The 72,089-nt window shown below is 46.5% G+C and overlaps 1 protein-coding gene across 1 annotated transcript; it reads right to left on the reverse strand.

Annotated features, from left to right (window-relative positions):
• Nucleotides 1-13,934: 13,934 nt before the first annotated feature.
• Nucleotides 13,935-36,036, reverse strand: CXCL12 (C-X-C motif chemokine ligand 12). The gene is made up of 4 exons (XM_038411279.2): nucleotides 35,850-36,036; nucleotides 29,292-29,409; nucleotides 25,682-25,768; nucleotides 13,935-17,578 (listed from the first exon to the last, which is right to left on the reverse strand). Exons 1-4 carry the CDS (start codon nucleotides 35,908-35,910, stop codon nucleotides 17,563-17,565), a joined length of 282 nt encoding a protein of 93 aa, XP_038267207.1. The 5' UTR covers nucleotides 35,911-36,036; the 3' UTR covers nucleotides 13,935-17,562.
• Between the last annotated feature and the right edge of the window lie 36,053 nt (nucleotides 36,037-72,089).

Below are 72,089 nucleotides of genomic sequence, written 5' to 3' on the forward strand. Positions count from 1 at the left end.
CCGATTGGAGAGTGGGGTTCGCCTTTTGAGCAGGGACTGCCTGGGCTGGCAGAAAAGGCGCATGCAGCTGCTGCTGGGACAAGGCAGCCAAATGTCTGAGTGCGGGGCTCAGAGACAGGCACCAAGGTTGCCTTTCTCTATGGCCCCAGGGAACCTGCCCTGCACCGGCATGTGAGGCTTGGCCAAACCCGGAAAGGAAGGAGGCCCTTGATAAGTGACTGCAGGCCCCAGGACTGTGTCTGCTGATTGAGGTGACTGTTGCTGCTAACGCTGGAGTGTGCCAGGAACCAGGGGGTTGAGTTTTTCCAGCTGAGCCTGGGGCTAGCCAGTTCAGCCTTCAGGCAGGTTAGTGAGCCCAGCTGGGCTGCGGCAGAATCAGCTGATGGGCTGAAAGGAGCCAACAGATCTGCATCTAAATTCAGCAGTAGCAGCATGTCTGGCTGCTCAATGCTTATGCGCAGCGACAATTGCTCCTGTGCCAGCCTTGTTCCTAGCCATGCTCCCGTCCTGCTCCAACCTTGCTCCCTCGCCTGCTTCTGACTTCAGCTCTGACCCTTGGTTTGATTCCTGGTTCCTGACTCCTGGTTTGGCCTGGCCCTGGCTCCCAGTGCTTGTCTCCAGCTCTAACAACTAAGTCAGACCACCCACATCCTGGTCCTGACAGAGTGATTCCTGGATAAATTCCTGTCCCCCACAAAGGCTATAGGAGGGATCTCCACCCTAAGGCAATGGGTGGGATTTATGGAATTAAATACCAGCCATGGGAACACCCCTGTTGCACTGTGTGATATATTTAGAGCTGGCTGAGAATTTTCTGTCAAAATGTTTATTCAACAGAAAATGCAACTTCTGGAAAATTGAAGTTTTCCACAAGAAAATTCCGATTTTGCTGAAAGTTTTCAATTAGCCATTGGGAAAATTGCAATATTTCATTTCAGGTCAGTCTGACATTAATCTGTATCTGTCTGAGCTGCCACACAGCTCATGAGGTTGTAGCTCAAGTGGTTCATTTCCCCCATTCTTTTCTAAGGACTAGACTCCTTGGCAGTACTACATCTCCCATGATGCACTGTGGTCTTCGCGCTAGTTAAACTGCTGCTGTGAATTAATGACATTGATGCATCGTGGGAAATGTATTTTGGACTGAGAGCCTGGCCCATAAAAGGCATGAGGCTGTCCTACAACTACAGCACCCATAAGTCACCCTGGTAGATCAGGCTGATTCAGTTCAATGTAAAATGGAGCTGAAAGAAAATGTTTTGTCATTTCCAAATTGAAATATTTTGGAAACTTCTATTCCATATAAAGTTTTGCTTTGGGTCCTGCTTTGGGATGAAAACACATATTGAAATAAGGGGATTTCCTGCAGGATGAAATCCCAATTTCCAGCCATCTCCAATTATTTCCTGGGCTGGGGTGCAGACATACACAGACATATGAGCCCTACTCCCTATGCTCCGATCCATAAACTACTCTGTGGTTTTGGTTACACAACAGTGATCTCTATTGGGTTGGAGGAGAGCCAAAATGAGGGTGGAAAAGTTCCACCAGATGCTTCCCTGCTTCTCGTGGGTTTCCAGAAGATTGCACAGGTGTAGCTGGCAGTCAGCTGACCCTTTATTCATTAAGGTTGAGAGAAACCAGATCATGACAGAGCCTAGAGAGTTATGCTGCTTTTACATCTTCTTTTCTAAAGCAGTTATGCTGCTGAGGACCAGACTGCGTTCTCAGTTATCTTGGCATAAATCAGGAGCAACTCCACTGAATTACACTGGTGTCAAGGTGCTGCAAGATCAGGATCAGGCTATCAAAGCAGTGGCAGTGACTGATCTGAGCACTTCCATGGGTTGCTATTAGGTTTTAGCACTGGGAAAGACCTGAAGTCACAATTTTCTCAGAGAACACAATTCTTTCATTTTTGTACAGACAAAGGGAAAGGTTGGCCAAGCAGACATCCAGCATGTCAATTCTGGGAAGCCTGGAGAAAGGAGATAAAGAATTTCAAAGTCAGCAACAAATAACATGGCAGCAACAAAGAGAGAAGTCCTAGGTCAGGGAAAGGTGGTGGAGAAAGGGAGCCAGAATGGCCAGGCACTTGGGATCATTGATACAGAGGATGAGCTAGGTCAAGGGGAGAGCATGCCACATGGGAATGGCAGCCAGCAAACTGCAATGAAGCAAGACCACCCAGATGCAGTGCCTCCCATCCTTCTGATTTGTCCCCTGCTGTCAGGCAGCCAAAACACCACCCACCTCATTCTTCTCCACAGTCTCCTCTGGTAGCTCATTAGTTCTCTAATCCCTTAGTCCCCCATTTGAGACTGAAATAACTCAAAAGGAAAACTCAAAATACCCAAAATCTGTCCCCAGGCATTGTACTCCTCTCAGAGCCTGGGTGAGCAAAAGGGTTCCTTCCCAGAATCCCATGACTTCCCAGGGGGTGACCCACCCTCGGGCTTGATTTGCAGCTGTCCTGCTCAGAGCTGACTCCCTAGAGTCAGCCCTATCAAACAACTGCTTTAGCTCTCTTATAAGGAACCAGCTGCTGGAGAAAGGGAATCTCCCCACAGCAAGTGTCTCTGGTTAGCTCATTTAGCAAGCCTGCTCCAGGCTTTGAGTCTCCTGCAGACAGCTCCCTCATGACCTCTGTCTCCCTTTGCTCTCTCACAATCCCCCTAGAGAGTCTGTTCCCCTCAGGGATGACAAATGATGTGGCCCTAACTAACAAACACAGACCACAATGGGAAAATAGGGAAATGGCCCACAGCGAGACACAGCTATGAACTTCTAAGACCTGTGATGAGCCTTGGGATGGCTCCAAGTTGTGTGGAGGCGCTGAGGTCTGTCTGAGTCAGCTCATGGAGAGAAGAAAGGGGCTGAGGAGAGGAGGTGGGTCTGTTGGGTTTGGAGGAAAGAATGTGGGACAAATCTGGGACGTGGGCAGAAAAGGAGGAAGAAGGAACTCAGGGAGTTCATACAAAGGAAGTTGACATCATCAGGCGAGCATTCGGGCTGAGCCAAGCTCTGAAGAAACTCTGCCGTCTCCAAGAGACATGGGGGAATGATAGGGCCAGGATTTTAATCCTTCCCCAGCTCTCTGCCATGTCTCTCCCTTTCTAAGGTGACCTCAGCCTCCCTCATCCGGCTAACTGTGTGCTGGGGCCCTTTTAGCTCAGCCCCCCCAGGAGAACTGTCTCCAGCCACACAGGAGCAGCAGCAACAGCTTCGTGCAAAACCTCGCTGGGCCCTTTGACCTGCTCATGGTAGTAATCCTGGGCAAGATGGGGAATGCTCCCCTGGAACTGGGACTATTTTTTCTTAAAGGTGATCTGCAAAGGAATAAGAAAAGTTTGATCCTCTTTCCTCCTGCATGAGGAAGCCCTGATGGGTGTTTTTTAAAAAAATGTATTTGTTTAATTCTGCTTGAGTTTACATTGAGTCACAGATTTTAAGGCCAGATGGGACCACTTAAATCACCTAGTCTCGCCTCCTGGATGTTCTCCTGCAAAAGGAGAAACCGTGGCTGGGCGGAACCTACATTACTGTCAGCAGAGTGAGTGCTTCTGCAAGGATCTAGCTGAGTGACTGCTGTCCTCGGGCCCTAAGCATTTTCCCTTGGAAGGAGAACATGCTTTGCTTGGAACTGGGCTGAATAGTTTCAATGCGATGGAGCCTATTGGCCTAGTGTTTGGTATCAATGTTAATGAAGAATTCCCTGAGCTGAAGTGAAAAGCTGCCATGGAACCCAGGAGAGCAGCAAACTTTGGAGCCTTTCAAGCTTCCAGAGGTTGTTTTGTTTGCACTTTGATTGATACATTTGCATCACGTTTAAATTGTGTTTGTAATGGAAACCAGTTTGGCAGAAAGCCAGCCCCTGGGTCTGGAGTAAGCAAAAAGCATAAGGACCCAAAGAATTAAAGCAACTGGCATTTGCTTTCTCAGCTACATCATCCTGTGTTACACATAACACTGGCACACCTTACTGTGAAAATGCCAGCATTATTGCCTCTCCAGAGCAAATATGCTAGTGGACAAGAAGAAGGATGTTTGTTTGTTAGCTGCCAGTCTAGCAAACTCACTTATCACTTGTACAGCAGTAGGGACTGACTGCAGTATCTCTACATCTAAAAATGTGCGTCTTTACTGCCTGAGCTGAGCAATCAGCTTCCATAGCTGTAAGACAGACTCATAAATGGCTATACATGGACTAGCCACTAGAGGGGGGCCAAGAGCCACCTTGTTGGGGGTGATTAGACAATGATCTGAGAGTCAAGCTGGGTTCATTCCTTCCCCTCTGTCATCACCAGTAAAAAAGGTTCTGCAGGCCTAATTCTGCTCTTAAGAAAGTTGAGAGGAGATATGATTGCTCTCTATAAATATATCAGAGGGATAAATACAGGAGAGGGAGAGGAATTATTTAAGCTCAGCACCAACGTGGACACAAGAACAAATGGGTATAAACTGGCCACCAGGAAGTTTAGACTTGAAATCAGACAAAGGTTTTTAACCATCAGAAGAGTGAAGTTTTGGAATAGCCTTCCAAAGGAAGCAGTGGGGGCAAAAGATCTATCTGGTTTTAAGATTCTACTCAATAAGTTTATGGAGGAGATGGTATGATGGGATAATGGGATTTTGGTAAGTAATTGATCTTTAAATATTCAGGGTAAATAGGCCAAATCCCCTGAGATGGGATATTAGATGGATAGGCTCTGAGTTACCCAGGAAAGAATTTTCTGTAGTATCTGGCTGGTGAATCTTGCCCATATGCTCAGGGTTTAGCTGATTGCCATATTTGGGGTCGGGAAGGAATTTTCCTCCAGGGCAGATTGGAGAGGCCCTGGAGGTTTTTCGCCTTCCTCTGTAGCATGGGGCATGGTTGACTTGAGGGAGGCTTCTCTGCTCCTTGAAGTCTTTAAACCATGATTTAAGGACTTCAATAGCTCAGACATGGGTGAGGTTTTTCATAGGAGAGGGTGGGTGAGATTCTATGGCCTGCGCTGTGCAGGAGGTCAGACTAGATGATCAGAATGGTCCCTTCTGACCTTAGTATCTGTGAATCTATGAATCTTAGTGACACCTGGACTACACAGCCACACAGGGGTGCCAAGAGAAGTAAGACCCCAGCCCCTCATCGTGAGTCTGGGTATGCAGAAGTAATCAGGTGTTGCATGAACTCCACGCCCTGAGCTGGTTAACATAGAGCTGGAGGGGAGGGCTGGGGAGTCTGAACCACAATGCATAGCCTAGCACAGCCAAGTCAGCACAGAGGGGGAAGTATTTCAGTTATTGAATTCAATGAGGTATACAAGTGAGAAAAAGATGGACTCCCCTCCAGTGTCTGTCAGAGTGTTGCCAGTTTTATCATGAGCCTTGCAATATTTGGTATTTTTCTTAAAGCCCCAGCTCTGGGAGTCATGTGATTAAGTGAAAAATCTTAGCTTTGATTAATTCCTCTCATTCATTTAGCTCCCTCATGGTTGCAGAGAAAAGCTTGGAGTGGGGAGGAAGAACAGGTATAAACAGGGACTTAAACCGCAAAAATGTTTAAAAAAAGAAACAGGTGAACAACCAACATTTATCATTGTTTTAAAAAACACACGATCCTCAAGCCAATCTCATGATATTCTGAGGCCTGACTAAGGGTTTTGGAACATCTGGAGTTGGTGATGCTGGTGTCAGAGGCTGATATGACCCACCCACAGTAAGATCACACACTGTGTATGGGTCCTGGGTCCCTTTGTCTGTTTCGGACCTGGCAGCAGGTTGCTCCGCAATGCAATGCCATCTCTGACATCTCTTTCCTTTCCCTCAGAGCCTGGCACACTTTCTCCTCATTGATGAGACATCTTCTAGGAACCTGGATAGGTTGAGGCCTTCTCTGTCTCACACTCCCACATCCCTAGGAGATTGAAGAAGAATTGTTGGTTCTTGGTCTGTTACTCCCTGGTGGGTTTTTCACTCTATCCTGTGTTGGTTGTCATTTTCTCCCCTCCTGCTAAGGGGAGGTTTCTCCCCTCCTATTTTACTCTCCTCCATATGGGGTGTCTAAATCCTCCCTGAATATCAGGGACTATTTTTACTCCCCTATCAACAAGAGGTTTTTATTCTCCCACCTCCTTCCTCCATTTGACAGAGGAAGTTTGAAAAAAAATGCCAATAAGCGGGGGAAGGAGAATAAAAAGAAAACTAGAAATGAGTGGGAGTTTATTAAAACCCCCATATTTATGGGGTGTGAAAATATGGGGCATGGTTTGCGTTGTTTAAAATAGCCCTCTAGGTATGGAGGCATATATGGGGGCAAGTGACAGAATCCCAGCATGAGGGGAGGGGGAGTACAGAAAGCCTACCTATATGGGCGGGAGTGTAATATCCTGAACTGGTGTCCGGGGTGCGTGTACAAATATATAAGTGTGGGTGGGTAAGTAAAAGTAGTCATGGACTGGAGAAATTAACCAAGACACTGGGGATAGGCAGGACAGCTCAGTGGTTAGGGAACTAGCTGGAGACTTGGGTCCTAGTCCCTGCTTTCTCCCAGACTCCCTTTGTGACCTGGGAAAAGCACTTAGTCTCTTTGGTCCAGCTTCTCCGAGAGATTTAGTCACTTTACTCCCATGATGTCAATGGGAGTTAGGTACCTACTGACCTTTGAGGCTCTGGGCCTCAGTTTCCCCTCTGTACAAAGGGGGTAATAGCACTGTTCTACCTCCCCAAGGTGTGTGCGGATCAGTGCCCTGAGCATCGGAGAGAGCTGGGATACTGAAGTAATGGGGGCAGGGAAGTTTTGTATTTGATATGATGTGCATGTGGTGGGAGAGGGAATAGTTAAACCTCTATGTGGAGGGAGGGGTGTTAAACACAGCCTGTGTATGAGAGCGAGTGACTAGGCTCCCTTTGTGGAGTGGGCTAAGCTCCGTTCAGTTCTGTGAGGCTTTGCCAGCTGTCCCCGTGTTACCAGCATGCAAGGGGAAATGCCCTGTTTGCCAGAGACCAGCACAAATTACTGCCCTCCTGGAGCAAGCAGGACTGCAGTGCTGGAGGGGACTGGGCTGACACGCTGCCCACAGACAACAACACCCGTTCCCCCATGGCTCTGACTCCCTTCTGCACTCAGTCCTGTCCCTGCACTGGGTTCTTTATTCCTGCACAGCTTGGCCAGACATGGTGAGCGTCCCCTGAACGACCCCATCGTCCCTCCAGTGGTGGGTGCTGACCTCCTGAAGGCTGGAAGGGAAACGCACGAAATTTGTGCAGTAATTTATATCGGGGCTCATGTGATTTGTAGTCGCTAACGGCAGTGCTGCAGACGCTTGCCTCCGTGCATTAAGGCGCACCAGTCAAATAAATAGATAGCAGCTTTATAGGACACATGCCATCCATCCACGGCTGCAGAGCATTAACTAAAACTCCCAGCATGCACTGGGTCTCATGTAAAATCTGGAGTGGCTCACGGGTGGGGGAGGTGAAATAAGGGAATAGTATAAATTCTGGAAAAGTTCCCAGGTTTTGAGACGGGCTCAGCTGCAGAGTTGGGCTGTGGGTCCTGACTGGAATTTCCAGTCACCCCTCCAGCCCCGCCCCCCAGGGGCTCAGGCTTGGTCCCTTCCTTATCTATTTGTCTCTTTCACCCCCTTCCCATTCCTCACCACATTCTCCCCACTTAGTGACTGGCTTAGATACAGCATCCGGGATGACATCTTCTCTTCATGTCTTATTAACCCTTTCACTCAGGTCTCTAAAGATCTTCTCCCCCTCAGGGTCTGTACCTTGTCCTTACCCTCCTGGACCTCTCCACTGCTCTGGACCATCATAAATGATATGGAAAAAGGGGTAAACAGTGAGGTGGCAAAGTTTTCAGACAATACAAAATTAGTCAAGATAGTTAAGTCCAAAGCTGACTGTGAAGAGTTCCAAAGGGATCTCACAAAGCTGGGTGACTGGGCAACAAAATGGCAGATGAAATTCAGTGTTGATAGTTGCAAAGTATCACTCATTGGAAAACATATTCCCAACTATACATACAATATGATGGGGTCTAGATTAGCTGTTACCACTCAAGAAAGAGATCTTGGAGCCATTGTGGACAGGTATCTGAAAACATCCACTCAATGTGTGGCAGCAGTCAAAAAAGCAAACAGAATGTTAGGACCCATTAGGAAAGAGATAATAAGACAGAAACTACCATAATGCCACTATATAAACCCATGGTATGCCCACACCTTGAAAACTGCGTGCAGATGTAGTCACCCCCTCTCTAAAAAGGACACATTAGAATTGGAAAAAGTACAGAGAACCACAAACATGATGAGGGGTATGGAACAGCTTCCATAAGAGGAGAGATTTAAAAGAGTGGGACTGTTCATCTTGGAAAAGAGATGTCTAAGAGGGAATATGATAGCGGTCTCTAAAATCATGACTGGTGTGGAGAAAGTGAATAGGGAAGTGTTACTTTCCCCTTCACATAACACACAAACCAGGGGGTCACCCAATGAAATTAATAGGCAACAGGTTTAAAACAAACCTAAGAAAGTACTTCTTCACACAATGCACAGTCAACCTATGGAACTTGTTGCCAGGGGGTGTTGTGAAGGCCAAAAGTATAACTGGGTACAAAAAAGATTTAGGTACGTTCATGGAGGATAGGTCCATCAATGGCTATTTGACAAGATGGTCGGGGACGCAACCCCATGCTCTGGGTATCCCTAAACGTCCAACTGCCAGAAGCTGGGACTGGACAACAGGGGATGGATTACCTGAAATTCCCCTGTTCTGTTCACGCCCTCTGAAGCAGCTGGCATGAGCCACTATCAGAAGACAGGATACTGGGCTAGATGGACCATGGGTCTGATACAATATGGCTGTGTCATGTTCGTATGACCCTGCTCAACATCCTGTCCTCCCTGGGCTTGCACAACACTGTCCCTCCTAGGTCTCCTGTGACCTCTCCAGCTGCTCCTTCAGGGTCTCTTTTGGTGAGGCATCCACCTCCCTGCTTTCATGGCGGTTCCACAGCGCTCTTTTCACAGTCCCCTCCCCCAGTCCTCTCCCTCTTCCTCTCCTCCCCCTACCCTCTCCACTCCACCAGGGATGCCAGCCTCACCACCCCATGTGTTTGCTTCTCCTTCCGCCACCTCCTTCCATGGCACCCCTTATGCAGGGAAACTCTTCCCCTCCTTACCTGGCCCCAAATGCAACCTGTTCCTCTTTCAACCCCCTCCTCCACCACCTCAGGATACCTGCAGCAAGCTTACTATTCATCGTCTTATTGATTTAGCTCATTGATTTAAAAGGATAGCCCTGTTTGCTCCATCACTCCGTGAGGATACATGTACTGTGTGTTTAAATCTGTTGCAGTAAGTCTGGTCGGGGGGTGGAGGGCTGGGAAAGCCATACAGTAAAGGAGAGACAGAGAAATTTAGGGCTAAAACTGTTGTCCTTCTAATAAAGCTCCTTGTTCAGTGATTAATACGAATAATACCTAGCTCATATCAGTACATCTCCAAACGCTTTACTAGGGAAGTCAGTATCGTTACCCCCATTTTACAGCTAGAGGAACCGAGGCACAGAGCATGGAAGTAACTTGCCCAAGTCAGCCAGCAGGCCAGTGCAGAGCTGGGACTCCCGCAGGCCCAGTCTGCTGCTATGTACAGTAGGCCATGCTGCCTGCAAAAATTGCTTTTTTCCCAAGCTCGGGCTGTGACAGCTGGGGGAAGAAGCACTTGAGCTATCAGTCCCTAGATTTCAGTGTCAGAGTCACATTCACAGACCTTGACCTGAAGAATTCAGACACCTGACTGGGATGAGCCTGGTTTCTGTACTGGAAAGTCTGTGAGGGGCTCCAGGCCGGTAGATAGCCAGCCATGCACACACTGTTAGGAGAAACTGAGTCTTTCTGCAATTCTGCACCAGTTTCACATGACACTAGTAACCACATACTCTTATTGATTATGTCGCTATCCTTCCTCCCCACCCTTACCTAGCCAGCATGAGGCCCCAATCCTGCAATGGGGCTCTGCGGGGGCACAAGAGTGTGCCCAAATGGATCTGATTGCAGCATTGGGGCCTTAATCCATAAAGCCAAACATCCCAGATCCTATTGGGCATCAGGTGCCTAAATTCCTTTGGGAATCTGGGCCTACGGCCCTAGAAATCAGTATATTTTCCATTCTCTCTCTTGGCCTAGTACCTTCCTAGGCAATGTTAACATAATAAGTACTCCTAATGATAGATAGAAGGTGGTGGGAAGAAAGGTGGTGGTGGGTTTATCAGTACCTCTGATTTTCTTCCATATTTCCATTTCTGAACTCAGATCTGAAAGTGGAAGAGCCAAACGTGGGTGGGTAAGTAAGTGGGTTCAACCCCAGCTCAGCTCAGAGCATCAGATCTGAACGTGGCCACAGGTGTGTAATGCATGGACCTATTGCCAGTTGTATTCCTGGTGTATCTCCACTGGAATCAATGGGATGAAGGTGGCTCATAAAGTTCAAGTGACAAGTACAGATGAAAGAGGCAGTCTAGGTCTATAGATAAAAAGGGCCCAGTTTAAAAAAAATGACTGTGTAACTGTGCAGCAAATTATTGCCAATGCATACCCCAGTGCCCAATGTGATGTCTAATCTAACTGGTTCTGTGTGTATGCAAATATCCACCTTGGATATGCAAAACAGGCACACATCCTCGTGGTCATTTTTCATAATCAGGTCCTAGATAATTGTCAGATTTGCAAAGGGATTGTTAATCTTGCTTTATTTCTGTTTTTTTCTTTCTCTTTTCTCTGCCATTCTTTTGCTTTACATTGTTTCGGTTGAGTAGCATTTGCTGGCTAACTTATCTAGCAAACTTCAGAGCAGTGTTTGAAATTTTATTAGGATAAAATTCATAGGGGTTACAGAGGGCCAGCTCAGCAGGGGAGCACAAGGATCCCAGGTGTCTGCAGAAGGGGTCCTTGTGCTGTCCTGGCACAGCTGGCTATGGAAGGCAGTCACTGGGACAGCTACAGATGCCATCCATGCAGGTCCAGCAGCTCCAACCTGCTATGCAGCTGCCCTGTTGCTCACAACGTACTGCTTGTGATGGCTGCAGCTTGGGGGGATTTGCTGCAGGCCTGTGGCTGGCTTGAGGTTAGATTTCATCGCCCCGGTGCCATCCCAGGCTCCCTCTGCCCACAATGCGATCACTCCGACTTCATGTGTGGCCTATGAGCTTCCCGCTTAGCAAGCTGCCTGCTGGCAATGGGAGCCAGACTGACAGGGCAGTGGATCTCAGGAGAGGTATGGCCTGGACAGCAGCACTTCAGGGTCCCTCCCGCATGGGTCCTTGCCCATTTCCAACCTGCAAAGACCCTGCTAGCGGTGAGATAGAGTTCAGTCTCTATGGCCCATTCGGATTAGGGGCCCAATAGTTTTTTGTGCTGTGGACACCTGTGGACTGGGGAACCTCACTGAGACCCACAAACCCCCTTCAGAGACATGGCCCAACCACCATGATGGGTCACTCCTGGGCTGGGCTGGACACAAACAAGGGAGCTGTGGAGGGGAGGTTCTATTTCCCATCACCTACCCGAGAGCTTTCAAAGATCTGCACAGAGAGAGAGTCCAATGCCTACGGGGCCAAACTCCTCTAAGGGACTTCTCCAAGGCAGGAAGGGGGCAGGCTCTGTAATGACATCTCATCCTTCAGCCCATAATGCAATGTTCACTGCTTCCCATGCTGCACTGAGGGCAAGTCTACACTAGAAACACTGCAAAATCACCACTGAAGTGTAGACACTTCCTACAGTGACAGAAAGATTCTTCCGTTGCTCTAGTAAATCCACTTCTCCGAGAGGCAATAGCTTGGTCAATGGAAGAATTCTTCTCTCCACCTAGCTTACTTACATCGCAGGGGTGTGAAATTCTTCACTGCCCTGAGCGATGTAGTGAAGCCGACCTAACCTTGTAGTGTAGACCAGGCCTGAGACTAAAGCTGCATCACTGGATCTCTCTACCTGTCCTAGGGTTTTCCACAGCCCTCAGCCTGCACTATGGTGTCTACGCAGCTGGATAGCAATGTTCTAGTGCTCTCTATGGCGCACTCTGCTCAGCACCCAGCCCCGGGTCTGAGAAGCTCTCTCTGAGAGGTGTTGATCTTCTGTTTCTTCTGCTCACTCGAGTTATGTTGGAAGAGCTTTCTCACAACGCCAGGCCTTGCAACATGCTTAGGAGTAGTCAGATTGTGGATTAGCCTCATGTCTCCTTTGGAGGCAGGTCAATCTGCAGCCCAGCCTCCCAAACCAGGAATGCTCTGCCATGCTGTGTCTTGGGCTCTGAGAGCAGCCAAGTCCCAGAGCTGCACCTCTGTCTTGACAGATCTTTGGTGGGGCTACTGATATATCTGGGTCCATCTCCTGATCCACTGCAGCCTTTAAAGATCTGGACCGCGGCCTTGAATAGCAAGGGAGGCAGGGATGGAGGAATGCTCAGGGGCTAATATGCTCACAACAACTGAGAAGCATCCGCTATCTCCTGTAATGGGTGCAAACAAAGCCTGCTTAACTGTCCAGCCCTAAGGCAGCTTGTTGCTGTAGCTGGGGGCAATGTGTGTTAAGAAGCCTGGTCACTGTCTGGTCTGATAAACACTGGGAATCATAGAATCATAGAATATCAGGGTTGGAAGGGACCTCAGGAGGTCATCTAGTCCAACCCCCTGCTCAAAGCAGGACCAATCCCCAACTAAATCTAAATGTGGCCTCATCTGGATTTGGATATTTCCAGGATCCTTCTGTCTGTGGCTCCGTATCCGCATCTCTGCAGGGGAAGCTGAGCTCTGTCTGCTGAAAGGGCAGCTAAGTGGGGAAGCGACTTGTCCAACAAGTGGCTGGTTGGTTCTCTCTTTACAAATGGTAAAATAACGTGGCTGCTCCCTTAATGCCAGACCCAGACTGTAAACACCTATGTAACTGGAACAGGTGGAACCCTCACTCTATTTAAGTCAATGGCAAATCTCCCATTGACTTGGATGGAGATAGGATTTCGCCTAGTGCCTCCCTGGATCTGATCCTACAAGCCCAACTCTGCCAACGCTCCCATCGCTACAAACAGGATTTCCACGCACAGCTGGCTTGTGGGAATGAGACTCACTGACTTTGGGGATTTTCTGGACACGTCAAACGTGCCACACAGCATGGAGCTGGACCAGGCCTACAGCATTCTCAATGAATTCACCTGCAGAAGGCTCATCATGACTCTGCAGTGCACCCAGTACAGGTGTATCCACCCGGCAGCTTACATCCCGCCCATACATACAGCAGCAGGAGGTAACAGCTAGGAGTTTCAAAGGGGCCCAAGGGAGTTGTGTGCCTAACTCCCTCAAGGCCCTTTAAAAATCCCCACCTACTTTGTAAGATGAATCCCTCCCGGTCCAGTCCACATAGTGGCACTGCTAGGAGACATTGGGCATGTGGAGACATTCATTTTGATGCCTTAACTGACTCCATTGAGCAGTGAATGTCCAGAGAGCAGTGAATGTTGTCCTGGCCATCAGCCCTCCCATGCGCTAATAGCATGTCGGGTATCTGGCACCCGAACTCTAGTCAACATGTTTCCCAGGCAGAGTATAATTTGCCTGTGTATGTTTGTTGTTCTTTTAAACATCCTGTGAATGAATAAAAGTAAAGGGACTGGACTGAGAGAGGCCTAGCCCCAGATCTAAACTCTCCACACCTTTGAGAGGTGCAGTTCCAGAAAGATAATGACGCTTTAAAATCTCTCAGCATTCTGCTGGCTGCAGAGTCAGGCAGGCATTTCATGTTCAGTTCAGTCTTAGTCTGTGTGAGCTCAGGGAAACTTCATCTGAGACTTGGAAATTAACAGAACAAGAAAGAACCAATGTAAATGCCCTTCTGACTGTTTGTGTGCAGGGGAAAAACATACCATTTACTAATTTGAAATGAGTGCAAATTTCATTTGGGTATAAATTTTATTAAGAAAATTATAAGTGCATACACATTTAACAAAGACATGATATTGATATAAAAAGTGTTTATTTTCAAAATACTATATGAAAAGGAATTATTTTAAAAAGCACAAATGTATATAATATTTCCATAAAGCTGCCTTTCAGAAAAACTTTTTCACATTATCTGGGAAGTGTTTTTTTTCCTCAGTAACAATACAAAATACAGTATTCACCACATTCTTACAACACTGACTTCTCAATGATCAGAGGTTGGAGGATGCATGCAGCCCTTCAATGGTGATGTATATGCCTTCTTCTCTGGGGTCAATGAAGATCTGGATTTGCAAACAGGGCTATTATGTGATTGGATGATAGTAAAGGTTAAGTTTGTATTTTGGATATGAGCACTGTCAAGCGCCTATATGCTGTAATTGACATAGATCAGTACAAGTTTTCAGAGAAGAGGGGATTGTCAAGATCCTAATAAAGGCAAAATAGCAACAAGAAATTATATAGGAACTGCATATTCAATTAAATGTGTACATTCAACTCGGAATACAGCCTCCATTGGAAAAGACCAACCACAGTCACCCTTGCTCAAACACCACACCGGTTAATAACTCATTGAAAATTCACCCTTCATACTTTCTCAAGCAGGACTCAAATAAGACATCAACATCTAAAACTACTACAGTTGTAAAGCTCATATAAACATGAGTATTGGCACAGTGATAAATACTATGTTTTCTTTCCTTTCTGGTTTTTAAACCTGGGATTATATATCTGTCACTTAGAAAACAGCCACTCATGAACATTTCACATTTGTGGAAAATGCTCTTTCGGCACCATTTCAGTGTTATTTTGTTTCCCTTCCTCTTCACATTCATGTGCCAGCCATGGCATTACTCCTGTATGCCCCTGCTTCCTTCCCCTGAATTTATCTTTGGTCGACAGCCAAATGTAGAAAGCAAAACTTACCACGGATCCATCTCCGTGGAACCAGATTTATGAAACCAATGCCGTGCAACTTGCTAACATCGTAGAGGGACACAGGAATCATAAAATCATAGACTCATAGGCCTGGAAAGGACCTTGAGAGGTCATCTAGTCCAGTCCCCTGCACTCATGGCAGGGCTAAGTGTTATCTAGAAGTGGAGCACAATTCAAGTATTAGTGCAAGAAGCTTTCAATTGTACAGGGATTGATTGCTCTAGTGTAAATTGCCTATCTGTCATTTCTGTTTCCTGATTAACACTTCTGATGCAAATACTACAGGGCAAACAACGGAACCCTCAGAGACCCCAGCGAGTCACTTGCTCATAGCCCATAAAATAGGTCATTAATGTTCCATTTTCCCACAAAGCATCTACTTCCCTATGTGACTGGGACAGCCCTCCAAGTGACGAATGCCCTTTCGTCAGTGTGATCAGTGCTGCTGCACCAGCCTTGCTGGCTGTTTTTGTCTTCAGCAGGGGGAATTTGCACCGGTGCCATGCATGGCTTACAGTGGTTAGTCCTGTCTACACTAAGGTTTGCACCAGTTATGATGGCTGAAGGCAGAAAGACTGAGGGCTTGTCTACTCCTACATTTTATAGCGCTCTAGCTTGCTGGCTCAGGGGGGTGAAAAATCAACAAGTCTGAGTGCTTTTAAAATGCTAGTGTAGACAGGCTCCCAGTGCTGGGACATAATCCCCTGGTGGAGGTGGATTACCAGGAGCACTGGGAGAGCTCTCTCCCAGTGCTCACGCACGACCACACTCGCACTTGAAAGCGCTGCCGCAGGAGCGTTCCTGCGGCAGCGCTGTGCAGTTTCCAATGTAGACATACACTGCATGGGGGAGGGCCAAATGCCGTGCTCTGAGCACTGACCCACTGAAGCTGGCTCTGCCAGTCCTCACACTGAGGGCTGGTTAAAAGGGTTCCTCATGGAAGGCAGAACATGGTTTCAGGTTTTAAAGGGCCGCTGTTGTGCTAAATGCACCCCTGAGTCAGAGAGTGAGATTTCAGTCTAAACTGGCTTCAATGGGAGCAGGATCTGAGCTGGCGCCCAGTTCAGACAGTGTCCGTGAGGAGTCTCTGTCCAGCAGGTAGGAGAGAAAGGTTATAATTCTGTGTTAGAATAGAAATTCTTAGGCATTTTCTCCAGGGCTTCTTTAAAAACCTGAGGGTAACTCCTGACTCCGATGCAGGTGTATACTCTCCAGCCAAGTCACTGGCAACTGCAGATGCCTATATCAGGAGGGAGTCTGGCCCCTAGGTAATAAAACACACAATATGGAAGATGCACTAGTCTATGGTTTTCTTGGTCATGTAAGCTCTTTTTGCCTTTACACAAATGACAGAGAGTCTGATCTTGCTCCGATTGAAATCTGCCACTGATGTCAGTGGTGCTGGATCCCTACTCCCCAAATGCCTACAAAAGAGGGTGCACAAGACATTAAAGCACCAACCGAGTCGGAAAAAACAAATCACCAGCACTATTTTCAGGCAGAGCTTCTGCTTGGTTTCTGCTTCAACGCTGATGGGGCCACATGGTGCCCACAGAAGCACATCCTGTATACGCTAGCATGATCATTTTGTAGGGAGAATATTTAGTTTGCCACAGTGACCAAAGTGGAAAATAAGACATCCCTGGGATAGACAGAATGGTCCTTTGGCATGTAAGTTACTTGCAACAGAAGAGAGTGCTTAGTATAACAGCCCTTGCATACCCAGAATACAAACTCCACATAAAGGAGAAGATTCCTTCTGAAGAAACCCACCCAATCCACAATGTTGGGCATCACACAGATATTTTGCTGCTCGCAGTTTGGACAAGACACGTTTTCCCCATTTCTCAGTGCACAGCGTAACAAAGAGATTGCCCCGTCGCTGAGATACCTTTCCTCTACATTTCATATTTTATACATCTTTATATGTGGTTGCAGAGCTGGGAATCAAAAGGAAGAAATAACAGGCCTGTGGGGTTGCCGGAGGTGGGATGTCTCTCCTGGGTGATACCTTGTTGCAAATGGAGCTCTGGACACTAGATCGTTTCACCAGCAGACAGAGGCATCTCTGCCTGGGATCTGGGAACATTTGCCTGCACACGCACTCACAAAATCATGCTCTATGGTGCTGACTTGGGCCAGCACCAGTGTTACTCTCCTACCCTGTGTTCTGTCTCAAGTCCGGTTACAGGAATGGGAAAATGCATTGCTTTTTATGCTGAGTCATTGGGAGCATAGGAATATAGGAATTACACGATCGAATTGCACCTCACAGCTCATGTCCTGCTAGGTAAAAACTCTTGAATGCTGGCATGAACTTAACAGTGATTGCTAAATAATACAGGCAAGGAAAACGATATTATAATGTAGGGTTAGTCTAAATTCATCGCTGCCACCAGTGCTAGATGATAAACCAAACTACGAAAAGATTGTTTTTTAAAAAAACAAACACATTACTCCATAAAATCATACTGTGAAAGCAAGCCAATTTGTGCAAAAAAAAAAAGCCTTTGGAAATGCATGAAGCCTTGCCTTTGTGCTGCATGATAACAGTGAAATGCATTCATTCCCTAATACTGGTTATCTGCTCTCTGGGTCCTACAGTAAGAAATCCTGTAGACGGCTTACAATGCTTGCCTCTTACATCTTGAACCTCCTGTTGAGGAAGAACAAAGTGAAATACTATTAAGGTTTCTTTCAGTAGAAAAGAGCTTAGTTATCAGGACTAGTCATATAAGGGTTGCCACTACATTGTGTGTCAAGACAAAAGCAAAGGCAGTTTGGCTGCATGGTGCCTGAAGGAGGAGCTTTTGGGGCCCAGAAGGCCTGAGCCCAGCATTGGTGGTTATTTTTGCAGGTAATGCTGATCATAGTTAGTAAGGTGTCCAGCACTAAGCAGGAGAAAGGCTGGCTAGGAGTTTCATTCTGGACCTTGAAGCCAAAGCAAGGAACGCTCCTGCGCCCAAAGATGCAGCAAAAAAGAATGGGGGAAGTGGGGATAGTATGGGATTAAAACATTAGCAGAACTGGCCCAGGAAGCAAAATGGCACTAGGACAGCTCTGCACAGGGGGATGGTGCAGCGAGCAAGGAGCAAAGGCAGTACAGCCAAGTCATGCTGCTCTTGTGCTGCATGGACATACACCACCATTCCCTTGTCTCTGAGCCGCTGAGCGGCATCTAGCTCTGAAAGGGGACAGGCCAAGCCCTGCTCTGTTCAGCTCCCCTTGGATGTCAGAGGGGGTGGCAGGCAAGTGCCTGCCTTCCCCTGGAGTTAGCTGGGAGTGACCATTTGTTTGGGGTCATTTGCTCAAGCAGAGATGGTCCGTTACAGCCTGGTCCCTCAGATCCCAGGAGCTCACTGTGCTCTTTCTTTGGTGCGTCTGAGGAGGATCAGCTTTGCAAATGGCTGCAGGTTAACATCAGGCTATTAAAAAAGGTTCAGACCCAACCCCACCTCAGCCGGCTGTGCAGAAGCACATTCTGTCCCTTGCTGTTACCTATCTGAGCAGATCAGCCTGTGACCCAGCAGTGTGTGATGAGTTGGGTGATGAGACCCAGTGACAAGAGCTGCTCTCAGCTCGTCGTGATCAGTAGCCTCAGACACTCATTTGAACCATGACACTTACTAAACGTTAAGCAATTTTCTTCTCTCAGAAAGACACAGAAGATCTTAATTCCCACACCCTACTCTCCCTAGTGCCAGAGATCTCAGGTCTGTGCATGCAGGGAGAGCAAAATATGGGAGCCAAGATCCACCGTCCACAAGAGAGAGGAGAATGTTGCCCATCTGCATCACGACATGTACAATCCTCTGACAAAATGCAGCTAATCACTCGGTCTAATCTAATAGTCCCAAGAAAACAGGTGGCTTTCCTTAATACCCAGAAACGATGGCCAATGTAACCGTCTGCGCTGAACACCTACATTCTGTTTTTGTCATTTACAACATCAATAACAAATCCACAGAAGTTGCTTGTTATTTATCTCTGCCACTTAGTTATCAGAAGGACAAAACTAAGCTCAAGGCAGGGAGCCACAAGCAGCTGAATCCTTATCCTGCCTCCGATTCTGGCTTCCTGTAGGCTTGCTGTACCTCAGTTTCCCCACCTGTGAAATGGGATGATATAACTTTCTCCACCTAACAACCTCACACTCTTATTCCAGGAATGAAGCAGCTAACGTCCATAGGGTGGCTTGGAAATACAAAGCACTGGTGAAGTACTAAGTATTTTCCTCTGTCAGGTGTTTTAAGTGGGATGAAACACGCTATAGGACATTGAAAGGTTTTGCATTTTTTAAATAAATAATAAAGCTGAAATATGGTATTTCACATCTTTGTGTACAGTGTTAATTAGCAAGTCCAGACTGTGTGAGTGCCCAATGGAGGCTCACTAGTGGTGCTGTTATTTCACCAACAAAGGGCCTGTGTTTTTAGAATACACCATTACGTAAAGGTGGGTCTCTTTTTAACAGTGTGAAATCCCCATGGGCACCCTCCTGCTGGCAAGTGCTATCAATAAGCAAGTGCTAATACACACCATGTGCAGGCCTTTCTTAGCACCCACAGCAGAGTGGGGAATAGTCAGACAAATCCACCTCTGTGACTTTCAAGCTGGGTTCTTTCAGTTCTGGGTTCTTGAACTAAAGAAAATGCGTGACTTTAATCAGTGGAAATGCCACAAGGCCATTTTAAGAGTGTGAAAATGAGTCCTCTTTGATCATGCTCTCACATTCTCTAAAATCAAGCCTGTTGGTCCAAATCCATCCCTGGTGTAATGCCACTGACCTGCCCCAACATTACCGAAATTTCTGAGACCCTGACAATCTTTTACTGTATGTATCCTTGCAACCCGCTGGCAGGCAGGGCAGTGCTATTATCCCCACTGGGCAGGGCGTACAGACTCAGCGATTTGCACAAGGTCACAGAGGAAGACTGCGACGGAGCAGGAATTGAACTTGCGTCTCTCCCAGACTAACGCCACTGGGCCATCCTTGCTCTCTAGGAACTGGCACCACACAGTAGAATTGGGCCATGTCTCTCTTGGTGCTGCTATTTATTTTATAAGAGTCATGAAGTGGTCTAACGCCAAAGAAATAGAGAGAGAGACAGCCATAGAAATTGGCCAGATACAAAGGGACTGATTTGCATTGATGCCAAGACCCCTTTACACCACTCTGCCAAGGTAAAGTGGCCTTCAAGTGGATATAAATTACAGTAACACCCACTTCCTGGCACTCATTGCCAAAGTGGTGTAAAGGAGCCTTAGAGTAAACAAGAACCAGGCCCAAAGTGTCCCGGTGATGAGCCGTTTCCATATGCTAAATAATCACCATCACAATATTTCTACAGCATCTGGCATCTAAGGCTCTCAAAGCAATGTGCAAGTACCAATTAATGAGGCTGGCTACACGACACACCTCGCTGGGCAGTGTGTAGGATACGTGCAGCTGCATGCTGCAGTGAAAAGCAGCCTGCATCCACATTGCGGCACGCAGCTGCATGTGTCCAGCGAAAGGCTGGGGCGGGGTGGGCAGTCAGCGGCCTCTCCCCGACAGGAGTCTTTCCCTGCGGCAGAGAAAGGCTCCAGCAGCAGGGAGGCAGCAGGATATGACACTGCTAAAACCAGCAGGGCTTGTAGAGAGCTGTGCGGGGTATGGACCAGCGTACATTCCCACCCCCTGCAGCATGTCAGTACGCTACTCACCAAAGCTGGGCCTCCCCTCTACACTGCTAATTAAACCCGGGCTAGGGAGCTACGCAAGTGCATACACTACGCACCGCTGAAAGCGGCAGACAGCGGAGATGTAGCGCGCATCTCCCAACACGCCTAGGAGGCTGAGAAGCATCATTACCCCCATATTACCCCTGGGGAAACTGAGGCACAGGGCATTCGGGTGTCTAACTTCCCAGTCACAGCGCCGGGTGAAGTCAATGAGCTGTGGGCACTCAGCCCAACTGAGGACCAGGCCGTCAGTGGCTTGCCCCTGGCCACACAGAAGAGCTGCAGCAAAGGCCCAGCATGTGACCCTAACACTTTGTCGAGCATCAGGAGATAGGGGCCGTGGCTTATTATCCTTAGTCGTTATTTACAAAGGTGCCATGAATTGATTGACAGGTGGAAGAACGAAGATTGCAGCTGGCCACAGGAGAGTTGGAAGTTTCCTTATTTCCCCCAGAAGACTCAAGGGGAATCTTTTTCTATGTTACTTTCCTCTCTCTTCCAGACCCATCAGCTTTCTTGTGTGTGCCAGAGCTGCCAGCTGAGCTTAGTGAGCTCTGACATCTGAGGCTTAAGGAAGGGTGGGAGTCTGAGCTACACTAATGCTAGATGGATGGGCAAGGTGCATACTCTGACTGCTCTTTCTTCCTCGATCTACTAACTCCTACAGGGCCCCATTTTTCAAATCTTTACTTGAGTGAGGAAGGAGGATTACCAGGGTTGGACCTGTAAGTTATTATGGGAAGGGAATTATGGGTTGTTAGCTGTTTCAAGAAAGATCTAACTTGCCCGATCAAAATGGATGTGAGATTAATAATGTCGACTAGCATGGTTATGCAATGGTCTTTAAAGCCAGATAGAAGATCTGGGCTCCCAATTCCCAGTGAGGTTAATTAGGGCTGTCGATTAATTGCAATTAACTCACGCGATTAATTCAAAAGAAATTAATCATGATTAAAAAAATGAATCGCAATTAATCAGTTTTAATTGCACTGTTAAACAATAGAATACCAATTAAAAAGTATTAAATATTTTGGATGTTTTTCTACATTTTCAGATATATTGTATTCTGTGTTGTAATTGAAATCAAAGTGTATATTATTTTTTATTACAAATATTTGCACTGTAAAAATGATAAACCAAAGAAATAGTATTTTTCAATTCATCTCATACAAGTACTCTAGAGCAATCACTTTGTCCTGAAAGTGCACTTACAAATGTAGATTTTTAGTTACATAACTGCACTGAAAAACAAAACAATGTAAAACGTCAGAGCCTGCAAGTCCACTCAGTCCTACTTCTTGTTCCAACAATCGCTAAGACAAACAAGTTTGTTTACATTTACAGGAAATAATGCTGCCCGCTTCTGATTTACAATATCACCAGAAAGTGAGAACAGGCATTTGCATGGCATTTTTGTAGCCAGCATTGCAAGGTGTTTACGTACCAGATATGCTAAACATTCGTATGCCCCTTCATGCTTTGGCTACCATTCCAGAAGACATGCTTCCATGCTGATGATGCTTGTTAAAAAAATAATACCCTAATTAAATTTGTGACTGAACTCCTTGGGGGAGAACTGTATGTCTCCTACTCTGTGTTTTAACCACATTCTGCCATATATTTCATGTTATAGCTGTCTCAGATGGTGACCCAGCACATGTTGTTCATTTTAGGAACACTTTCACTGCAGATTTGATAAAACATAAGGAAGGTACTAATGTGAGATTTCTAAAGATAGCGACAGCACTCAACCCAAGGTTTAAGAATCTGAAGTGCCTTCCAAAATCTGAGAGGGATGAGGTGTGGAGCATGCTTTCAGAAGTCTTAAAACAGCAACACTCTGATGTGGAAACTACAGAAACCAAACCACCAAAAAAGAAAATCAAACTTCTGTTGGTGGCATCTGACTCAGATAATGAAAATAAATATGCTTTGGTCCACACTGCTTTGGATTGTTATCGAGCAGAACCTGTCATCAGCATGGACATATGTCCCTGGAATGGTGGTTGAAGCCTGAAGGGATATATGAATCTTTAGCACATTTGGCACGTAAATATCTTGTGACCCCGGCTACAACAGTGCAATGACAACGCCTGTTCTCACTTTAAGTGACATTATAGACAAGAAGAGGGCAGCATTATTTCCTTCAAATGTAAACAAACTTGTTTGTCTGAGAAATTGGGTGAACAAGAAGTAGGACTGAGTGGACTTGCAGGCTCTAAAATTCTACATTGTTTTATTTTTGAATGCAGTGTTTTTTGAACATAATTCTACATTTTCAAGTTCAACTTTCATGATAAAGAGATTGCACCACAGTATTTGTATTAGGTGAAATGAAAAATATTATTTCTTTTGGTTTTTTACAGTGTAAATACTTGTAATCAAAAATAAATATAAAGTGAGCTCTGTACACTTTGTATTCTGTGTTGTAATTGAAATCAAGATATTTGAAAATGTAGAAAACATCCACAAATATTTAAATAAAAGGTATTCTATTATTGTTTAACAGTGAGATTAATCGTGATTAATTTTTTTAATCGCTAGACAGCCTTAATGTTAATATAGTCTACTGAAGTCACATAATTGTGTATATTACATGAAGGTGTGATGAATATAAAGCAGTAATAAAGGGTAAGCAGAGTTAGTGAGCAAAATGCTTTTCTACTGGAAACCATCCTTGATATTTCACGATCAAATCAAACCCATTCATTTTTCAAATCAAGTATTAGACTACTGTATTCTGAACACCTTCTGTCCCCCATAGCTGCAGGATCATAGCATAGAAGAGATCTAAGCATTTAAGCACCAGCATAGAGTAAGTTTGACACATAAGTAAACTAAGTAAACTTGAAGCAATTTGCAACAAACCCTTCTATAAAATGTATTAATTTTTTTCCAGAAAAATAAATTCCCACATACAGTTGGGGGGTTGTATCATGAAACAATTAGCCATTTTTATTGCTGGTGCATAGAGGGTAATGTCACATTTGATACAATTTCAATACAAGTGAAAAAATATAATATATGGCTGATTGAAATTGATAAGCTACATTAACATTTATAGATCTATAATTATTTATTTTACAAGGTGTTAGTAGTTTATAGGGATATCAGTTTTTGAACTACCAACGTTGGAACAGTTCCAATTCAAATATAGGACTTGTTTAATGAACTATAAATATATTCTGAAATACATGTAATTGAAAAAGTCAAAGCTGTGCACTAAAATATATCAAAAATATGCCCCATGGAAATATTACAGAGAGAGACCAGATCATCTACGGATGATCTTGAAGCATGGAAATTTCATGGGTGCCAGCATTTCTGGTTGGAACATGAAGATCATGCCACAATTGTAGGCTTAGTGGACACAAACATATGCTTTAACTGAACCAAATTGTCATCTGTTACCCTGGTGTAAATCTGGAGTAATTTTACTGAATTCAATAGAGCAGCTTCAGGATTACAGTAGGGTAAGTAAGATCAGAATCTGACCTGAGACCAGAATTAGGCCCTTTGTTCTCAGTGGAGCAGGCCCAGGTCTCCACTGATGTGAGAGCAGAAGGTGACCCAGGGCCATTACTCTGCAGGTTCAGCAAGGTACTTAAGCTCTTGTCTGACTTTAAAGGGGCTACTTACGTGTTCCAAATTAGACAGATGCTTGAGTACCGTGCTGAACTCGGCCCTTAATGCAGCACAACGCCGCTTGACAGCGGGAGGAGCTACCTGTATGTGAAAGGCCACATTCTGCTCTTAGCATCACCTGGGCCAAACTCCAGTGCCGCTCTAGTGCAGACAAGCTCTGTCCACATGGACTGAAGTGGGTCGGGGCAAAGGAAGGCTCAGGGCAGGGCAGGGCTGGAATCGCTAGAGATTTGCGTATTGGTTTCCATGCACCCCACTCTCTGAGGCCTCACTCCAGTCCCAAAGGGGTTTGACTGCCTCTGGGGGAGGGTGCCCCCATTCCTGGCTACTGTGAAGCCCCCCTGCCAGGAAGAATTCTTATCCCTGGCTCCTGAAAGTGCTTCAGAAAAGCAGAGGATGGAGTCTCTGCAATGCACCAACCTACCCCACCTCCTATTCCCCTCTAATGCCCTTGACCCCTCCTTCCTTGAGGTGTCTCTTCCCCTCTGAAAATGTCTGGATTCCAGCCCTGCCTCACACTGGGGGAAAAGCAGCAGCAGAGATAGGATTCAGCATGGTTGAATGAGGAGCAGAAAGGGGTGAGGGGTTCTGCGTGCACAGGGGGCCTCGCCGCTCGGAAGGCCGCTGCTGGCTGATCCCTTGGCCAAGCCCTTCCCAAGAAGGGAGCTCCCTCCCCTCTTTCCTTGATTCATTTCCCAGCTGAGGCAGGCTGCAAAGACCTGTTTGCACAGAAATGACTGACGGCCTCTGATCTGCGCTTACTCACAACAGCAGCCAATTGACCTGGCTTCTAATGAGCCAGGCTGACTGGTGTGGGACCCTCAGCAGGAGAGCCACATTGCAGTGCCATGAGGAAAAACAGGCCTGCTAATTCGCCAGGTGTGGCTGAATACCATCTGGCAGGAATGGAGGTTTGTTCTTAGCAATGGATGTTGCCTTGGCAAATTTTAATGGCAAAAGCATGATTTCTGCCTGCCAATCCCCACTAGCCATCAGCTGCCGATGCACACAGACTCCCAGCAGAAAGAGGAGAAGGGGCTCCAGAGATACTTTACTAACACAGATTTGGAGATAACTGTGGATTGGGTGGGCGAGGGGAATAAAGGAAGCATTTTACTTAGGAGAACTGCTCTTTTAGAAAGAGGGAAGCCCATTTCTGACTTGCTAGGATACCTCTTACTCCTAATACTGACAAATCTCTTAATATAAAGTATAGAAAATACTATAAGCCACTGTTTTAATATATACTAGGTAAACTCAGACCCCATCTTCATAGCAATGCCTGATTTCACTGTGTACTTGGTCCATATGATTAAAGTCAGCCCTGAATGTCCTACCCTTTAAGCTCTCAGGGTGTGTTATCTGTAAGTCCGTATGTTTCTTGCCTTACTTGTTTAAAGCTTTCTCCAGATATTCCTGAATCCACTTTAACTTGGGATCAATGCACACTTGCTTACTGTTGTTCTTCAGCCTTGCTCTGTCAAAAGAAAGAGAAGAGTTGTGGTGTGAGGACAAGAGATAACATGGTGCCCTCCATCCTATCTGCACATTTCTAGTGAAGACAATGGAACTGCACAAGCTTACACCAGGGGTCAAATTCTGCTCTCAGCTTCACAAGGGTGTGTCTAGGGTAACCCCCACTGACTTCATGGGAAATGCTCTGGATTTACACCAGTTTTAAGGGCTAGAAGAATTCAGCCCCTCGTCTTTTGTTCAATCTCATTTGTTGGCAGCTATTGGGTTGCATGGGCGTGAATGAGGAAGGAAATTGATTTTCCAGATTTTATTATTAGGATCCACATTGCTGTCAGTGCAGGGCATGTAGGAGCTGCATTTCATTTGGAAAGAACTGATGAGCCAATGGAGTCTCTGCAATGGATGAATTAACAAACACCTCTGAACATTGTCCGAAGCTCAGCCTGACTCTGAACTTTCATCCAGTTTTAGAACAGAAACCAAATTGGACTTTCAGGAGGATCCAAAAGGTTCTTCTGTTCTTTTTTTTTTTTTAATTCTCATATGGGTTTGAACTTCTGGACTCCAGGCAGGAAAAGAATTGGAAATACCAAGTTGCCAGCGAGGAGCATTCTCTTGTGTGTTTTCCAATCAGCACCAGAAATGGAAGTTCCAGAAATCTCTTGAGAAAGCCTGTTCTCATGCAATTTCCAGCCCAGATTTGTAGATTCAGGAGGTTTAGATTACATACGTCACAGATAAAGATCCAATCTTCTGGATGCTTATCTGAACCAAACTCCATCTCCCAGCCTCTGGAAATTCGTCTGTCACTGACTTCTGGGTTCAATGGGATGTGTCGGGTAGAAACAAGGTATATAGCACTTTATCCAGAGCATTTAAAACTCTGTAAAGTCAGGCGCTGGTCCTTCAAGGTGCTGAGGTCCCTCACCTCCAGCTGAGCACAATGGGAGTTGAGGGCACCTGGCATCTGCAGGAGTTGCTCAGTATCTTGCAGGATCAGGCCCATCAATGCCACACTAACAGCACTGGCAATATGTTGTAGAGGCATTAACACCTATTACCATGCATTGATGTAGACGGCCAAATTCTCCTCTTCATTAAGGACTCAATCCTGCCAGGTATTGAGCACCTTTACCTTGATCCAACAAAGCACTTAAGCACATTCATGACTTTAAGCATCTGAGTCTCATTGACTTGGGCCAGACTCCCTCGCTGCTTAAATAAAGCACACACTTAAGAGCTATCTTGGATTGAAGCCAAAGTGCTCCACACCTGCAAGACTGAGCCCTTAATGTTTAATAAAAAGTAAGCCAATGAAAGAAGCAGGGGATCTAAAATGTTGCTAGTGCTGAAGTCATGTGAATAGTCATGTACTGGTCGTACTGCTGCAGACCAATCCTGCAGTCCTTCCGCCAATAGGGTTTCCATTGGGCCTGGTTCTGATCTCACTTATGCCAGTGTAAATCAGGAGTCTTTCCACCAAATTCAATGAAGTTATAGCAGTGCAAAGTGTGAGCAGAGTCAGACTCCTTGTCTTCACATGGGAACTTCAGAACTGGCCTTAGACAGGAGAGTAACAAACTGAAAGCACAAACAATCACTCTCCATGCACAGAGTATTTAAATATAAAGACCAGCTTCTATACAATTTGCTCAGGCAAAATTGCCCTTGACTTCAAAGGGAATTTGGCTTGGGTAAAAAATCACAGGATTACTCCATAAATCCATAATATGGGGTTCCAATTAGATGTTTCAGTCCTAAAAAATGATGGATTCCAAAGTAAATAGCTTTGATTACTTATTTAAATTACTCACATCCACCATCCAGAATACATCACTCCACATAATGACAGGTTTCAGAGTAGCAGCCGTGTTAGTCTGTATCCACAAAAAGAACAGGAGTACTTGTGGCACCGTAGAGACTAACAAATGTATGTGAATATAAACTTTCATGGACTACAGCCCACTTCATCAGATGCATAGAATGGAACATATAGTAAGAAGATATATATATATATATACATACATACAGAGAAGGTGGAATTTGTAACTTGCATCCGATGAAGTGGGCTGTAGCCCATGAAAAATTATGCTTTAATAAATTTATTAGTCTCTAAGTTGCCACAAGTACTCCTGTTCTTCTTATCACAGCACATAGCAACTGAGTTCAGTGTTTGGATAAAATCTGCTAAAATGGGATTTTTAGAAGTTAGCATTTTTTTTTTTATTTCTGTTGGGTCCAAGGGGCAGAATTCCTCAACCTTCTGGGATGTTTGAATTTAGGGTTCCATTGCAGGTATATCTCTTTTATGTCAAATTTTAAACAATGGTTTGGGGCGGGAGTTGGATCATCTGTTCTGTATACACTAAAATACACTGCAAACAATAAACATTCAGACCATGTTGGGGGAAAGAAAACAGGTTTTTTCCATTTCAATACGTCATGGTCTTTGCCATCTCTAATTACTTCGCTCTCATGTTAATCAAGAGAAAAATGCATATCATGACAAATCTCAAATTTCTGTCATTATGTTGAAACAACTTCAGATCATTCCAAATCCCCCCAAAGCCTTCCCAGTGGGTTTCTCTTGACTCTCACAATGTGTATTAGGCATTCCCAGAAGAGCACAAATCCATGTATTATAGCTGTTTAGATGTATGCCTCTCCATTCCATCAAGTAGGAATCAGAACTGGCGAAACACACAACGCATGATGTTTATGCCATTTTCAGGAAGAGCAAATTATTTCTCAGTTTGGACTGAATTGTCCATTGTCCTCCACCAAAATGAAAGGCAAGGTACATGCAGGAAACTGTGTGGGTTGGATATTTTTTAAAATATAGATATTTTTACCTGAAAATAAATCTGACTAAATATGTAGATTTTTGAGAAATCGCATGAAACCTTACAGATTTTTAGCATGCAACAATGGAGAGTTTTTTACAGCTCTGATGGTGCAATTTAAAGGGCCATACGAAGATCTAGCTGGATGGCAGAACTGTTGACAGTAGCAGGAACTGAACACAGAGGAGTGGACCGTGCAAAAAGGACCTGATAATCATGCCTCCCACAAGAGCTGAGGGTACTCAGCACTGGGCCTGCTGGGAAAATGATTTTTTTCCCCATGAAAATTTTCAACAAAATTTTTTTTTAATGTTTATGTTTTTTTAATCTAAATTTGTGTTTGTTCTTTTTTGGATTTGGCATTTTTGATGAAAACCCTCAAATTTCCATTTTTTTTTCCTGAAAACGCCCCCCCCCCCCATAAAAATTGATTCTTTTTTTCTGAAAACAGTCAAAAAAGCCATTTTCCACTGAGGAAATGTGTTGAGTAAAACTGTTCTACTTGCTCTGCTCCGTACCTTACAGAAGGCACTGGGCCCCATGCAAATTCAAACCCAGGCTGGGGCAGTGCATGGAGACTGTGGCACCTTTACCGAGGTTGGTGAAATCCTTCAGCTCCCTTCCTTGCCCAGCTTACCGTCTGAGGCCAAGTAAAGCCTTAAAAAGCACCCGGAGACTTACACAATCTGCAGCGAGCAATTTGGGGTGGTCAGGATTTTCAGGTGCTTGATGTTGGCTTTAGCCACGTTGCTCTCGTAGAACCTGCAGGGGCATCGGTAGGTCAGGCTGACGGGTTTCTCTGTGGGATGCAGAAATAGAGAGGACACACATTACTCGTTCCTCCTTGGCAGTGGTGCCAACCTGCAGCCCAGTGGCACCTATAGTTCCTCTCCTACATAGGCATGAAGAAAACATATAGATGAAGAGAGCCATGGAACAGCTGTGGTCTTGGAGCAGTGTGTCAAAACCCTCTCTAGTTCCCATTGGGGCCTTCTAATCCTGCTGCTTGTGATTTTAGAAGACAAAGGAAGGGGTGAGAAACTAGACCCTAAGAAATGGAGAAGAGATTAGAATAAGGAGCCACTCAATTGTCCTGAGTTGCTGCTGGTAATTAGATGAGATAAAGGCTAGAAGAGTGAGGCACTTGTCTGCTCTGTTATTCTTGCCAAATGATTTTGACCTGAGGCCAGATTGGAAGGTAGGCAGCAGAAAGCCAGGAATTCCAAATCAAAACAAGTGGCTCTGCCCAGGTGCAAGCTCCTGGCTGGGAACTGATCTGAGGCAGCGCATGCCAGGGCCTTTGGGAGCTTTCCCAGGGTCCTGCTGTACGGCCTGGCCTGTATTCACACTGCCAAGCGCCTGCTGGCAGGGGGCTGCTCCCAGAGTAGGCGCTCCGCAGCGGGAGACAGGGCAACAACAGTGTGGATTCGGATCCTTCTGAACTTCCTGCACATGACACAATCACAGCTACTCAGGACACCTGATCATGAGTCATTCCATGCTCTACATGGATTCCGTACTGCTAAAATCAATGGGTAGTTTGCCATCAACTTCAATGGAAGCAGGGCTATATCTAGCCCCTGAGCTTAAAATTCTGCAGGGGATGTGTATGCAGGACAGCCCGGCTCACTCTGTCCCCAGGCTGAGCCCCCACTGAGGTCTGGAGGGACTGCATTATCCAGCCCCCAGCGTGTACACAGCTGAAATTGTGACTCCTTCCTGAAACGTCTGCACACTAGAACAGAGTCGGGGGCAGCATCTCTGGGGCCTGCAGGACTTGCCTTGGGACTTTCATAGGATTTCAAACCGTTTCCCATTGAACAGTTGCTGGTTGTGAGCTCTTTGAGGGAAGCTTGTTTTGATCCATGAAATTTGGCCCAGGATCTGGGTTCAGATCCAAATTCCCCAGCGTCTGAAGGAGTTTTGGATCCAGTGTTGCATTCCACATCTCTGTTTGTTTTGCTACACAGCAGAGCTCAGTACCCAAACAAAGCTGCCCTCAAAGGCTATGGAACAGAAAGGGGCTTTGAATCCCGCGCAAGCTGCAAGTTCCTTAAACTGCTGTCTGGGAAGGTGAAAAAAGAGGCAACCAGTAAAACTGCACCTGATCTGTAAACACTAGACACTGACTGATGTTCGTCTCCAGTTACCCTCAAACATACCCTGGGGCACAACACTGGGGGATGCCACCATTTCTTCAAGAAGGAAATTACAGGAAAATCCTTATTACAAGCAACCTTTATGAAAGATTGTGTGAGCCAGTAGTGATCCCCACTGCAGAGCAATTGCAATTGCAGGGAAGAAATGCAGAGTAACTCCACTGACCTCAGCAGAATCCTCCAGTTTTACTCTGGTGGTCAGAATCTGGGCCGTGCATAACGACCGTGGAGGCGGGTGTGTAAGGACGGTTGGTCAGAATCCATAGCGTTTGTCCCATAGAGTGAATCAGGGTATTCTCCTGGGCTAGACGTGAATATCTACTAACTAGTGATTTTATAACCCAGGGAACATATATATCAAAGTGAGGCTGCACAATCCTTAAACCCACGCTCTTTTTGCAAAGGCAAAATCATTACAGTGGGCATCAGGTCAGCTCGCAGCATCAGCCCTGGGAAGCCAGAGAACCTCTGCTTGCAGCTGCCCTGCGAGTGCTCCAGTCTAGGGAGGCAATGACTTCCCCAGAGCACCCCCTCCGCAGTTCAGATGCAGGGCTGTCCTTAGGCATATAGACATTTCATAGATTATCAGGGTTGGAAGGGACCTCAGGAGGTCATCTAGTCCAACCCCCTGCTCAAAGCAGGACTAAGCCCCAGTTTTTGCCCCAGATTCCTAAATGGCCCCCTCAAGGATTGAACTCACAGCCCTGGGTTTAGCATGCTAATGCTCAAACCACTGAGCTCTCCCTCCCCTGTATGCAGCATATGCGGCTGTGTATTGGGGCACTACCGAGACAACAGGTAAGAGTGGGTTGGCTCCGGCACACCAAGCGTGCGCTGCAGTCTCCTTAGGCAGGGGCCGTATTCTGTGTGAGGGAGAGGGTACCGGGGTCTCTGTGAGGAACTGTGACTCTCCGCCACCATGAGGCAGGCTGGGTGGCTCAGTATCCTTCACTGCCTCATCCCTCCCCAACAGGCTGAGAGCCCGGGCTGCTGCAGTATCTGCTGCATACAAAGCTTGGTGTTGTTTCAATACTTCTTCATAGTAATTTCCAATAAAATATTGGCAAATTAAAAAAAGTATATTATTTGCATCATTCTGTCAATAAGTCAGAATTTCTTCTATAATGCTACTTCTTTTGTGCAAGTATAGTCCATCAGCATTACAGTGTGCTTAATTTGCTTAACTGTTTTTAATAAAGTGCACGTGGCAAGTTCTCCAGTACTGTAAGCTTATGTTTGTGTTGCTAAGAGCAAGTCGGGCATAGGGGCACCAGTTTAATAATACTGCATAGGGCCCCATCAATCCTAAGGATGGCCCTTTTCAGACGGACACACACTAGGGCTATGTCTCCACTGAGAAGAAGGCCGGTCTCTCCCAGGCGATCACTGAGGCGGGCAGCATTTTACCAGGATAGCTAAATTGCTTCAGCAATCTCAGTAAAACACCAGCACCAGGCTCTGACCCACAGGGTGTCTCTCCACCTGGAGCTGGAGGTGTAACTCCCCACCTTCACATCTGCTCTGATCCAGCTAGCAGGCTAAAAGCAGGATGGAGGTGGAGCAGCAGCACGAGACACGAAGCCCACAGTAAGGGTGCCACTCAGTTTTAAGCCCGCCAATGCTGGTGTGGGTTAGTCCCACTGGGGCTGGAATTTACCCCTTCCAGCTCCACCCCTTGTTATCTCCCCTTAAAATCCTGAGCAGAGGCAGGGCCCTCAAGTGGCCAGGTGAGTCCAGGGTGATACCACTGGGGCTGGCCGCACCTAGCTTATCCCGCAGTAAAACAGAGCCTTCACTCCACTGTGTTTTTACAGCAGGAAAGCCAAAGGCTTGTCTACATGGAACAGCTGGATCAGTTACACTGGCACAATTACACACATATAATTAAACCCATCTAGCCTTCCATGTGGATACTTTTTTCCAGGTTAGGATGGCTTTTCCCTCTTTGGCTTAAAACTCTTCCAAACAGGTACAAGATAACATCCCCAAAAAGGCCTCTTATACTGGAATGAGTGTGTCCATATTGGGATTACAGCGGTTTAAATTCCCACCTGAATCTATCATCTCCCCATGTAGACAAGCCCTGACACCTTATGTATCCTCCCCTACAAACACACCTCTGTGTAGGGGAAGACACAGGAGAGAAGAGGGCCAATAGCACCCGCTGAGCCCACCCTGTCTGCTTAGGCAATGGATGATGGGGAGTTTTGCCTGGGTAAGGATGCCAGGGGTTAACTCAAGGGGGCTATTTTACCAGGACACTGACACATCTGCTGTAGCCGGCTTTCCACCGCAGATCAGAAACCAACCGAGAAAGCCACCTTGGCAGGCTGAGTGCAGAGGGGGCAATCACCCTCCACTCCCACTGCAAGGAGCAGCCCCTGAGACCCCTTTATCGCGCATCCCCCCCTCCTGCAGCACCACTCACAAGTGCTTTCCTGGGCTCCTGCCGGTCCCAGGGGCTTGGGACATCACACCTATATGGAGGGTTGGGGGTAGGGGGGAGCTGTTGAATATTGCTGTATTCAGCAGTTTCACACCAGGATGAAATTGCTCCACTTTTAATAAAGTGGGATTGGGGAGAGGGGTGGGGTGGGAGGTCTGCTCCTAGCTCAGTGTTTCCTTTATTTATTAATGCAATCCCTGACACACACACCCCTTCCTCTCTAAATCCACAAACTGTGATTCACCCGGAGAACTCAGCTCCTGCAAGGAGCCTGCCTGGAGCTGCTGCCGGAGCAGCGAGGCCCCTGAAGGAAAGCAGCATCCCCTCCTCCCCAGGTGTGCCAGGGGCCGAGGGGATGCAGGAGCCCACCGCAGCCAGGGCAGCTGGACTGCAGACAGGGCTGTGCCGCTGGGAAGCCATGCCCGTAGGACCAGTGAGATGGGTTCAGATGGTCACCACCACCCCTTGCTCAGTTTACCCAGGCTGCAGCCAGTTATAGTCTGCCCAGGAGATACTGTCCAGATCGGGGGTGGGGGCAGGAGAGGTGAAATAGTGGGACAGCTGGAATCTCTGCCTCCCAAAGCCTAAACAGAGGGGGGCACGCACAGGTAAGCGAGTCCAGGGGCTGCTAGGGCCCAATCCTGCACCCTTCAAGGCAGTCGGATTTTTGCCATTGGAGGCAACCGGATCGGGCCCCTTGTCAATATCTTGGGAGTGAAACTAACACAGCAAAATCTCCCGCCTCCCTTTGGGTTTTCTTTCTAGTTCCGCGGAGGAAACCGACGGGGTGAATTCCTGCAGGGAGACCTTGGGCAGGGATCGTGCAAGGTACAAAGAGCCGTTTGCTGGAACATATCCCAGCCTAGAGAAGGGATTTCACGGCCAAAGGAGCGAGAAACGCGCCGGTGATCAGCAGCAATCCATCCACCTACAGAGCGATCCCGCGGGGTAGCAAAGGCTAAGACACGGTGAGCAAAAACTCCCTTCGCGCTCTGCCCTGGGGAGACGGGGATTGATTTCATTCATCTACATTTGAGACCAGTTCGGGTTTACACTTTCCCCCTTCTTAAATACAATTTTGCGCCTCCAAAGTGTTGATCTGCCAGTCTCTAAAGGCCCCTGACGCTCAGTTAAGAGAATCCGAATTTATCCAGAGTAGGATGTTATCTTTACACATCGGATTCATTTGCACAGAGATACCTGCCACGGTTGAGCTTGAGTTTTTCTCTCTCACGTCAAGATAAACATTCACGGACTTATTTCTGAAAGGATCTGATCGCTCAAAGGACCCGCTCCCCACGAGCCAGGGAACCGGTGCACTTTTTTGCGGGGGGAGTCTCAAAGAGGCCGGTGTTTTGCTTGTTTCCCAAGGGCAGGGGCTATTTCTAGGAGGGCTGTTGCCATGGAAAACGGCCGATGAACTTAGCCGCCGCGATTAGTTGGCATTTGCAGCCTAAACGCATCTGGACCGGGCGCACGAGGATCAACATAGGTTCGCAGGCGCCCGGGTCTCATAGACTCTCAGGGCTGGAAGGGACCTCAGGAGGTCATCTAGTCCAGCCCCCCGCTCAAAGCAGGACCCAGCCCCAGTTTTTGCCCCAGATCCCTAACTGGCCCCCTCACGGATTGAGCTCACAAGCCCGGGTTTAGCAGGCCAGCGCTCAAACCACTGAGCTCTCCCCCCGCATCAGCCCCTCAGGGCTCTCCGGAGCGCCACAAGACACAGGTGCAAACCCCGCGCTCAGCAGACCCGCCGCTGCACACCCGGACCCGGAGACACTCGGCACACGGGGCCAGCCTCCAGCTGCTCAGCCGCGCGCACCCAGGCCGGTGCCCCCAAGATCCGACCCATGGCGGATCCGGGGGGGCCGCCAGCTGCCCCGGCTGGAGCTGCCAAGCGCCCGGTCACTTTCTTTGTCTCCCGCCGAGCTCCAAAGAAGGGAGGTTTGTCTCTGCGCCAGGGGAAGGAGTCCCACGGACGAGCGGCCGCACGGGGGCTGGCTGGGAGCAGACCCAGAGCCCCGCAGCGGCTACGCGTTAGCCTGGAGCTGCGCTGCCTGGGCCGGCCGAGGAGGTGCCGCCGTCCCGCAATGACAAACGCAGCGGGGGCGGCTCCCGCGTTGCGCCCGAGCAGAGCGGCCCGCTGGCCCCGCGGTTCCCCCGAGCCCTGCCGGGGGCTGCGGGTCCCGGCTCAGCCGTCGGGGCGGCGCTCGGCGCGGGGACGGGTTGGGGCCCGCGAGCTTTGTGCAGAACTGGACGCCGCTGGGCAGAGAGACTCGAGCAAATGCCCGCGGGGGGCGCACGCTAAGTCCCCAGGCGTGGCGAGATCCGCCCGTGGGGATCGCCTGGCGGGTTCCTCCTTTCCAAAGGAAACCTTGGCTCAGCAGCCGTCGCTGGGGCCCGGCCAGCTCCACGGACACGCACCCCCCAGACGCCGGGGAGACGAGCTGCAAGCGGCCCGGGGCTTCGGCAAAGTTTCCCTCCCGTGGGCGGACAGCGCCCTCCCCCCCCCCCCCCGCGGCCCCCTGCCCCGATCCTAGCTCCAGCCCCGCCAGGCCTGGGCCGACGGCTGCAATGCACCGGAGGCAAAGGCCGCCGCGCCCCGGGGGGCTGGAGTGCCGCCGGCGCACTTACCCTCCGAGAGGGAGAGAGCGAGCAGCAGGCAAGCGACCAGCGCCAGGGCTTTCCCGTCCATGCTGGCGAGGGGGGCGAGCTGGGAGTGAAAGTCCGGAGGCGGCTGCTGCCGGCTGAGCTCTGCTGAAATGCCTGGTCCCCTCCCCTCTATAGAGGGGGGCGGCGATGCGGGGCGAGGGGGAGGGGAGTAGCCAGCGATGATTTATTGCCCGTGGCATGTTATTACATCCTTCCTCTGCTCCCATTGCTGGAACCCGACCAGACAGCGAGTCGCTCGCCGCCTGCGCCCAGCGAGGTCGGGCTCGGAGCGAGCTGCGGAGCCCGGGGACCCGAGAGGGTCTCCAGCTGCAGAATCGATGCCTTGCAACCCCGGGATGGCTGCAGGAGAAGAGGGTGGGCAGGCTTGGGGGACAGGCCTTGTCCCCCTAATGCACTTGTCAGGAGAGGGGGGAGGGATTAGAGCTTCTCGCCCCCGGGCCTGCAAGGAGGGGTTGGCCTAACCCGGGTAAAGCAAGCAGGCAGGAATGAAGATTAAAGCGGCACCCACTAAACTGGCCGGCGAACCCCCTGGGATGTGGATCGCTTCTGGGGCTGCACACCTGGGATGTGGATGGCTTCTGGGCATCCCAGCCACCTGATCCGGAACCCACTTCGCGCTAGGCCAGAGTCTGCTGTGGGCTAAATCTCCTGTTGCCATGCATTGACACTGGGGTACCCCCCCCCATTCCCTCCAGCGCACTTACACCGGCCAGCCTGACAGCAGCAGCCGGCCCTCAATGTCTTGGCATCGGGGATGCTTTTCCTTGCGTGTAAACAACAGCGTTCCCCCGTGAGCTGAGCCCAGTTCTACATCTTCAGGCCCATCTCTGCTCCTTTGTCTTCCAGATGCCGCTGGGTTAGCCGGCACCTCCCCTGAAAAGGCCCCCTAGCCTTGCAGAGCCGGGCGGGCTAATGGGGCCACTTACCACGGCTCATTACAGCATTGTCAAGTGTAATTGACTTGAGCACGTCTTCACTGTCTCCGATCCAAGCCCACAGGGGCCTGTTTGTTGCCATTCAATCCTTTAAATAAACATTGAGGCTTTGAATCAAACTCAGGGTTTGCTTTTCAGAGGCGCCCGCATGGGAGGCTGGGGGGGCAAGCCAGTTTATAATGGCAACGCCGGGCTGGCAGGGGCGGGCAATGAAGGTGATACAGGAGGGGGCTTTCGCTGCCAGACACACCGAAGCAGGTAAACCGAGCTAACTCATTTCTCTAGCTCCAGGCTCCTTTTCTTTACCTGCCCGAAGATCATGGGACTATCAGAAACCTTTGAGCTGATAATAAAGGGCTGAAGGGTGCCAACTCCCCTACCAATGCAGTGGGCAGGTCTGCCTGCAGGGCCTCACCCACACTCCGCTGAAGACAATGGAAAGACGCCAGCAGTGCTCAGCACAGGGGGGCCCTGGATCTGGAGACCAGTGAGATGAGACAGATAGATGGATCCCTCCGTCTATTCCGTACACGCCATCCTATCTATCTAATCTCCCAGCACTGTGGTATCTGAGCACTAGTATCATCCAAATGAACTATTCTTATTAGATTTTCAACAGGACCTATGAGATTTTTTGGAGCCCAAGTCCCACTGAAAGTCAACACAACTTGGGCTCCTAAGTCAATTAGGCCCTTAGGAAATTATAATAAATTTGCATCCTATGACATCATACGGCAATTTGTACCCCTTAAAAAAGTTGTCTGTATTTTTCCTTTACTATCCACACAGAAAACAACAGTGAAACAACATCACAACAACGATTTCACTCCTTACTAATGTTCGAGTAGTAAGTACAGTAAGAGTGCTGAACAGTGCAGCATTCTCCACAGTAAACAAAGAAAAAGAAATGTGTCAAACCCTAATGAAGCTGCTGGTGAATCTCTGTTTCTTAGGGCAGAGGTGGACACACATTTGCATGGAAATAACTACATCGGTTTTAATTCACAGCTCTTGTTATTTCTCTGTGAGGACACTTACTTCCAAATAACAGAATCCTATTTCAGTTTTGCATAATTGTCATCAGCAGAAGGAAAAGAGGACCCTTGGATTGTAAACTCTTTGGGGTAGGGTGGGACTCTGCCTTTGTGTTCTGGGTTTGTACAGCGCCCAGCACCAGGGGCCGCCGGGCCATGACTGGGGCTCCTGGGTGCTACCATAATCATTAGCATGTGAAATTGGAGTGTCCAGACACAGACTTGCACCAGAGGAGTGAAGGTGTAAATTAAAACGGAGGCAGTTTTTGTTGATTGCTCCTTTGTGGGCAGACCAGCCCCTTAGCACATCATCTAGAGATATTCAGATGTCATTCACCATAAGAAAATGAACGCAATAAAAGTCTATCACAGAAGAGAAAAAGAAATCATCTAAACAGCAGCTCCTGGGAGCGTGACTCAGAACCGAGCCTGGAGAACAAGAGAGAGCGAGCGTAGGTCAAGTTATAAAACTCTGCACTACCGCACCTCACGTAACACTAAATGGCTCTTTCTCTCCGTCTCGTCGGTCCAAGCCTGCTTTATTGTCAATCATCCCTCAGCTGGCTACTCTGGTATGGGCATACTGGCTCCCTCGTGTGAGAAGCTGACTGAGGTGCAGCCTTCAGCCCAGACCCCGAGCATCGCAGGGACAGTCCCAGCACATCAGCATGTGGAGAGGGGTGGGTTGTTTCTTTAGATATAAGAGCAACGTTTTACCTGTGCCCTCTACTCGGACCTGGTCACTGGGACAGAACCATTTGCCATCAGATCATGCAGTGCCATCGAAAGGCTTCGGGGAATTATGTTGGTGTCACTGGAATTGCATTTAAGAGAAAACCAGGAAAAAAACCAACTTTCTGAAAATGTCCAAAGGTTCCGACGCACCATGTTCAGAAGGAAACATTTCCATTGTACAGTTTGAATTAACTTTTCCTTTTGGAATTGTTTATTTTGCATACTAATGGCATCGAAAATGTAAAGTCAACAAAATCAAAACAGAATGTTTCATAACATTTTTGTCTCAATAAATGTTTTGATCAAACCCAAACTGTGTTGTTGTTTTTTTTAATTTTCCTTCCTGGGGACTTTTGAAAGTTTTGTGTTACCTTTCAGTTCAGAACCCAGCCAAATTGCAACATCTCATTTTGAGATCTTTCCCACTATGGAACTTCTATCCTTTGCACAGACCTAAAACAACCTGCAATTAGAAGAAGATGGTTAGAAGAATTTTTTAAAGATTTAGCAGACAGAAAAGGAGGATTCTATAAATACCATAAAGATGTAATCTACAGAAAACCATGTTTTTATATACAGTGTTGAACTAACTACCTTGCAAGTACTTCCTTGTAATAACATTAGGACAGAAAAGTCAGCGAGACGGAAACTGCATTTTGCCAAAATTTAAATGTTTTCTTATGATAGCTAAACAAGAAAAATAGATTGTACTCAGCTAAAAAACGGTTAAACAGAAGTTAATGTTGAGATTTAAAAACATCACAGGGGTGTTTAATTACTCCCAAGCCCTAGTATTGCAAACCTAGGAAATTCAGAGTTATAGTTAATCTTAAAAAAAAAATCTAAATTAACTGACAGTATGTGTTACATTTCTTAAAAAAGCTCATTCTTGATTCCTTTTAATTCCCAACTAAGTAATATATTCTGTACTCAAAAAGTGTGGTCATTCTGAGGATGATAAAGTATATTTTTCAAATGTAACAGAATGGTTCAATCCCTACTTTAAATGCAAAACTCAACATAGCTATGAAACTGCAATTAGATCTTCCACTGTGTTTGGGAGATTTTAAGTTTTTTTCAGCGCACCGGCAAAGCAAGGCTGAAGTGGGAGAGGTGAAAATTGACTCACTCCCAGTTTCTAACAAACTTTAAGACAGCCTACTTTTTATAGTGGATAATACAGTCATTGTTATAGTCTGATCAGTATTTCTGACAAATATAATTCTGTGCTGTAGTTTCTGTCAGAGAATAATATTTGGATCACATTAATTTTTACATATAATGGATTTATTCAAAATGAAAAAAAATCTGTTTTGTGGATCTTTAGATGACAAGATTGCCATCATCTAAACCTTAAATAAATAAATAATAAATAAATAAAACCTGTTTTATTATGTAAAGTTTTTTAAAAACAATACTCCATAGATTTTGTCTAAATGAAGCAAAATCAGAAACCTGCATGTGAGGTAAGAATTTTTAAAAAGGTCTTTTCTTAGACTGGGACAATTTTAGCCCTGATTTCATATTGTTTTAATTAATTCAATAATAGTTCCCAATATTTCATGGCTTTATTATCCATGTGCTAATGTCAGGGACATGTACTGATCTGTTAAAATTGACAAATAAAAACTATGTTAAACTACTGCTATTAAATGTCAATCTTAATTCCAATGTAGAGTAAAATACATTGCAGGAAAATTATAATTATCCCCAAACTAAGTGTTATAATCCCAGGAAATTCAGAATTAAGGTTAATAAAATGTAAGAAATCCAAACATGATGTGGGATGGAAATGCACCAGTAAGGCATACAAACAACCTTAACTCTGCCCTGTAGTGACACCATGAAATAACCAGACCATTATGATTAAAGCATTTTTATGTATCTGTTTCCAGGTTAGATTAAAGTGATTTTTTAAAGATGTTCTTTTTTCCCTCTCTAGTGACATCACCTTAGGACAGAGTTAAGGTTGTTTGCATGCCTTAGCTGTGTCTTTCCATCCCTTATGATGCTTCCATGTGAAAGAAATGAAAAACTCCTTTCTCTTTAAAAATCAGATTAATCTAAACTGGGACCATACAGTAACATATTATAACCATAATTAGGTAAGTATTGAATGGCATTATTACTGGGCAAAGTTTAGGTTGTTTAGGTGCCCTATCTGTGCATTTCCATACTTTGACATGTTTGGATTCCTTCAAAGTTTAACCTTGACTCTGAATTTCTTTGATTTATAATGTTTGTTTTGGATATAATTACAACATCCCTGTAATGTTTTTTACCCTTTGGGTACTGACATATACTATCATATACTGACTATACTTAAATCGACCTTAATGCATTTTTTCTAAGAACTGTATATTCATTGTTGTTATTATTTACATAACACCCAAGTCTGTACATTTTAAAGCAAAAAGAAATAGACAGGTCCTGCCCTGGAGAACTGAGCAACATGCTGACAAAGGGAGAAACAATTCAAACTATGTTTTAACTATTATTGGGCTAAATTTCCTCCCAACCCCACTTTCTTTATATATTTTTTACTTCAAAACTGTAAAACAACCCCCTAGCCTCCTTCTTTATTACCATGTCTGGCTTTCTGCCTAATGGCCTTTGGAAAAGGCAGCAAGCCCAATATTCGATATTACGTATTTGTCATTAAAGCAATACACCCTAACAAAATCATGTTTTTTTTTATTTGCCTGCCTTACGCTGCACAAAACAACCGGGTTTCAGATGCTGTTCCAAGAAGTCTGTTCCATTGCAGCAAAATAGATTCCTGATTTCATGTATATATCGAGATTCCTTAGAGGGGGCAGGGCAAGAGATCAACCAGAGGTCAAGTGCGTAACTGTTTGTAGATGGTTAATTAGAATGACAGAGAATGATGGTTGTGGTTTTTCAGTATCATATTTTAAAGTTGAACCGTGCTTCCCTGGGAGGTTTGCAACTGACTTCAGTGGGGACAAGATGGATCCTATAGGGCTGAATTCCCCTTTCCTCACAGAGACTCTCCTCCCCAGCTGAGCTAACCTTTCTCAAACACCCTCCCACCCCCCAGTCCCCACCTCCCAACTAGGTAAAATTTGCCTGCTTTCAAGTTTTGTTCCACACCCAGATCTTGGCCCAGGCTTGAGGAAAGCTTTCAGCGAAATCTAGCCAAGTACACACAAGCGACTTATTTCCCCCAGAAAGCCAACATCCAGGAAGGATTTATAGCTGTGAGCCTAGACCGTGTAAAACTTTGGCTTTGGCTCTGCGTGGGTTTCGCTTTGGGGTTTCCGGGCTATTGAGTTTTCAGGCTTCTTCAATGGACCAAAACTAGAAAAAAAGGTTGATTATCCCCCATGCAAACAGAAACCAGCCAGGTTTGCAGATACTATATTTTTCCCCTGACAGGACCCCTCCGTCATCCAGTGCACAGGACAGACGGGCTCTGGGGATAATCAAGGTTGTGTTGTGAAGGAGACTGTTTCCAGGACCTCTGCTTCCTTTGTTACAGCAGTGGGAAGGTGTGTACTATTTGTGGTCCTGGGGCTGGCAGGTCGAGGCTGCCCATCAGTAAAGGCCACAGTGCTCCATCCCCCCCGAGGGGAGAGTTAGGCATGGAAGGAGAGCAGAGTACTGGAGTGAAGATCTGGCAGCCTGTGTTTGAGACAAGAAGATGGAGCTGCAAAGCACTCTGGCTTGTTCCATATCATCTGACACACACTTTTTCTTTGGTCTCTTGTCAAGCTCATGCTGCACTGCCTCCTCTGGAGTCTGGAAATGGGCATGCACCAAAGCTGCAGCGCAACTCCCTGCAAATTGTAGGGAAATTCAGACCCAGAAACAAACTTTCCAGCCATCTTCCAGATGTATAATCAGGAGATCAGCAAGTGAAGGTGTAATACACTGACCAGTCTGTATGTGTCCTACTGCCCTCTAGTGACCAGAGACAAGAGAAGCTTGAATTTATGTTTGAAAAAATGTCACAAAAATATATTCCACTATTTGCAGTGTTGATGAAGCTGTGTCGGTCCCTGGATGTGACAGAGACAAGGTGGGGGACGTAATATCTTTTATTGGACCAACTTCTGTTGGGGGCAGGGACAAATTGCTCTGGTTGTCTTCTCCAGACCTCAGTAAGAGCTCCGTGAAGCTTGAAAGCCTGTCCCTTCCTCCAACAGAAGTTGGTCCAGGAAAAAATATTAACTCACCCACCTTGCTGCTCACAAAAATATGTATAATTCTGGAGAGGCAACCAGCCCATTCCATTGGGGTTCTTAAAGGCTTCTCATTTTTGTTTCTCAGAAGTTTTCAGGTTTTTGTTTTATTTATGAAAATGGAAATGTTTTAAGAATATTATTAACATTTTGAAATAAAAAGTGTTCATTTTTGAAATTAGCTTTTGAAAAAAAATCCATGTAACTAAGCTTCCCCGCCAAAATTGCCAATGAGGAAAAAAGTAAAACAAACAAAACAAAAACACCTGAAGTGCAACAACTGAAAATGGGAAAACAACCAGAGCAGAAAGAATGAAAAGACATTTTTGTCAAAAAAAATGGAAACAATTGAGAAAATCATTCATGAAAATGTCTCTGTTAAAAATAAATTGCCAAGTTCAGTAAAAATGGTTTTCAGATGAAAATGTTTGACCATTTCATAAATTCCAAGGCCAGAGGGGACCACTGTGATCATCTAGTTGGAGCTCCTGGTCTGACCTGCTGTATAACACAGGCCAGAGAACTTCCGCACAATAATTCCTGGAACAGATATTTTAGAAAAACATCCAATCTTAATTTTAATATTGTCAGCAATGGAGAACCTACCACGATGCTTGGTAAATTGTTCCAGTAGTTAATTACTCTCACTGGTATAAATTAACATCTTTTTTCCACTCTGAATTTGTCTAGATTCAATTTCCAGCCATTGGATCGTGTTAGACATTTCTCTGCTAGATAAAAGAGCCCATTATTAAATATTTGTTCCCCATGTATCTACTTATAAACTGTAATCAAGTCACCCCTTCTCTTTGTTAAACTAAATAGATTAAGCTCTTTGAGTCTATCATGATCAGACAGGTTTTCTAATCCTCTAGTCATTCTCATGGCTCTTCTCTGAACCCTCTACAACTGATCATCATCCTTCTTGAACTGTGGGCACCAGAACTGGACACAGGATTCCAGCAGCAGTGGCCCCAGTGCCAAATACAGAGGTAAAATCACCTCTTTACTTCTACTCAAGATTCCCCTTTTTGTGCATCCCAGGATCGTGTTAGCCCTTTTGGCCACAGTGTCACGCTGGGAGCTCATGTGCAGCTGGTTATCCCCCATGACCCCCATATCTTTGTCAGATTCACTGCTTCCCAGGATAGAGTCCCCCAGCCTGTAAGTTTGGCCTACGTTCTGTGTTCCCAGATGTACACATTTACATTTAGCCGTATTCAGACACATATTGCTTGCTTGCGCCCAGTTTACCAAGCCACCCAGATTGCTCTATCAGTGACCTGTCCTCTTCATTACTGACCACTCCTCCAATTTTTGTGTCATCTGTAAACTGGATCAGTGATGACTTTATGTTTTCTTTCAGGTCACGGATAAACGTTCACTAGCGTAGGGCCAAGAACTGATCCCTGTGGAAGATTTCTACTGGAGACCATCAGCACATAAAAGCTAATAGAGATTTTCAGTGACCTTCAGCTCTAGTGCTGGAAGCATGTTCCTAGAGCCAGAAGGCCTGAGTCAGTTCCCAGTGCTGCCTGCATGCACTGTAGCCAGTGACCAAGGTGTCTGCACAAGGCAGTCACAACTACGTGAGAGAGGCAGAGGGAATGAGGGGAGTTAGTGGCTCCCCCTACAGGCAGGCTAGGGGACACTTCCTGCTTCTCATCTCTGGGGAGTCGAGAGCTTGTGGTTGAGGGGCAGGGGTATCCCATTTCCTGCAGTGCCATGTGTGTCAGACTTGGCGTTTCAAATCACAGAGGGCCACACTCTTATCCCACACAGACAGTTATCCTACCCCTAGAGCCAGGGGCCCCAAATTCCAAACAAAACTCATGAATCCAAAGGCTGGCCCGAGCCACAAAGTGCAAACCTAGCTCTGAGCTTTCCCAGGCACCGGGGGGTTCAGCTCTGGAAACTCAGCTGTACTGGTTAGGGGCACAGGGGCCAGCTGCAAAGTTTGGCCATGGGTGTGACCTTTCCTGCAGCTCAGGAGCGGTGGCTCAGATCCAGGGCTTTGGTTGGAGCCCATCTCTAGTTGATGCTGGGCAGATCCCCCAGCCTGGGATGGGCCTAGCAGCAGCCCAGGTTCATTCACACGGCCCCAAACCTCCCTGGACCTGTGACAAACCTGGGCTGAATTTCAAAATTTGATTAATGCCCAGGCAAGGTGAGTTTGCGAGTTTTGTGCTCAATGTCAACACGTCTCCCTTGGGCTCTGCCTCCCAGCCACTGCGTCCTTGGATCCCTCATAGCCATCCTATGCTCGGTGTACTCAGCATTCCCCAGATGGGGAGTGGAGCCTGTTGCAGGGTGGGAGGAAATGCTGCATTGTCTGTGCCATCCCTGGACCACCGTCTCTGCGGGGTGCCGCAGCCCAGAGCCAGCTGGTACCAACAGGAGCTAGGGCAGGGCAGAGACAAAAATGGCTAGAACCAGAATAGAGCGGGGTGGGATTTTTAAGCAAAACAAACCAGCTTCAGCAACATCAAAACCCTTCCCAGATCCATGTTGATTTCACCAGTTTGTTCATTGTGGGGGGCAGGGGGGAAAATACTGGGACATTTCGCGTTAACATTTCCTCAGTGAAACATTTCCATCTGGGGGGGTTGAAATGACCTTTCAGTTCAAAATGTCCTAGAATTTTATTTAAAAAGAAATTCAAAACCATTAAGCCCCACCAACACTGGAAAGCGAATGCTTCCGTTTTGTCAAAATGAAACAGGTCGTTCCACCTGGAATGAATTTCTCCCCCCCCCCCGCCCCCACCCCCACCGTGTTTGGGTCACTGAAAATTTCCATATTTTTTGTTTCTGTCCAACCCAGCACAATTTTTTTTCAACTTTTCAAAACTGCCAAAGAATCGAAAAATTCTGTAATTCCCGCAGCTTCAGGCCAGAGCAGCACAAAATGGAGAACACGAGGAGGGCTTGGTATAGGAAAAGAGAGAAGACCCCTTTCTCTTTCTCCTCCCACTAACCATAGGGCAAGCAAAGTTGGGGATCACATCTCTGGGGAGAGGAAAAGCACTATTACTCCCACAGGTTGCTCCTCTGTTCACAGTAGCTAAATCTAAGAACAGGGCTGTGATATGTATATTATATGCCAACGGAAAAGAATTAGCACCCGTGTATTGTATACACTAAGTACCCAAGGGACCAATGAGGCAGATAATGTAAATATGATCTATTTTTCAAATCAATTTCAGAAAAACTTGTGGTCAAGGCTGCAAGCAGCTGTATGAATCTCAGTCTGACACAGGATCAGGACAATAGTTTGTTTACTGGGATGGAAATATTTCATCTGCTGGAAATGTTCTGACATTCGACAGCCGAAGTTGCCAGACGGTAGAAATGTTTCCTTTGCAATAAACAATCATTAACGTCACTTAACATTCGAGTCAGTCATACGCTAGTTACATGCATGTCTTATAGCATTGCCACCAGTGAATCCCCTTGGCAGACCTCATCCTCGCATCAAGGGACAGCCGAAGGATAGCATTGAGTTCATTGGGTATGGAGTAGCAAGGGCCAAAGCCTGCCACCTTCTTATGCACAAAAGTAATTTCTACTCACATTAGTAACCCAGTTGACTTGCTTATGTAACTAATGACTATTTGCATGAGTTAGGTCAGCGACAGCTCCTGAAACTTTGCATGGCCCAGGGGGAATTCTGCATAGAGATAAGGCCGAGAAGTACACGGACAGGAATACATTATTCCAAAGGGCATGAAAACAGAAGGCCAACTCCTCATCTGGGGTAGATCAGTGTTTAGCTCTGTCAATGGGGCTACAATGATCACAGTACTGAACATCTTTCCTTTATGCTATAGCATCGCTTCCTAATTTCTCCAAAATTTGCATTTGATGATAAATTTTGGGGCACTCTACTTATGTATGTTCATACTAATGGTTACAAATTCAAATACTAATAAAATTTTAATGGATAATAACATTGTATAGTTATATAGCATCTTTTACCCCTTTGCAGCCCAAACTGCTTACAAAACTTAAACCAACAGAAAAGTATCCCAAACAGTCACTCAGTCACAGCCCTAGAGATGGAGAAGAATAGTGAGGTCATCTAGTGCATTTCTTTGGCATACGGGTTAGTTCCCTATTGAAGATTCAGTACCATTTTGTCCAGCCTGGTTTAAAATGTCTCGGGACACTTAGCTTCTCCCTCTTCCATGCAATGCTATTCTATAGTCCAATAGAGCTCACCATCAAGAAGGTTGTCCTTATACTTAGCCTAATTTTCCCCCCTCTTCATTTGATCCTGTTACTCCTAACTATGCCTCCATATGCTACCCTAATAATTCCTCTCCCTGGACTTTTATGTTTCACCTTAGGAATCACTCAGCTGAGCTATAGCTGTATAGGCCATTTCATTTCCCCACTTAGGTCACTCCCTCCAGCCAGCCCCCAATAATTGGTATTCTTCCTGCTGTATCTCAGCATGCAAACACAGACAGACCATTTCTAGCATTCATAACGAGGTTATCTGATCATCAGGTTTCAGTTTGCAGTGTTGTTGTAGCCGGGTCAGTCCCAGGATATGACAAGATAGGTGAGGTAATATCTTTTATTGGCCCAACTTTCTGTTGATGAAAGAGAGACGCTTTCAAGCTACACAGAGCTCTTCTTCCAGTCTGGGAAAGGTCTCAGAGTGTCACAGCTAAATACAAGGTTGAATAGATAGTTTAGCATCAGGAGTTAGCCCATATTCTAAGGGACCATTCAAGGTGAAGTGGCCCGTTAAGACTTCTATATTCATAGGACAAAAAGCAGTGTTAGTGCCTTGCAGATTGTTGTAATAAGCTGTAAATCTAGCATCTCTGTTCAGTCTAGCCAAGTTTTGGGTCTAGCAAAGTTATGAATTGAAGCTCCCAGGCTCGTCTTTTGAAAACGCTGTGCAGGTTTCCTTTGAGGATGAGGACTGATTGTCTATCTCACTAACACCTGTCAGAAATGGTCATATTTAGTACTGCCAGGAGTGCAGGGGACTGAAATAGAAAATCTCTCAGGGTCCCTTGATTCTATGATATAGAGTGGTCGCTTTGTGAGAAGTGTTCACCCACAGATGATGGGGTGTTTTTGTCTTTTATCATTTCCTTGTGTGAGTTCATTCAAGAGCGTAGGGATTATCTGGTTCCACCCACAGAGTTGCTATTTGGGGCATTTTGTGCAGTGGATTCATAAGTTTCCTAGATGCTAAAAATCCTGGTTTTAATAAAGACACTGGATTTATGGCTCATTACAACAATATGTAACCCACTAACACCCCTTTTTGTCCTACGACTGCAGGGGTGTTAATGGGTCACTTCACCTTCAATGGTCCTTTAGAATATGTGCTAACTACCTATGCTAAACTATCTGTTTGACCTTGTATTTAGCCTATGTCTACACTACGGACCTTAGAGCAGCACTGTTGTACACTGTAAGGTCTTCCATCTAGCCGCTCTACACCAGCAAGACAGAGCTCTCCCACCGGCATAATTAAAACTACCCCTAACGAGCAGCAGTAGCTATGCTGGCAGGAGAGTGTCTCCCGCTGTCATAGCGCTGTCCGCTCCAGCACTTTTGTCAGTGAAACTTATGTCAGTCAGTGCTAGTTGCATCCGATGAATTGAGCTGTAGCTCATGAAAGCTTATGCTCAAATAAATTTGTTAGTCTCTAAGGTGCCACAAGTACTCCTTTTCTTTTTGCTAGTGTAGACAAAGCCTTAGCTATGAAACTCTGAGTACCTTTCCCAGACCTGAAGAAGAGATCTGTGAAGCTCAAAAGCTTGTCTCTCTCATTGACAGAAGTTGGGCCTATAAAAAATATTACCCCATCAATCAGGTTTTTGTTGGTTTTACTTTTTAATTTGGCAAAGCACATACTGCACACGAAGGACTAATCCATGGCAAATTTCATGTTAAGAATCCAGAATGAAATATGACCATGCGACTTTTTAGGGTCTTTTGTTTTTTCAGTGGGAAAAATGTTGTTTTTTTCCCACCATGTAAAATTCCAAAATTGACAGAGGGATTTTGTTCAAAGTTTTCTAGAAAAAAATCACCTTTGGGCAGCAAAACAAGCATGGAAAATGCATCCCCGAAGATTAAAGTTTTAGGAACTTATGAACATCTGAAAAGAGGGAGTTAGAATGGAATCTTTGCAAGCTTAATTTTAGGGGCTTTGGTCAGCTGGAAATTGTTTCACTCATAAAACCTGCATTGACATTATGACATGCCTGCTGTACTAGAAACCTCAGACTTGGCTTGTTTTGTAGAACTTGTCGAGATCTAAACATCAAGCGTGTTTGAAGAATATTGGCTGGGTTTTTTTAAAGTTCTGCAAGTTTACATTTCTTTGGCATGTTCTCAGAAAAGGTACTTAACTCAGAATGTTTGCAGTCAAAAAATTGCAGAACTGCTCCGGCTACAACCTTTAAACTAATCTCGTTTCTTGATCTAAACATTAAGTCATATTTAAAGAACATCAGATAGTGGTAGTGAATTAGTTGAGTAGGTGTTTATAACTGGCATATTTCCCAGCTGTGTCCCATTCACAGAAGGGACACAATTTTCCATTGTATACAATTATCAGTGCTTTTCCCAACATTTATATCTCAGATGATTTACAATTGATTTTTTAAAACTTAGTGAAGCGCATGCTATACACAAAGGACTGCAAACATTTCGGGCCAGCTGCTTGGCCCGCTCCAGCGCCTTTTTGCAGTTCCAGAAGCACAAAGATGGTAGAAGTTTCTTAGATCTCTGCAGCTGGCAATGCCCAAGAGTGGAGGAGTGCATGGCAAGCATAGAAGCAGCACAGCTAGTGTCTATATCAGTGCTAATCAAAGTGGTGATCCGTGGACCGGTGCCGGTCCGCGAGCCATCAGCTGCCGGTCTGCGTGCACATTGGGAAAAAAAATTGCCGGTCCCCCACATCAGATAGCTTGAGAAGCACTGGTCTATATCACCCTGCTGTGATTCCAAGCATAGGGGGTGTGTCAGGGGCAATGAAGAGTGTGGCCGGAGCATGCCATGGTCTGGCTGTTCCAGGCTGGTGGATGGCCCGCCAACATACACAACAGCCACTCCCATACCCTGGGAGCCGTGATTGCCTCTCTTGCACCTCCTTCCCCCAACAGAAGTTGCACAAGGCAGAGAATCTAGCCCTTAAAGCTCCCTCTGTTTCTGTGCTATCCCCCTGAGAAAAGAAACACCTCTGAGATGTTTGCCCCAGTGTGAAAAGCCCCTTTTCCCACCCCTTCCCAGCTCCAAAAGAGCAGAAGGGTCAGACTTCAGTGAAAGGAAACTAGGCGGAAATGGAACACTGAAAATGTCAGCTCCAAGTGTGAACAGCTTGGAAAGTTAGGGGCATCTGAAAACTATGATTGTCTAGCATTATAATGGAACCTGATGTGCAACCTTAGTTATAACAGGAGCCTGCTATAATAGCCCCACGAAAAACAAAACAAAACACAACCTTTGTTAAGCCAGAGGTAAGGCTGAGAGTGCTTATAAGTCACTTCTGGGAATAGACCCTTGCATGCTGGTGGTAGTTATTAAAAAGGCAAGTGTCAGAAACTCATGAAATTCAGAATGAAGGTTAAAACGTAATAGAAAGGCAAACATGTGACAGTCTGGAAAGGCTGGTTTGTAGGATCGGGCCCAGAATTCAAAATCAATTTTAGCTCAAATCTCTTGCTCCATGCCCATGACAGAGTGAATCTGAGCTGCCCTTTCCCACTCATCTGTCAAGAAGAAGGATGCACTGGGTCTCACCAGAAAGTCACCGTTGTGCTCTGTTTTGTTCACTTGCAGGACTTGTTCTCAGAGCAGCCACACTGCAAATGGTCCATGCTCCGGTGTTGTTAGGGATGTGTTTGTACTGGTCCATTTTGCACAAGGGAGGCCAGTATATGATGGGCTCATAAACGCCAGGGTAAGGTCTTTGTTGGCATGATTTACAGCCTCGTCGGGTCTGGGGGAACATCTCATTCTCTTTGCCAGTTCTCAGAGGCTGTCAAACAGGTGACCTTAAGTGGAAGCAGTGAAACAAAAGCCTTTTAGATCTCCCTCGGAAGGTAGCTTCTTCCTCTAATGCAAATGCCTCGGCCAGGTGGGCTGCCTGCAGCTGGGATGCAGGGGATAGAATGATTGTTTTAAAGGTCATAAAAATCCCTCAGGTCCCATCTTCACTTGCAAACGAAGCAGGGTGGCAGATGCTTTCCCCACTGATGCGTGTAAGTGAGAACCAAATCAAACCCATGCAGGGTTTGTCTACACTAGCAGAAAACCAGACAAATAGTGCTTTGTCTGGGCAGCTCCAGAGATGGGAGAAAGTTGAGTAGCCTGGGCCCAGCTAACATTGATATAACATAGCAGCAAAAGAGCCTGAGTGGCTAATCACTGGGTTCATTCTTGGACAGATATCTGGTTAGATGCTTACATGGCTACCACCATGTCTGTGCATATATCCCGTCTTTAATGACCTGATCACATACTATTCACTCCACAGGGCCTTGCTTCATTAAGTGCACAGAATGGACGGTGCTCAGGGATACAGCAGCTGCTCAATGTTGCTTTTTATATCCTCCTCCTCCGTTGTGCAGCCCCTGCCTCATTCACCACCCACCATCTTCACCTGGCACAAAAGATATAATTATTCATGTCCACCTGAGTGGTTCTATGGGGCTTGTACCTGCAGGGTCTGAGCTCTTCAGGGATATCCATGTATTTATCCTCACACGCCTTTGGGAGGCAGGGCAGGACAGGGCTATTATTCCCTGCACAAATGGGCAACTGAGGCACAGAGATATTGAGGACAATGTTTTCAAAACTGTCCACTAATTCTGGGTTCCCAACTTAAGTGACCCAAGGCCTGACTTTTCAGATATGCTGAGCACGCATAGTTCCCACTGACCTCACTTCCAGGTGTGAAGGAAAACAGGCTCCAGGACTCTCAAGAAAACAAGGAACACAGCACTACTGGCCACTTGTAGAAATTCTGGTTTAAGTGACTCACCCAGTGTCACCCAGAAAGTCTGTGGCAAAGGCAGGGCTAGACCTCAGTTCCATGGCATGGGAGCCTACTGCCTTTGCCACTAGACCTACGATTCTCAGCTTGTGGTCTATGGACTCCTGGGGGCTCGCAGACTATGTCTTAGATTTCCAAAGGGGTCCACACCTCCATTTGACATTTTTAAGTATCCACAAATGAAAAGTTGAAAACCACCAGACTAGACCATCTTCACACCTTCTCCAGTATGAAACTTACCCCTTGTGGGAGTCCAGAGCTTGGGATACTTCAAATGACACTGCATGTTCACACACACACATACACACACACACACACACACACACTGCACAGTGCATACATACACACACGCACTTGCTCTCAGCACATTACATACAACACACTGCACAGTACATACATGCATGGACACACTCAGCACATTGCACACACACAGTTGCTGGCTCCAGCCGGGCAGTGCTTATCTCAGGCAGCTCCCGGTCAGTGGCGCAGTGGGGCTAAGGCAGGCCTCCTGTCTGCCCTGGCTCCACGCGGCTCCCAGAAGCAGTTGGCATGTCCGGCCTGGCTCCTAGGTGCAGGGGCAGCCAGGCAGTTCTGAAACTGCAGGTGCCGCCCCCACAGCTCCCATTGGCTGCGGTTCCCAGCCAATGGAAACTACAGAGCCAGCACTCAGGGTGACAGCAGTGAGCAGAGGTTCCCTGGATGCCCCTGCACCTAGGAGCTGGACATGCCAGCCATTTCGGAGCTGCATGGAGCCAGGGCAGGCAGGGAGCCTGTCTTAGCCCTGCTGCGATGATGACCAGACATTTAATGGCCCAGTCAGCAGTGTTGACCAGAGCCGCCAGGGTCCCTTTTCAACCGGGTGTTCCAGTCAAAAACTGGATGCCTGGCAATCCTAGTCTCAGTCTTCTTTTGGATGAGCTAAAGAGATTGAGCTCCTTAAGTCACTCACTCTCAGGTATGTTATCGGCCCCTTGAACCATTTTTCAACAACCTTTTTAAAATGTGGACACCAAAACTGGATACAGTATTCCAGTCTTACCAATTGCACTTGCCTTTTTCACAGTCACATCACATCGGTGGCTCATCATCATCTTGTGATGACCCACACACTGAGGTCTCGCTCCTCTTTAGTCACTTCCAACTAATGGACCCCAAGCTTGTAGCAGAAATTCTTCTTATTAGACTCTAGATACATGACCTTGCGCTTTGTACTGTTGCATTTCATCTCATTTCTATCATTCCAGTCTTCAAGATCAGATGGATCATCCTGTATAACATTCTGATCCTCTCCTTTGTATTGACCATGCATCCCAACTTTGCATCATTAGCAAATTTCATTAGCACACTCCTATTGTGTGCAAAAGGCATTAATAAGAAGATTGAATAAGATTGGTCCCAAGACCAACCTGTGAGGAACTCATCTAGGTTTCTTTGACAAGACCTATTTTCCATAAAGCCATGTTGACTGGCATTCATTATATCCACATCATTTAATTCTTTATCCACTGAATCCCGTATCAGTTCTTCAATTATTTTGCCCAGGATTTATGTCAGGCTAACTGACCTATAGCTACCCAGGTCATCTTGCTTGCACTTTTTGAATAGTGGCACATTAGCACTCTTCCAGTCTTCTGCCATTTTTCTGGTGTTCCAATATTTATTAAAAATTAACATCACTAGGCCAAAGATCTCCTCAGCCAACTCTTTTAGGACCCTTGGGTGCAAGTTATCTTGGCTTGATGATTTAAAAATGATTATCCCTTTCTCTGACATCCTATTCAGTTACTAATTACTTGGAAAGTACTTCTTTATCCTTATATACTACGAGAATATCATCCTACTTCTTTTCAAATACAGATAAGCAATATTTATTGAACACTCCTGCATCATTATTCATAATTTTATCATGTAGTAATGGACAAATATCACTGCTAGAATTTCTTTTTTTCCTCACTTAAAAAACTCCTTATTGTCCTTAGCCCTCCCAGCCATGGGTTTTTCCCAGATGTCTTTTGCTTCCCTTATCAGTTTTCTGCACTTTATAACTTCTAATTCATATTTATTGCTATCTATTTCCAGTGGTTACATATTGCTTTTTTATTTCTAGATAGCCGTACTGCAGGGTCTGTACTGCCCAGGGTGCACTGGTGTCTAAGAAGGAAATCCTGGGAAGGAATCAAAATTCTAAAGCATCGAGTGTAACTCTAGCTATTAAGCTATTAACTCTAGCTATTGGCCTGGGACTGCATCTCTAGCAGGGTCAGTGTCAAAAGGATTATTTCACTGGCTAAAGGCCCAGTGAAAACAGGACTTCTTTCCAAAACCTCCCAGCCAGGGGGCTATACTCAGCCTTAACACCAGATGCTGCAGGGTCAGAGGAATAAGAGATTTCCAGACATGTATGCTCCTCAGGCTGTGAGGGTAACGTCAGGTTCATGGGGGGAAACAGCCCAGAGCAATGACATAAGGTCCTGCTGGGGGGCAGGGACACAAATGGGGCAGCAGAGCCATCAGGTGCCACCTGGTCCTGTGAGGTGCTGAAACCCTCGACTTCCACCAACTGTAGTGGGGGTTGAGAGCCCACAGTGTCTCATAGGAGATGCTCAGCACCTCACAGGGTCAGACCCTCGCTGACACTGTCCTGACCTACCCTCCCTCCATCTCTTTCCGTCTCCTCCCACTGCTTTGCCTCTTGCCGCCTCACAGTCTCTCCCCTCCCCCATTCACTCAAACTCCCCCTGGTCTGCTTCTCCTCCTCCCTTCACCTCTTCTGCCCTGTACACCTCTCCGTTCTCCCCTTCACTCCTTTCCCCCTCCCCCGCCCCTCCCTGCCCTGCCCTGCTCTATTGCTCCTTTTCCCTCTTCCGCCCTGTCCTGCCCCTCTCACTCCTCTTCTGCACCTCCCCATCCTGGAGTCTGTCAGACACCTGCCAGCACATTGTCTCTCTTCCCCCAATGACCCAAACTCCGCGGGTGGCACCTGCCAGTAGACTGGGCCTTTCACGGCGTGGCAGGCACGTGCAGGTAGTGTTGCTGTCCTTGGCCAAGAACAGTCTGACCCCTGATAGGATTCTTCCACCTACATCCCATTTGGCTCCATACAATGACCCTGCACCCGTAGAGCATGGGCCCAGGAATCTGTCCACATGGCCCACTACTGTTGGGAAGGAGGAGCTTTCCACCCACTGTGCCGTCCAATCTTTGGGAGCCTCCCCATCTTACCAGAGCATCGCTCTATTCACAGCTTGAGCATCAGACCGTCTCAGCTTCTCCATGGCATGCTCGCAGTCCCCATCAGAAAGAGGTTTTCAAACCCTCCTATGCCAATCCAGCATTAAAGCTGTGCAGATAAACACGTCAGGAGTCACCAAAGTTAAAGCACCTGGAACATGGTTCCACTGGCCGCACTGCATCACTGGAACTGTCTTTTTCTTACTAAATGTGCAGCTTTAGGTATTTGTGTTGAGGAGGCTAAATGTCCAACATAAAATATATAGGATGCAAAATACAGGCAAGTTGACATTATTGTAAAAATCGTCACCTCTGAGTGTTTTATATAATTTCATTTAAAGAAATGAAGGGGGAAAATGGAAATTGCTTGTACTTTGAGATAGCAATTCTCAACAAGTGCTGAACTTTAAGCATAATTTAAGCGTAGCTGTTCAGGGTGCTTAAATTTAGGCCTCAGCTAATGTGTCCTGCTGAGTCAGGATCCTGGTGGTGATATAGGAGCCAGAAAAAACATAGCTGGCGTTTTAGAGCCCAAAGAGATTTTGCAGGGTTAGTGGTGACAAACAGCTTTGTACTTGTAAAAAAGGCACAACTAATATAGACCTCGCAGAGGGGCAATAAGCTAAGACCCCACAATGCGATTTTTGCAGTCCAGCTTCATTGTCGAACCACACTTATGGGGTCATCCAGATGATCCCAATGAAACTTTGGAAGGTTACACTTCATTTAGGTTTATGGAGTGAGTCCCCATCCCCATCACTGCTTCATCTTCTGAAAAGCAGGGCTAACCGGACGACAGCAACATATCCTTTTACATTGTCTTCACAGTGGAAAAATCCATTTTGTTTTAGTGGAAGCTCAGAATTTGTAGTGGTTGGCAGAAATCAGGAGTAATGAGAGGAAGGCACTCACATTAAGGGATTTTTCCCCCCCATGACTTCTACCTGATATCCCTGATATCAAGGGGATTCTGTTGTGTGAATTTCAATGAGACATTTTAGTGGTTTTTCAATAGGGTTGGTAAAAAAAAAATGTCCATTAATATTTTTTTCAGTGGAAAATTGGGGTTTTGACAAATCAAACATTTTTGTGAAATGTGTCAGCACTCCTTGAACATGTTTTCATTGAAAAACCAAAATTCAAACATTTGCAGCCAAAAATCAAAATAATAAATCAATAATAATAATAATAGTTTTACAGGTTATCAGCAAAAAGGAAAATGTTCCATGAATTCCCACCCCACCCCATTTTCCACACCTAAAGCTCATTCTAAAGCTCATTATATTTTTTTGAATTTCAACAATATTTCTAAAGCTCAAATTTCAACCAAAAAATTGAATGTGCTCCTATTTTTCAACCAAATATTTATGATTAATAATATTACTATACCTACCAGCTGCAATCAGGGATCTGTGCCCAGTCATATTAGGTGCTGCATGTTATATAGAAGAGATACATGTGAGGTGTGTGATATGGAAGAGAAGTTTGGGATTAAAATACCCCTATTGATCCCCCTTCTTCGTGTCACCCAAGTTCTTTGGCGGTTGCTTGAGGTCTGAACAAGGGACCAGCTGAGGGAATCAGGAGGAGAGACCACAGGGGCCATGTCTGCCTTCTGTGAAAGCGTCAGGGTACTCAGCTGCGCCTCTCTGCTCCACTCTCACCCCTCCCTCTCCCCACAAGCCAGGGAAGCTAATTGCATAGCTAAGCACAAGAGCCAAGGAGAGGGTCTGATTGATTAGGGCCCCCAGCCTTGCTTGCAGATAGCCCTGCTGACAGAAAACACAGGAAGGGTTTTCTCCTCCCGAGGAGCCCAGTGGGGACGTTCCAGCCTTGCCTTTGACAATGTAAATATGCAACATTTCGGGGGTAGGGAAAATGGCCCTGCAGGCCATGTCATAAAACCTGTCGACCCAATGAAACCTGCCTCTCTCCATGGGGTCACTTCATACAAGAGGGGCCTCACTCTGCACTCAGTGCCTGAGACTGCACAACGAGAGGGATCCTTATTGCATGACCCCTCCATGTGGGGGAGGGGGGCAGGTCTGAGACTAGAAGAAAGCCCCCTGGCTCTCCAAAGAGTGCCTCATGCGAGAAGGCTACGTGGAGGGTCTGACAGTGGGGTGGCGCCTGGAGCAACCCAGATGCATTGCTGTGCGCCAATCCCCCCACTCTTTCTCAGGTCTCTGGGAGGCCTCCTAACCTGTCCGGCTTCATATAGGTAAGCCTGAGTGCAAAGTGAAGAACTTTATCCACTCACAGGAAGAGACAGAAACAGCCTTTGGTCAGGAGCAGGTGCTTTGGTCTTTTGGCTCCTGTTGCAGAGCAAGGTGGGTCTCTCTGGATCCAGAGCTAAGGCGAAGCTGAATTGAGTGGGGGAGGATCCCAAAGCTCTGCAGCTGGCTATGGAAAACACATTCACATGCATAGATGGGGCAGACCTTTATATTTACAAGTTTCAGTTTGGAGGGACATTGTCAAGTTACAAACTATGAAATCAGAGTGCCACAAAACCCAAGGGTCTTGATGCAGAAGTTAGGGCCTTGGATATAGTGTGCATCATGTTATTATGACAGGTGTGAGCTGGTGGCACTTTTACACAGGCTCACAAGTTCTTTTTCTTAGCATTTCGTCAAAAACTAAAAACTTGCTTACATTCTGTGTTGTTAGTTATGTTGTTGCACATTCTTTTGGGGGGAACTGTGGTCATCAATGAGAGGGTTTGCGTTATGCCTTTCTCTCTCTGAACTAGAGTCAGTTCTTGAGGCAGAGTTGCTTGCTGGGAATTGGGCAGCGGTGGTGGCCTGAGATTCCTGAGCGATGGGATTTCCTGCATGTTGTTTATGACCTTGTCTGTTCCAGAACTGGTGTCTACACTGTAAATTAAGCAAGTTATCCCAGGAATATTCCTAGACTCTATATCATTGATTTCTTCTCTGCTGGGAAACTGACCTGCAAGACCCTAGATATCTTCTCCCACGCAGCAGAGGGGCAACACGAGTGTCAATAACAGCTCTCTAGTGTTCGAAAACAGGTATCAAAAGAGCCCAAAGGAAACATACTTTGGGGTGTAAAATAGTTCAGCCACCAGGAACTGGGCAGCAGAAATTGCGATGCTTTCTCACAAGAGCCTCTGCAAAAAAGGAGTAATTAGGAACTCTCATGTAAGTTTCAAACCTCTCTCCTTTGCATTAGCTGGTGATGAATTTTGCATGGCTGAGTTATGCTTTCCTAGGCTGCAGCTGTTTATTTTGAAATCTCTTTCTGTGCTACAGGGAATTTACAAGGCAGCAATATTTCTCCTTTATAGCACTTCCTTCATTCACATTCCTTCGTCTGGTCAGTCACGGGGGTAGGGCCGGCAGGGAGAGGTCAAGGGTCGCTCAGGCAATAGCTAGAGGATTGGAATGGAAACATGTTTTCTCACGCAAAAATAAATAACGGAGAAATATCTCCGATGCAAAGGGGAAACAAATTCTGAGCTATCAGCACAGACCTACCAGAGAGCTCCACGGTATCCAGTCAAGGCACTTAATAGCACTTAGTGACTGACACATATTGTACAAAACATGCGTATCCTGTCGACTCCCTATTCAGCCTACTTAGGCTTTAATGGTAGATGTTTTTGTAGTTTCTAAAGCCACAAAGGATCACTGTGATCATCTAATCTGACCTGTTTCAGAGTAGCAGCCATGTTAGTCTGTAACCACAAAAAGAACAGGAGTACTTGTGGCACCTTAGAGACTAACAAATTTATTAGATCATAAGCTTTCGTGGGCTACAGCCCACTTCATCGGATGCATAGAATGGAACATATAGTAAGACGATATATAGATACATACAGAGAAGATGGAAGTTGTCTCTCACAGTTTGTATGGCAACTTCCAACTTCTCTGTATGTATCTATATATCGTCTTACTATATGTTCCATTCTATGCATCCGGTGAAGTGGGCTGTAGCCCACGAAAGCTTATGCTCTAATAAATTTGTTAGTCTCTATGGTGCCACAAGTACTCCTTTTCTTTTTGTAATCTGACCTGTATAACACAGGCCAGAGAACTGCCCCAAAATACTTTCTCTTTGAACCAGAGCAGATATTTTAGAAAACATCCAATCTTTGCTTTAAAATTGCCAGTCACGTAAACAGAGAGGAGCTGAAACCCCACATGCAAGATCCAGCTATTCCAGAGCCCAATCTGGACCCATGTCCGGAGCCGAAGTTGGCAAACGGCCCTTCTCTGTGGGATTAATAATCAGCAGATTTTGAGGCAAAGCCATTGCCCAGTGAGAGAGCGAGCACTGTGTGTGTATGGCCCTTCTGGAGAAGGGACTTCCTTCCTTTAAAGACCCCTTACTCAGAAAACGGGTCATAACAGATGCATACAACACAATAATGGGTTGAATGAATATCCCAGCAGTGAACACTCTTCAACTCAGCCCATATTTCATAACTGAAGCATGTCTTTCTTTTGTAATTATCTGTGCACCTAAATGGGTGTAGCAAAGTGGGCTTGATTAAGGGCCAGCGAGACGGTTTGAAATAGCTATGCTCCCTGGAATCTCCAGTATGAATTCCAGAAGAATGAGTATTACCCTTCACCCCTCTGAGGTAGATCGACTGAATTGCATGAAGTTGACTGCTTGTGTGCAATTTGCACCTTCAAACTGAGGTCTTCCCTGTTCTGCAGGGACCTTAAAGGTCACTGAGCAGCTTTTGTAGGAGGGGGTCTTTCCCAATAACCTTAGCCATATTTACTCTTCCCCACCATTCTTGCATGATGTGCACTGTTTGTCTTGCTACTGCCCTTCACCCAGAGATGGCTGCAATTCCGCATCAGATGATTCCCACACAGGGAATCTCTAAAGTGCTTCACAATGAATGGTAACACCATTAAAAGGAGCAAAAACAAAAATGTATTTGGGATTATTGGCCTCCACACGTGGCTTCTATCATAAACCAACCATAACCGCATGGGATGATGGCTGCTTGTCTCAGGCCAACAAGCCATGGGATTATACAAACCTCCTTAAAGCACCCAGGGGTAGGGCCAAATTTAGCACAGATGTGAGCAGCAGGAAAAGCCACAGTGGGCTGTCAGCTGGCCAGAAAGCCCTTGTGAGCAGCAAAGCAGTGCAACTTGCACAGATTTAGCATTCAGTGGCTCCAAGATCCTTGGGTCTCTCCAACCTGGATGCCGTGTTTCTGCACAAGAACTTCTGTGTATCATTAGTGTACAGTTCACCCTGTGTCCCTCACTGGCAGCAGGCACTGAATCTCGGACCTCTGGGCACGAGTCACTACTGCCTGAGTTAAGAGTCCCACCTCTGTTCACCCAGGCTGTAGCAGGCTCCCTTCTAGGTATGGCTCACCACCACTAGAGGGATACAGAGCACCACATGGAGTGGGCGTGGCTTATGCTGGTGTGCAAATTGGCCTCCCTACACTTCTGCGCAGCATTCACTGATGAACTGATCTAGAGTGGGATGGCCACTCCTAAAGAGTAGTACAGTATCAATCACAAGCTTCAAGGGGGAGATTTTCAACAGCACAACGGAAAGTTAGGAGCTGAATGCCCACTGACTGTCAGAACCTCTGTCTGTCCCTTTGAAAACTGACCCCTAAATAATCTGCATTGGAGTGCATCTGACTCTCCTGCCATTCAGGGCCTGTTTAAAAACCATTTTCAAGTGCTTGGCAAAGCCATCCCAGCAGGAAGACGCAGAGAAAGTTTTTAAAATTCTAATGGTTGTGGGATATAATTGAGACACAACATTTGTACTGTGTCATCATAATATGGGAACAATTCGGCTCCTACTGAAGTCCAGTGGGAAGATTGTCACTGATTTCCATGGAGCAGGATTAGGCCTGTTTTTACAGTCCCTTGGCATCTTTGCTAAGTGTTATTTTACTAAGAAACATTTGTTTTTACTCCAGATGTTCCAATAACCCCGCATCAGATTTTGTCTGCTTCCAACCTCTCCCGTCTATGATCTGCAGTGGAGCAAGGAAAAAGTCTGAGGGACCAACTTTGATCTCACTTACAACTGTTTTACACTGGGGTAGCTCCACCATTGTCTTTGGTGTCCCTCCTGATTTACACCAGTGTGAGAGCAGAAGCAGGGACGCTGGAGAAAATCCTGCGGTGTTACAGCTATATAAATCCAGAATAGCTCACTTGAACTCAAGGGTGCTAATGCTAAATTTGCACGCCAGCATAACTGAGAACAGAATTTGGCCTCCAATGTTTGGGATAAACTGCTGTGACCCAGAAGGTTGGCCACCCTGACGTGAGTACTTGTTCAGGAAGGAAAGCAACTGCCACAATGCGCACATTACATTGCTGTAAATGTTAACCAGACTCCCAGGACCACTCTTCCCAACTGTGGTGGCTTCTAGCTGGTTACACCGCCTCTGAGGTCTGAGCTAGGGGAGCAGGGCATGTCGACTGGGAGGGGAGGGCAGGGCAGAAAGGGGAGAGGAAAATCTGCTGAACACTTTGTAAGACAGAAACCATTAGCCCAGGAAAAGAGCGCTCATACAAGCTGTCGTAGTCCTCACTATGAATGAGCTGGGCCAATTTCTCATCCCAGCTGGCTCGGGGAAGTCCACTGGGAGGAGTGTTTGGTCCGGTACATTCCAGAGGGGGCAATGCCCAAAGACCGTGAACAGTTCCTTCCCAGACATCATAGGAAACTGTCTGCAACTCAGGGTTGAAATGTTTTGAGGGAGACACTAATGTTTCAGGATTTGATAAAGACCAGAATCCCTGAAGCTCTGATGTCTTGTTCCTCCATAAGTCTACCAGCTCTGTCCCTGGGCTCTGCCGGGCTCTCATTTTCATGGGAACTAAACTTAAACATCTCATTTGATATTGGCAGTGAAGAGTCTGGTGGGGAGTTTTTGACCTCCTCTCAGCCTTCTCAGAACACTGATGATAATTACACTGCACCATATATGCTCCTTGGCTTGCGCTCTGAATGGGGAGAGAAGAATACGAACATATGGCTAAGGAGAGCGTATGGCAGAGCTGGAAAGTCCCTCCTGCTCCTGGAAAGACGGAGGAGAGAGAAAGACCACTTGTGGATGTAGAGCACTCGTATGTATTTGGGAAGCACGGAGATAGCACATGTATGTAACGATGTATTTACTTGTAGTGTGTTATTCAGCCGCATTGTGTCACGATGCGCTGTATAGAGCTCCAGGCAGGGTGTGATCCCTGGTAAACAAGGAAGACAACGCTGGGACTGGAGATGGGTGGAAACCTGTTTGTTTGTCTCTACTGCTGTAGCCATTTTCTCTAATCAATGCCTCCTATTTAAGATGGACTGTGATTTTCGCAATCATTCATGGCAATAAACAGTGCAGCACTGATAAGACAGATGCAACATTCTGCACCCTCTTCCCCACTCCAAGGGAGAGCAGGATCTCAGGGCTGAGATGCATCGGGCAGACAAGCATGGAATGCCAATCTCTAGGATCTTCTTTTCCTTCCTACTTGTGCCCCATCTTGCATGTGCTGTACTGGCCCAATGGAGGGGCAGAGAGACTGCATAGCATGGCTGAGACTGGAGCTCTATTTCAGAGGAAAGAGTGTGCGATATGGCCAACTGGAGGGAGCGGCCAATGTCTCCTCACTCCCATCAGTTCACAAAAATCCCTAGTGTTGAAATATCACTTGGGGAGCTGAGAAGCTTCCGAATTTCTCCTGCATCCCAGTTCTGTTACATACACTCAGTCCACTTAGGGGTATGTCCTGCCACCTCCACAGCAGCACTCACACAGTGGGAAAGGGAGAATGGGGGGGGGATCATGCTGCAGGGAGGGGCTCTGTGGCTGGGGTGCTGTGACATTGCACACCAGCACATGGCGTGGAGGGAGAATCAGGGAGAGAGCTGGATGCATTAGCCATCTACTCTCCCCACCACCTGGAGCAGGCAAGGCCGAGTTGCAGGCAATTCTACTGCCCTGAGTTTGCAACAGCAGCCGCAAAGTGGCTCCCCAAGTGCTCTGCAGCTCTCCAGAGAGGATCTCTCCACGCCAGCCCCTGCCAAGATCCCTGGCAGCACACAGTTCATGCATCAGGGAAATTTATTCATGCCAGTCCTAGACCAATAATCTGACACTGCTGCTGCCTCTCGCTGCTGCACCACTCTCTCAGCCCTCTCTCAGCAGTGCCATAACCACTCAATGGCACTTAGATGCCACAAACACTGACCCCCCTACAGGACCAGCTCTTCATGTGGGGGTGCGCCTGCATGGACTTGGGAAGAGGAGGGGTGGGCATGTCTCTTTATAATAGGGAGGACGCCTCTGCTTGGAGTATAACATGTGGGCCTGTCTGCAGGCCGAATCCTCCCTCCATGTGCCCACAGTAAACATGGCAGCTTCCGCCTCATGCCTGCATAGTAGGGCGCAGTTGGCCAGGTGCAGTATAGATAGGTTGGTGACAGAGGCAGTATCCGCCATGGCAAATGCTGCTATGTTTAAGGAGGACGTCTTGGCAAATTTGGTCTTGGCAGTGCCCCTTTAAGGCACATGTTATTCTCGGCTATTGGGGCCTGTGAACTTGGAAGCGAGTGGGAATGGCTTTCCAGCGTAGAACACGTCCATTCCAGTGTCACTTCCTTTGGAGGAGAGCTTTGCTCTGCCTCGAGACCTTGCCTGCCAGCCACAATTCTGTCTGAAGACTTGGAATGCCCTGAAATAGAGGTGTGCAGTGAGAACACTGACGGACCCTTCCTCTAGCAGCCGGACGGGCGCTGTGTGAACGACGGACCCTCCTCTTATATCATGAGAGCACAGCATGTCTCATGGGAAACTACAGACCTGGTCACCTCTACGTGAGAGCGCCCCTTGTAATGGATGGGCTGTGATTGCATGGCACATCTCTCAGCTCTCCTGCCTGACTGCTGTATGCTCCCACCCCATTATTAATAGCTATTCAGAGGTCTCTCTCTTGGCCAGATGAGAGAATACATCCTTTCCAGGCAATCTTTCTCTCATAGACAGAGCAGGCAGAGTTTCCAGCCCTTCACAAACCCCCTTAGGCCAAACTTCAAAGCTGATGTGCAAGCCGATGCCTGTATCCAGCATGGGGGGGGGGGTACAAAAGGAGGCTGCTGTGGTGTCCTGACATCCTTAGGAGCGGTAAGAAGGTGTCAATTAGATTAGAAAGCGGGAGTCTGATGTACACCTCCTTGCACCCCATTAGCAGCTTTATTTGCTACGTTCTTCTCCTTTGGCCCCTTGTTGCATAAGTGACACCAGTATATACCCCGGTAACCTCATAGGTGATGTGGGATGCGGGGTTACGTTGGTGTGAGGCTAGACAGAGCCTGCTCTGTCCCATTATGGATGAGCGAGGGGGGGGCTGGAGGACGGGGTAACTTACACCAATTTAGACACATGCTACACCCAGACCTACCTCTGAGTTTGTCTCCTTGTGCAATTTCACACTAGCTGTAGAAAGGCCAATATATTATCTCATATTAGGACATGGTGTTAGCAATCTCTATAGTTTCAGTCTAGCCACATACATACGTCAAAAGGTTTTGCTCATATTATTCAAGCAGAGCACAGGAATGAACTCACCGGTTGACTTCAAACCCCAGAGACCAGCTAAGTAGGACAGAACTATCCAGACAGCACCACATGGTTTATTTTTCCTCACAACTGTAAACAGAAAGAAAGCAGGATTTTCATTTTAATCTGTCTTGTGGCAGGTTTAGGAGTCACAGACCAGGACCCTATTGTGCTAGGTGCTGTACAAACACAGAATGAAAAGACAGTCCCTGCCCCATAGATCTTACAATCTAAGTAATTTTTACTTCGTATAGCCCCCAAAATTGCTGCTGAAGCTCAATCAAATACTGTAGCTAGACTCTGCCTTGCATAGATTTATGAATGATTATTATGTCGGTAGCTGTGCAGGTAAACAAGTCTGATGCTTCAGGGCATCAGCTGATAACTTGAAGGGGTCAGGAAGCATCATTTCCCTCATATGTAGCCAGTTGATCAGGTGCAATTGTGGAATTTTCCCATCCTCTGAAGCATCCAGGTATTGGCTGCCTCCAGAGGTGGGTAAATGGATTTATTGGACCAATAATTTTGTCTGATATGGCGAAATCCTATGGCACTCAATACAAACTGATTACAGGAGGGTGAAAATATGTTTGTTAAAGATATTTCCTCTACCCTTAAATTGAATGGATCATCATTTAGGATAAAGGAATAGAGATAAGATAAAAAAGGAACCTCACATCTGAAAGTTATTGAATTGTGTGTGTGTGTGTAATTTGAATCCCCTTACTCCAAATCTGTCCTTACAGTTTTAACTCAGGGTTCATTGCAAAACTTGAAAGTACCTAATTTTCTGTTTCAATTTAGATGCAGCTGATCTTTCTTGTGAAATTTAAGTGATTTCAGGTCCAAGATCTCATGAGAAACATTTACAAGATTTCAGCACTACTGACCCCAATTCCTGTATCTGATTCAGCATCAAACCTAATCCAGAACCAAATATCTCCATAGGCAAAACTTCCATTGACTTCAGTGGAGCCAGAATTTTCCCCAAGAAATATAGGTCTAGGGTAAAATTTTCCAAAACACCTAAATGATTTAGGAACCAGGTATTCGGGTGTTGCGCCACCCAGGGTTGCAAGGCATAAGTGATTTAGACAGCTAAGTCCCATTTTCAAGTGACTAATCATTTAGGCTCCTAAGTCTTATTAAAAGGTGCTTTAGAAAATATTATCCCTTTTCTATCCTAGAACTCCATGGATGTCTTAAGGACAAGTGACATCATAAGACACTGAACACTGGGTTTTAGTCATGTTATTTAGAACACATGGATTTTTTTTGACTGTTTGTTTGATTGATTGCCTTTGTTTGGGTAGCATTGATTTATTTCAGTCAAACACCTGAGAAACACTTGGGGGAAAACAGGTCTGTATTAAGCACTCCTACCTCTTCAGTTGAGAGGAGAGAAAACTGCCAATACACATGGAATTGGTTTTCCATAGCAAGACTCTCCCCGCTGAAGACCAATTAAGACAAAGCCTTAAATCCATATGCTTATAGGCAAAAAAGTTAATTGCTTCTCTATTTCTAGGGCCCCCCTGATTCCATCCTCCTGGGTCCTATCTGGTTCATTGGGGGTGGGCTAGTAAATTGTCCACTTGGCCGACGTGTTGGCCAAGGTCTCCCACTCACATCTGACGTTCCAAGGAGTACAAGTCCCAGAGGTCTCAGAAATGGGACCTGCTTCCTCCGCTACAAATATGGAATAAGACCATGACATCATTTTCTCTCTGATGAGCTGGGTCATAGGCCACATGTGCTATATATGTCACAAGCACAGGTCACTGGATCCCTGCACACTAGTGGAGAGGAGTCATCACACACAGAAATCATACAGAGAGAGATGTGTATACCTGTGTGCATCCATGTACAGGCACAAATGGGTGTGTATATGCTGTGATATGTACACTCACAGGGGAACAGATGTTGACTAGGCTAATCAGTCAGCCCCACCGACTGACACAAAGGGTGCAGCATGACTCCTGTTTCAATCTATCCCCAAAGCAGCCCAAGAAATACCAGAACCCTTCCATGCAAACCCTCTGAAATTCAGCCATTCTTGCACACAACAGAAAGGAGCTGTGCTAGTGGTATCCTGCATAACGGTCTCCTCTCCTCCACAAAAGACAAGATCCAGTCCAATATCCTCCCATACTGACTGAGAATCAGGGTGGCGGCTGTATTCAGACATCCTGATTCTGCACAAAAGCCATGAAGGGCTTCAGACTGTGACATCCCAAAGGTGCCAGCCCAGTATGGATACCAGAGCTAAAACTGACCAGCAGCCTGGCCCTATGCTCTCCTTAGGGAAGATGCAAGTCCTCCAGGCAGATCCCTCATCTGGGTTGGTTTGCATGTTTGATTTTTAAATGCTGTTTAAAATTCATGCCGGAAGAAGCTAAACTCAATGCCATCAATGCAACTTCAGAGCCAAACAGAGGACAATGTGTGATCAGTGAAAATCCCTCCTGAGACCTGACATAGACAAAATAAACAAGCGCCCTGTGACAGGGCATGCCAAGTCACAGACCCATCCTAGTCAGCATCTGCTCCCCTATGAGGCAGAATATAGATCACAGCGCATACACATCCCTTTGTATGCCTATATGGGTGCACACAGTACCCGCCTATGTACATGTCTCTCTGTATGATTTGTGTGCGTGGTGATTCATTTCCACTTTCAACATCTTCTCATGCTAATACCCACCATTCTACATGAATTGGGACCTTACTGGGAGACAGGTAGTTGACAAAGGGTGTCAATTAACAGAGCAGAGCTACAGTTGAAGGATTAATTGGAAGCCAGCCCCAAACAGCTGGGATTATAGGAGTTGACAAGAAGAGAGGGGAGCCCGAGGGAAGGCAGAAGTGGGCAGGATTGGCTGCTGCTACTGTCCCCTTCCCCTGAAGTAAATGAGGACACTGGTGACTCATTGTAAAATTACAATGAAACATGGGGTGGTGAAGGAGACCTAGAATGGTTGTGGTCTGTGATTAAGGCCTGAAGGGACTCTCTGGGAACCAGAGGGATACAACCCAGTGTATCCTTTACTTACAAGAGAAATCATCTGCATCTTTACAAAAAGGCCCCTGTCCTTCATAGGAGGAAATCATTCTGTCTAGAGAACTCCATGTGAGAGAGGCACTGGCCTCAACCCTTCTCACTCTAAGCCTCATTCCAACACTCACACCACCCACCTCAGCCCTCCCAAGAATCTCCATCCAGCCACTCTCTTTCCCTCAGCTCCTACTTGCAATGCAATGCTGTCTGAGGGGAGAGAGAAGGAAAGGTCTTCTTCCCTTTTTGCATAGCCAAGGTAAACCAGCATCCCTTGCTCCTGGGACAGTGCGCACATGATTGGAGCTGCTAGAAATGAGGCAGGGATCAGGGAGGCTGGGGTCATGGTGTTTCCTTTGCCCATCTCTGCTTCACTCCCCATTCTCAATGTAACTGCAGTTGCTGTGACCCTGTTCCAGACTCAGGAGCTGAGGAGAGTTCAACAGGATGAAAGAAAAAGAATTCTTGGGGCTAACCCTTCCCTGGGGGTCACCAGGTCAGTTTCAGTCAGTCTGCAGGAAAGCAAGCTACGCAATGACATTTTCCAGTCTCTGGCTAGCACAGTGGGGTCTGGCTACACTGCACTGGGTAGACAGGCTCACACTAGCGCGGCTTGAACTAGAGCCCTGGAGCTGCCCAGGAGTGGGAAAGCGCAAAGGGAGCTTTACAGCCACCACAAACCCACCTTCCCCTGGGCTGTGAGTCACATGCTGTGTCTGTTAGAGGCGCAACACAGACTCTCACTTCTGAGTGCATCAATGTTAGCTGAGACCAAGAAACAGTCCAGCTAAGGGCTGGATTCTGCCTTCCCTTGCTCGTCCAGTGCTACCTCTGAAGACAAGAGAAGCTATGTGCACACATCTGAGGCCAGGATGCACCTCCTAAGTCAGAGGCAATGCATGGTTGGGGGGTATGTGGGATCACATGCCCCACCCCCGCCCCAGACATAGGCACCAACTCCAAAAAATAGTGGGTGCTCAGCTGCTCCACGGATCAGCTCCTCTCCCCCCCCCAGTGTCTTCCTGCCCGCCGGCAGGCCCCACCAATCAACTCCTTCCCCTCCTTCCCAGCGGCTCCCGCCCGCTGCGATCAGCTGTTCAGTGGTGTGCAGGAGGTGCTTGGGAGGAGGGGGAGGAGCGGAGGCAGGAAGAGGCGGGGCAGGATTTTGGGGAAGGGGTGGAGTGGGGGGCGGGGCCTGGGGCGGAGCAGGGCTCGAGCACCCCCTGGGAACTCAGAAAGTCAGCGCCTCTGTCCCCAGATATGCTGCTTGGCTTGTTTTGAGCATGCTCACACAGACTGAGCATGCTCAGTAACATCTGCTCAAGCTGCTGCCCTCACTCAGACCTTCCATTTGACAGGTACGGGTCATCTCTGCCCTAAGTAAGTCAACAAGTTTGTTGAATGACACAAGTTTCTTCTCCAGGACGGATCCAAAGCTGAATGTAAAGCCAGGAGCCCGAAGGAGTTGGCTTGTGAGGAAAGATTAATCATGAAGACACTGAGCCTGCAAACACATAGGCACTTCAGTAAAACTTTGAACCCCATTGAACTACGAACTGTGCAAAGCTGCTCCTGTCCATTAGCAGTTGTAGAATCAGGGCCTCACTACGGACTGCTTGGCTATGTGATCTGGGGGAACATCGTCATTGTTTAAAGCTATTTGACAGTTATATGCAAATACCATAGGTGAGAGAGGAATGAGCCAGGGTGCTGGCTGGGGGGCGGGGAGGAGATAAATAGAAAAGCGGGAGTGAATTAACACCACCGAAATCTGGGTGAGTTCCAGGAGGAATTTGCTGACAGTGGGATCTCTGGAATAATCTCCCTGTTACTTGGACTGCACAAATGACTAGCAATATATAGGATAAGCAATAATATAGCATCAGCCCCCCAGCAAGAGCTCAAATAGCTTAATAAAGCTTTTCTAGTTATAATGTCTATAAAATTGAAACTCATCTGGAAATGTTCATTCAAATATAGGTGGAGTTGAATTCAATGATCTTTTTTTTACTACTGTACAGCCCAGCCTACAGCTCATCCAAAAAAATTGGCAAGATTTTCTGGAGGCCGGTACAGTCTTATTACATGAATAAAACATGGGGATCTTCCTGCCAGAATTTCATCGGAAGGAGAATTTCCCCGGGCTCCTTCCCTGCAGAGCTTTCCAAGATTATTGATATTATCTGTAATAAAGAAAAATTCCTAAAAGGTTCATTGGAAAGAATGCACAATCTGCTTTCCCAAATCTAGGGAGTGTGTCCTAAAGCATGCTGGAGGCTGTTTACCACTGTTTTATGTCAGCCTGTCATTGATGGATGGATTGATTGACTGTCCAACAGTGTCCGCCTGCCAAAGATCAATGGCTACCTTAAGGAAAAGTACCCTTGGGGAAGAGGAATGTGAGGACCAAATAGCTTCCTCATCTCACGTGTGGTTTATGCGTTTGCCTCTCTTTCTGCTTATCTCAAGGCAACACTAGGGCTCATATCCCACTGGATAAGGACATGCATGGTAGAGGGCTTTCACTGAAGACATTGTCTCTGGCTTGAAATCCCATGGATCTAGCTGTCTTGGGTTTCCTCAAAACTTTCTGCTCTGAACTACACGTGGAAAACGACAAAAGGATGGGGTGTGGACAGACAGAGGACCATATTCAACGGGTGATCAGCGAACCTGTCAAGGCTCAGAGTAGGTTTTGTCTGGATGCTGACCTGAAGTTTATCCAAGCTCTCTGCACCTCTTGAGCCAGTAGAACTGGGCTGGAAATGTCATGGAAACAGGCATTCTTTGTGGTATTTTGCCAGTTCTTCTCAGTCTGGCCCCCTCTGGAGTCTGGTCAGGCAGCATACGAGTTGGATTCCAGAAGTGGGAAAAGCTTTGAGAAGGTTCCAATTTGTCCATCCTTGTATACAAGCCCGGCTGTGACGCCAAGCACATACTTTGCAATATCTAGTTCTGGACTCTCTATAGTGATGAGCAAGCCTCAGACAGTTTGAAAAACCATCAGATCATAAATCAAATTTCTTGCCCAAAGATCTCCTGGGAACAGGCTCTTTTGGGATATTTCCAGCACTTCCTGATTCTGTCAGATCAAGAATACCCTCAGAGTGGCCTTTCTAGTGGTCTGTTGGAATCTCTGCCTATTACACCTCAGAGATGTTTCCAGTTCAGGTTCGTTTCAAGCTTCATGCTAAGATTCAGGCTGGTTCTTGTAATTTCATTATAGAGCTGTATATAAATATGTCTCTGCGATTCTGGGGCTGGAACAACAATCCTGTGGCCTGATTTTCCTTTTACACTGGCTTTCCTTCAGTGCACTGCCATTGAGTTTGTTGGAGTTACTGTGGATACACACCAGGGTAAGTGGGAGGAGCATCTACAAACCTCTGTCCAGAGAACAGGTAAGGTACTGGCAGCTTCACTGGACTACCACCAATGCACCTCACTCCGAACAAGAAGGACTGTATAAGACCGAGCGGGAAAAGGAAAAGACTCAAATTAATGTACAACAGAATGCTAGGGAATGAAGCTATGTGATGGAGTTTGCAGTTTTCCCCAGTCCTGTTTCTCTTATCCCATCGGCTGGTGTTCAGGTTCCTCTCTCATTAAGTCATTGAGCCCAAGAAGCTAGAGATGGAAACAATTGATCATCTCCTCTAGATCTTCCCCAAGCAACCAGGGCGGATCATTCGTACCACATGCTCTGTTCTCTAGCGCTTTATCTGGGGTGAGGTTTACACAAGTCAAGCAATGGGACTTGCATCCCTTCCCTTGAGAGTCCAAGATCTACAACAGGAAAGAAAGGGCAGCTTGAAAACCTGGATTCACAGCTGGGACAAGCAGAGTGACTTTACTGGTGTCAGCAGTGACTGACCCATTGTCTTCCAGATGTCATTGAAATCCTGATCACATGAGAATGTTTTGGGGAACTCAGGAATCAACCAAATCCCAATTTGAGTAATTATTTTCTGCCTCCTTAACTCCCCCTCTCATTTCAGTTGGATCCAAGATTCTCCACTTCCTGTCCTAAACTGCTGTGTTATCCTAAACCTGTGCCGCAAACTGTCAAAGAGCGGCTGTATTCCACTCCAGAAATGGCTGCACTTCACTAGGGAGCAAAAGGATTCCTGCACAGCAGGTCATGTTCGTAAAGGGCTTGTGGCTCCTTCAAACACTAGAAAAACACTACAGAATTGCCCAAAACATTGGGCAGAATTAATTGTTGGGATCACAGTGGGGAATTCCAGAGATGGGTTGGGCTTCTCATCTCCAAATATCCACATGATACTGATGTCAGCCTGACCTTAATGTGCTGGATTTCCGTGAGCTGCCTGGCAAGAATAGCAGCCAGATCCTCAGCTGGTGTAAATCAGCAGAGCTCTATTGATTTCAA

Source organism: Dermochelys coriacea, chromosome 7, assembly GCF_009764565.3.
Source record: "Dermochelys coriacea isolate rDerCor1 chromosome 7, rDerCor1.pri.v4, whole genome shotgun sequence".
Lineage (NCBI taxonomy): Eukaryota > Metazoa > Chordata > Testudines > Dermochelyidae > Dermochelys > Dermochelys coriacea.

Bases quoted from the DNA above. Each gene is read 5' to 3' on its own strand.
- CXCL12 (XM_038411279.2), bottom strand. From the start codon at position 35,910: ATGGACGGGAAAGCCCTGGCGCTGGTCGCTTGCCTGCTGCTCGCTCTC. The intron at 29,410-35,849 runs GTAAGTGCGCCG...TGCATCCCACAG, and splicing joins CGCTCTCTCCCTCTCGGAGG to AGAAACCCGTCAGCCTGACC. The intron at 25,769-29,291 runs GTAAGTCTCCGG...TTCTTTTGACAG, and splicing joins AATTGCTCGCTGCAGATTGT to AGCAAGGCTGAAGAACAACA.